Source organism: Benincasa hispida, chromosome 6 (genome assembly GCF_027475165.1).
Source record: "Benincasa hispida cultivar pf3 chromosome 6, pf3_genome.v1.1, whole genome shotgun sequence".
NCBI classification, from domain to species: Eukaryota; Viridiplantae; Streptophyta; class Magnoliopsida; order Cucurbitales; family Cucurbitaceae; genus Benincasa; species Benincasa hispida.
In genome coordinates, this window is record NC_143483.1 from 5,027,840 (window position 1) to 5,099,928 (window position 72,089).

Below are 72,089 nucleotides of genomic sequence, written 5' to 3' on the forward strand. Positions count from 1 at the left end.
AAGAAAATGAAAATTATGGTAAAAAATAATAAATAATAAAATGCATTTGTCGAGTGTTCAACCCTCAACTTGCATCCTTTGTTGAGTTTTTAACACTCGATTTGCAACCTTTGTCGAGTGTTGAAGTCTCGACATACTGAAATTAAAAAAAACTACCATATGCTCTAGTTATTTTCAAACTACAATATTTTAATAATTCGTTTCAAAAACTACAATATTAATCTAAATTTCTCGTTTAAAAGTCTCTCTAACAAAAAAAAAAACATTACATTTTGAATAAAAAAAATGAAAAAAATAAAAATAAATTCTTTAATTTTTCTCTTATCTCTCTCCTTTCTTCTTTCTTCCTCCTCCCTCTTTCTCTCACTGCAGGGAAAAGAGGATCTCTTGACGCTTAAATCTGTCATCGGGAGATTAGTCTTAGAACATAGGATCTCTTTTGACGATGTAAAGGAAGCAGCGAAAATTAGGAAGAACTCCCAACGACGTATACCATTCGTCAAAAAAATTGGAACTATCTCCGACAGTGGGACATGACCCCTCGGGAGTTATATGAACTCTCGACGAGTTATTTACTCATTGGAAGTTCCTTAGGAACTGCCGATAGATCTCCCAACAGCCTTCGATAGCTGCCAGAAGATCTGGTATAAAAACCAGATCGGGTAGAAGGCAGATCGACTACCTTTCTTCTTCCCCAAATTGAAACCCTAGGTGGTCCTGAGTTAGTTTTGCCGCCGTCATTCGCTGTCGATAGAGAGATAGTGCCATCGCCATCGTTCGCCGCCGATAGAAAATAAAAAAGAATATCCTTAAAAGTTAATTTCAAAATTTTCTCTCATCTTTGTTTTTTGGAAAATATAAGATAAAAAATAGCAAGAAAACAAGTTTTAGTTCTTTAATATACATATTATGATTGAAAGTTTTTTTTTTTTTATTGTTTTGGTGGCATAATCAAAATCAAAATCCAAAAACATCTTTGTAGAAAGTTGAAGAGCTATTTTTTTTTTCTTTTTTTACTTTTTATTATAATTTTTTGTACATAAGTTAATTTCTTTTGATTGTGATCTCATAAATATCAAGTTTTTGTAATTTTAATGTGTTTGTATGGAGAATTCTAGTTGCCTAATGGATGATATATTTTTTTTGGTTACTTTAATTAATAATGATATAGTTCATTGTCAAGCCTTTAATAGTGGATGTCCTAGAATATTGGTTCTTTCAGTATAAAATTAAACATATTGGTTCTTTCAATTTTGTTTTTAGTATAACCCATTTAAAAAATCATCAAATAATGTTTCGTTGTGTATAATAAATATTTTTTTTAAAAAAAAATTATATATGGTTTCTCTCCAATGAATTTAAGTTTATGTATGGTTTGCCTCCATTTAAAAATTATTACTACATTATGTATGGATTTTGCTTAGCAATTTGAATTTCAATTCACCTTCTCTCTCCTACCATTCAGTAATCAATACTTTCAACAGACAGGGGACCCAATTTCTTGTAAAAGACATCCTTGAACCTTGTTGTTTTGTTGGATAAATAAAATATTAGATATTGGGTTTCAATTTTACCTACTCTTTTGCCCTTTTCACTTTCAATAGTTTTATGGAACATGAATGTCAATAGTTTTTTTGCTTATTTTATGATGCATTTCTGCTTATTAGTAATAGGAGGGAATTGAAGACACAATGGAATGTTGTGGATGAAGAGAGAGTTGAGAAGACATTTCATTATTTTGTTTCTAATTAATTTAAGGGCTCTCCAAGATTTATGAATAGTCTTTATCCTTTGTCTTCTAATACAGGTTATTGTTTTGGATTACAAGTTGGTCAGAAAAGATTTATTTTTAAGGATGAATAAAGAATAGATCAAACTAAGGAACAACTTATCATTGGGGTATAGAGAAGGAGTATCACAGTTTTTAGATGTGGCAAAGTTTCATGTTAATGATTCCAGACGAATATGATGTCCATGTAAGAATTGTATGAATTCAATTTGGAAAAAATTAGATATCGTGGAGTAACATATATTAACATATGAAATATCTCCCTCATAATGTGAATGAGTATATCATGGAGAGCCAGTAAACTTAGGTAGAGGTTTTGAAAGTCATACAACTCATGTAATACACAATTGTTGGTAAGTTATAAGTTTATTCTTTTAGAGTCTATTGTAGGCTAAGAGTCATGAACACCATATATGCTAATTATTCCTCTATTCTTTTGTAGCCTCATTTCGTGCTTGATTTATCGAGTCAACCACTTAATCATTTTATAGAATATCAAATGCAAAACCCCTTCAAAGAATTCACAGCAAATTTGCACAAACATTACAGAAAATATAACAATCCTCAGCAAGCACGTGCCAACTTGCCTAGCTGGCTAAGAATAGACCAGGATATTGGTATTTTTTGTGTGATTGCTTCAAGAGTGAAGCGTTTCAGGTTAGAATAATTTAGGTCGTGTATCATTTACTTCATTTACTATTATAGAATATCTTTTTTTTTTTGTTTGAACGTAGGAAATTTCAGAGACGAATAAAAAGAATAGAGAGACTGTCGTTTGACCACGTAGGCAGATCGAAGTTGTTCTTGTAAATTCAATCGGAGCTGCAGGCAAAGGAAGGTCGAGAAATAGGATGTATTGACCTATTTAAGGAAACACACTCTAAAGGTGGCAAGTTCGTGAATCAGGCAGTTGAAAATGCACATGTAACCATTTTTGTTTTACTTTCGTATTGTTTTTCATTTCTAAGTTCAGTTGCTCGTACTTGCACATTAATTAATATGTCCATAATCAAATGTCAGAATTACAACCAACCCCACTCCAGAAGGTTCCCAACCACTAATAGGGGATGAAATCTGTGAGACGGTTTTGGGTAGACGACCCAGATACTCAAAAGGCCTAGGTTGGGGCCCTAAACCTAAGTCAAGAAGGGGTAGCAGCTTATCGAGTTCTTCATCTACTCAAGGAACAGATAGAGAGGTGAGGGAATTGAGAGCCAATTTCGAATAGTGTTAATCGAGGATTAAAGAACTTGAAGACATCCAAAAAAATGAGAGAGGATCATGCAAGACAAATGGAAGAAATGAAAAAAAAAAATGATTGAAGACATGATATGATCATAGCGAGGAGGTCATCGAATTAGATATGATTACTTCTTTATTTAGTTGTCTAATATGTTGCTATCCTGCAGTCATGGTAGCAAAGTAGTTATTTCTTACTAGTAGCTTTATGATAAAGAATTGTTGGCTATCCTGCAGTTAAGGTGGCCAAACAATTGGATTTTGATGTGTTTTTTGTCGCTATTGTGTGTTTATCTATTAGCGTTGGGAATGTCGTGGGGATGGGTAGAGTTTGGCTATACTCGTTGCTCTTTTTGTCGTTGAACTTGTAGTTTTTGGGTGTTTATGGATGTTTATGAAGTTTGAACATGTTGTGGAGGGTGGGTCGAGTTTGGTTTAGATTGTTTTGGGGGAAAAGTTTGAGTTTTTTGTGTGTTCGTTGATATGAAGTTTTATGTGGAGGTAGGTAGAGTTCGGTTATAATTGTTTTGGAGTTGAACTTGTAGGGTTTTTGTGTGTTTTTTGACGTTTATGAGCATCAAGAATGTTGTGGGAGATGGGTAGAGTTTGGTTATACTCGTTTTGCCATTGAACTTGGAGTTTTTATATGTTTATGGATATTTATGAAGTTTGAATATGTTGTAGAAGGCAGGTTGAGTTTCGTGATACTTGTCTTGGAGTTGAACATGAAGTTTTTTTTTTGTTTGTTTCTGGAAGTTTATGATATTTGAATATTTTTGTTTTGTTGTAGGATGTTGTTTGGAGATGAGATTGGACGATTGTTGAAGATGTTGTGTTCCAGACGTTGTATTCTTTTCTGTCTTTCTGAAGACATATTTCTTGATGTTGTTTTCATCCTATTTCTTTCATGTATTTGTGAAGACAAATTTCTTTTAGAGACTATCTTGTAACTTTTCTTTTATTTGTTATAGTACAGACTTCGTTTATTTGTTTTATTTATTATGTGAATCTGTTGAGTTGGTTAATGATGTTTTACATGTTATTCAGATCAAATTGAAAAAAATTAAAATTACAAACTAAATAATTTTAAAAGTCAATATTCAATCATTGAAATTGATCTCTCGGTGGTTGGCAAGCCGATGGGAGTTACAGAAAGTCCCGACACATGGAAGGAACGGTTAGGAGTTCCTGGAACTCCCCATACATTAGTAGGCCATGGGGAGTTCCACTAACTCCCGATGCATGGAAGGGACAATTGAGAGTTCCTGGAACTCTACAAACATTAGTGAGCCATTGGGAGTTCCACTAACTCCTGATGAATGAAAGAGTCCGTCGGGAGTTATAGGAACTCCGACGACTTATATTACACGTCGAAAGTTCCCATAACTCTCGATGACCTATCTTCAGCATCGGGAGTTGGTGGTCCTTTTCGACGTCTAGAGTTCTACTCCCAACGGGTTTCTCCCGACCAAACTCCCCACTATCAATATATCGTTGGGAGAGGATCTTCCGATGCATTCTCCATTGTTTTCCAGCAATTTCAAGCATCGAGAAAGTGTGATTTCTTGTAGTGTCTCATTCTTTCAATATTATTTTATCTCCTTCTCCATGGCTAAATTTCCAAAAAAAATTGAAATAAAATAAAAACAAAAATCTTTAATTCCCTTCTCTCTCATATTCCATCTTCTCTCTCATCGTGCTTACATTTAGAAAAAAAAATCGAAAAAAGAAAAACAAAAAGTACCTTGGATCTGTCCAAAAATTATTTTATAAAAATTATAAAGAATGAGGTGAGATGTAACCAAGATACCTTTCAGTTTTTGGGACAGATCCTTAAGGAAATTAGACAAAAGAATTTCTATAAGCAGCGAAATGATTGTTCCAAATTCCATTTGAAATTGAACATAATCAATTACAGTACAACAACGGAAACTAACAGGTCATGCAACAATTAGAAATTACAAGATGCTAACAAGATAATCAAGGGATAGAGTATGCTTACATTTGAAGACTCATTCTTCAATCTCCCTTGATCAATCCATTAGTGTCCACAACAATACAGCCCTCGAATGCAACGACTGGTGTAACACGAATGCCAGCACGAACACAATGAACACAATGATCACGAACCCAACGAACGACCTTCAGAACCTTGAAATCAATCGAGTTGAGTGAGGACACCGCCACAATGGTTACCTTGATATTCTCGATGTGAGAATCCAGGAGTTTTGGGCTCTGTATGATCTTAGTTAAAGGAAGAGACTAGAGGACAACAATCGTGTAGACGATTGAGCAAGTGGGAGATAAGAGCTGTCTATCGTATAGACGTTGTGCTCAATCATGTAGAAGATGGTAACCCATCGTATAGACAATGCCACACGATCGTTTAGCTACGATCAGCTGAGTGAAATATCGTATAGTTAATGTCCACGTTCGTTTAGTCTCTCTGTTGCTATCGCTTGGTGAAACACTTTCACTTGATAGCCTTGTTCGTGAGAAAATTTTCGAATCTTGAGTAACTACTAATTTTAGGAAAACATTTTTCCTTTTATCTCATGGTTACCACAAAACCACCAATAACCTTCCATTCAATTGGTTATTAGAGAAAAAAAGATAATTATCAAATAATTATCAAATAATTAATATTATTATAAATAAATATGATAACCAACTTACCATATTATATTTATAATCTATTGTTTTAATATTTTATATCATAACATACAAACCATAGTTCTTTTTCTATTTTATGGTACTTAATGTAAATCATATTTACATTAATCTTCCACTCGATGTATCTCATACATCACACCGATTATATCATATCTAATCAAATTTCCTCTTGTTAATTTTAACACTCCAAATCAACCCCAAGAACTGATGCTCAACTTGAATCCATTGAGCTACCAAGGGGACCTTATGGACCTGTAGCTTGAAGCTTCAATGGTACGTGAATAACTAACTAAACTCTTTAGTCAAAGGATCCACCATCCATTAACTTTCGGGCACTCCACTAAAGACCGATAGTTGCACTCTTCTCACTACAGATATATTTCTGTGTCCATCTCAACCAATCAACAGTGTGATAACCCTTCACAGATTGCTCGTAAGTACAGCTGGACTAATTTATCGTTTTGACCCTATAGTTACATCTAACTCCTTAAGTACCACTGATTCCTATAATGAACATAAGTCATAGTTCTACTATGACTGAGTCCTCTCTTCCAAAGAAAGGTTGTGGCCATTATGTTCAAGAACCAGAATCAGCCCTTAAGGGAGCAATCTATCTACTTATCCCTGCTTCGGGAAAGGAGTGAATTCCATCTTGTGTAACTGAGTTTTCAACTCCCCAATTAGACAAATCCCTAAAAAGGTAGGCTTGTTGAGTTGGCAATTTGGCCACTCTCACCCATACTAATCAAAGGACCGCCTTCAAAGGCATGAGTTCCCAAAATACTTAGGATTAAGGTCATGTCACCTATGGTCGTTTAGGTGAGATATAGGTCTCAAGTATCAACGGCATTACATAAAGAGATGAATCATCTCGTGGTCCGGTCTTATACAAACTCTTTGTATAGGACACCCCCACTCGCATGTCTCCATATGAATGGTCAGGAACAACCATCTGTAGTACTTCACAACACTTAACCTCTACAAAGCAGGTCGTATCCGTAGTGTCACCAGGATAAGATATCCCTCCTTAATCTGTATACTACAGATCTTTTAGGTTATTACTTAAGGCATTATCCACTTGTATATCTCATATACATGCTTAAGCTTACATACAATAACCATGGAGTTTTGTTTATTGGATATGAGTAAATGAAAAATAAAATAACTCTTATTTTATTCATAACAATGTGTACAATGTTTACAAATTACGAGACTCCGGGAGAATTAGGACACCAACCCCAACAATCTCCCACATATCCTAATGCTTCGGGAGACTGATGTACAATACAAGAAAAATACAAGTATAATATACAATAAACTAGGGCATACTCTATTACCCAAGTATCATCTTCCACTTGCCCTAGACAAGATGTCGCATGTCCCATAGACCCAGACTCTCTAGATGACCCTCGAACACGTTAGCCATGAGAGCCTTTGTAAACGGATCAGCAACGTTGTGCTCTGACGCGATCTTCGTGACTATCACATCACCGCGATGCACAATCTTCCTAATCAAGTGATATTTACATTCTATATGCTTGCCTCTACGATGACTCCGAGGTTCCTTCGAATTTTCCACATCCTTGCTGTTATCACAATATAGAGTAATCGACAGAGACATATTTGGAACAACTTCCAAATCTGTAAGGAATTTCCTCAGCCAAACAACCTTCTTAGCTACTTCACAAGCAGCTACATATTCGGCTTCCATAGTGGAGTCCGTGATGCATCCTTGCTTGATGCTTCGCCACACTATAGCCCCTCCATTCAGAGTGAACACTGACCCTAAGGTTGATTTACGAGAATCTTTATCAGTTTGAAAGTTAGAGTCTATGTATCCTATAAAGATTGAATCCTTATCTCCATACACGCGCATGTAGTCCCTCATTCTCTAAAGATAATTGAGGATCGTCTTGACCGTCCGATGATCTAATCCTAGATTGGACTAATAACGACTGACAATCCTTACTGCATAGCAAATGTCAGGTCTGATACATAACATTGCATACATTAAGCTTCCAACAACTGAAGCATAGAGAATATGTCTCATCTCCTTAACCTCTTGAGGTGTCTTAGGACATTGATCTTTAGACAAAACGATTCCATGCCTGAAGGGTAACAAACTCCTCTGGGAATCCTGCATTCTGTACCTGACCAACATTTGATTAATGTACGATGCTTGAGACAAGGCTAACCTCTTGTTCTTACGATCCCGAATGATATGGATCCCTAGAACATATTGCGCCTCTCTCAAATGAAAAATATTGCAGAAAGAAAAGGAAATTTGATTTACTTTTATTAAAAAAAAACTAAACTAAACTAAAAACGTCATCAAAATATATTTCAAATTTTTAAAAATAAAAAGCAAAAACTTAATTAACAAATATATTTTTCCATATTCAATTTTTAGAAAACAGAAAACAACAAAACATGTTTTTTTTTTGTTTTTTTAATAACAAAAACTAAAAACAATTACCAAATAGGTTTTCTATTTTTTATTTTTTAAAAACGAAAAACCAAAAACAGCTACCAAATAAGTATGATTTTGTTTTTTAAAAACTAAAAACCAAAAATATATTTTCAAAAATTGAAAATAAAATTGTTATAAAGCGGGGTGTTATGGGTTGTTTGATAACCAATAAGTTATTAGTTTTTGAATTTTAGTTTTTAGTTTTTTAAAATGAATATTTTGGTAAGTAATTGAGTTTTTTTGTTTTTAAAATTTTAAAAATATTTTTAAAATTGTCAAAGAAAATTGAAAAACAAAAAAGGTCATTTTTAAATCGGTTTTTTTGTTTCCGTAAAACACGCATATTTCCATTAGTACAGTGGTAGCATATGTGCTTTGAGGATCCGAGCAATGACAATATTTTGCTACTTTTATGTAATTTTACAATAATAGTTTCTATCTTTTTATATAAAAATAAATGGTAAAAATTATCGAAAATACTTTTTTGTTTTACGCGTCATTTTCGTATCAATTCTAATTTTTTTATTTTAACAAATATTTCTTAAAGTTTTTTAAAAACAATTTCAAAATTAAAAGTTAAAATGTTAGAAAATATGAATACATTAATTTTTTTTATTGTTATTTTAATTTAGAAACTATAAGTACTAGGCGTGTTCAAAAAAACTCGACGACTCAAAAATCTGATCAAAGTTGAATTGGATTATTAACACTTCATGAGAGATGTTTTCTAAAAATGACTCAACATGAATGAAAATATATATTTTCCCTCAAATTATGTTAATAATTATAAATATTTTCTTGTATTTTGTCAATATGTTTATTTTTGTTATTTTTCATTTTATTTGTAATTAATCCATGCATTTAAAATGATCGAACTAATATATTAGTTAGCCCATATGGCATGACTTAGAATGCCTAGTGCCCATGATATAAATGTTAGGGTAATATGCTTGTTTTTAGTTGATGATATTTCGAATGTAAAATGAACTTAGAGAATATTAAGGTATCCTTAAAATGAAATAACTCATCTATTTAAGGTAACATATATTTCAAATTTGATGGGGTCAATGCACAATCTCAAGGAATCATCATCGCCACTCCATAGTATGAAGTAGAGATACTTTATGTGAGACAAAGAATCCGTATCAAACACGTATTGGATACCAATACTTACAGCTACGTATCTGACACGTGATTTGACGTGTCTATTTCTACGCGTATTTTTTTAAAGAAAAAAGACAACTCATCTAATTTTTCTCAATCTAAAACTAGGCAGCTTATTTAAAAAAACTCACTATTTGAGTTCAAAACTAAAAGGAAAAAAAAAAAATAACAGACCAAACTCTAAGACTAGAATCATCTAATTTCCATCTTCACATTTGAATCCCCACAAAATTGACCAAAATATAAACCATTTAAATATCTTCAACAATTCAATGAATAAGTTCTTCGTTCACCTTTATATTTCTCTCTCTAATCTTCTTCTTCTTTGTAATATGAATCACTTTTCTATTGCATTTTTATTAACTATTGTACTTCAAGATCTTAAATGTTTTTTTTTTTTTTTGTATTGTATTTCAGTGTTTGTATTCTATTTTATGCTATTGTTATTAACTTGTATGCTAAATTTATGTATATCCTAGATTTTTTTTTAAGAAAAATAAAATGTATTTTCAACGTATCAGTATCCTCGTTTTTTAGAAGTATATATATTAAAAAAATATATAAAAAATGACGCATCCTTAGACGTCTCCGTATCTTAGGTTTTTAGAAATTGACGAATCGTCGTATTCGATCGTATTCGTATCGTATAGTTGTATTTGTATCTATACTTCATAGTTCATAGTGATACACTAGGCTTGATATATCATTTGCCAAGTAAATCATTTAGCACAACTGATATATCTTTCAAGTTTCAATTAACTAATATGAATATCAAGATGTGTCAAATATGTTGTGCAACCTTTCCTTAGTAGTTTGCTGGTTTTCAGTGCATAAATAATACACATTGGCAGGATTTTTCCACCACACTTGAAACCAATCTCAATTTTTCACTAGGTCATTTAAATACAACCTCTTTTCATCGGTAGTTGATTGATACATGATGTATAGGATTAAATGTCACTTTTTAATAGTAGGTATAATACAATTTTCACTAGGTCATTTAAATTTTTTTCTCCTTTGATTTTTTTTTAGAAAAAATTGACTTAATATGAAAAGGTTTAATTAAATGGTTAAATTTCTCACTCATATGTGACAAAAGATATATTTAAAATGATTAATTTATATCATTTTTAAATATTACAATAACATATTCTAATTTCAATTTAATACATATGTTGTATTAAAAAAGCTATATATATAAACTTACAGTCAATTTAGTATAAACTCACTTTGAGTTTATATATAAAACTCTCACAGTGAGTTAATTTTATAGTTTTTTTAGTAAGTTGAGTTTTATAATTTTAATGGATGAATTTTTATATATATATATATATAAGGTGGGTGGAGAATGTAATTTACTTCTTGCCAGTGGACATAAAATTCTCCCTACTTCTAATGAGAGCTTCTTCGTTCTGTTTAGGGCAGGTCCTCATGGGGTCTTTGGCCCAATTGGTTAAATGAACATCTCTATCTCAACTCCCTATTTTGGCAACTAGCTCAACAACTCTCTTCTATAATAAATCAGTTCGTATTATTTAATAATATTCTTTTATAGTAATTTAACAATATTAGAAATATTCTGAATATAACAAGTGTCAAATCAAGTCTGGACATGCAATTCGACAACTACTCCATTCGTAAGTGTCCTAATTCATGCTTTTGGGAAAATCAAGCCTCGAGATAAATTTCCATACTCTCAATCAAGAAGAAAACTTTTAGCACTTCAAGAGAGAAAGTTCCTCTAAAGTCAATGTTTTTAGGTCAACTTCGTGAGATATAGTTGTAAGTTATTCTCCTTGAAAGAGGTTGATCAATATCCTTAGAGAGTGTAAAGCTTGTCACAAGATTTGAATACATTAATTTCCAAATTTTGTTACTATCTTGCATTTTGTTGTGTTGTTATATTTCATTCATTTTCAATGTAGCTTAAATTTATATTCGTAATTATGAGCTTAATTCTACGAGACGTTCTGTTTGGTTGATACTCTAAAAGGATGAATATGCTTGACAAAGTTATATTTGCATTACCTTTAAGATTTATCTTATAAACTTAAATCCTAATACAAAGTAGTGATTTAATACATCCATATTCCAAAAGCTCCTGAACATACCATGTCTCCACAAAGTATCCGGAGAGCTTCAAAGAATCAAACTATGGGTGGGTGCGGTTTAAATTTTAAATTTTCTTGACATCAGGAAGATGCTTGGGATGCGTGGGAGAGGTCATCAACAGCCAATGCCAGTGGTTCAGATACTAAATTGATTCGAGCTGCTATCGAGATTCTACTGGGATTTGATTTGGCTTCATAAAATTGATTCTATAGGGGAGTGATTGGACCTCACACTCAACTTAGCCTAGGTGGGCTATAAAATAATGTAATGATTATTTTAACCCTTGTTTTTTAAAAAATCTTGATATACTCGCAATATATCTATTATATATCCATCAAATCACATGTTCCATAGAAATATTGGAAGGCAAGATCTTTTTTCTCCAAATTTTGCTATATAACTTTAACATATTTTTTTGGAATAACATTTTTTACAGTTCAACAAAATCACGGATATTGTGTTGATATATTATGAATATTTTTGTCAATATAGTAGAAATATCATAGATATCTCGTCTATTTTTGTCGTCTAATTATCTCTATGTATAGCTTTATTTTTTTTATTTTTTTTCCAATATCAAGCTTGTCCAATTGTTATATTTTCCTATTTCTAAATTTTTTCAATTTTCAATCCAAAATTTTCATTTTCAAAGAAATTGAATTTGGAAAAACCACAAAAAAAATTTCAACCATGGTCATAAAGTTGATGGACTAGAAATTAGTCCATTCATTAGAGAATCTCAATTCATGCATGTCGCACAAGACTCCGACCGTGGTCAAAGAGTCAGTGGAGCAGAAATTGGAGCACTTGGAAAATCTTTCATTTGTTGAAGATCTACCTATGATGATGCTCAAATCAATGTTGATTCAATTCTTTCAAGTATGAAGGGGATGAGTTTGGACCGTTCAATATGGACATGGCCAATATATGTCTATAAAATAGTAATAATGATTGAATTCATAGTAACTATAGTCATTCAAGTGATTATGGTTCCTGTGGATATAATGATGTGTTTAATACATGAATCTATAGATGGGAACCACAACTTTCCCATAAAAGATATGAAGACTCAAACTTAGAGCCTCTATGTTATTTACATTCTTTAGACCGATCCAAGGTATCCTTCTTTTGGCAACATTTAGGTTGACGTTGAAACTCATTGATGATATACTTTCAAAATGTTAGAAAATTTTTAACATACAATGACTTGGGAGCAATATTGTCATATCAAATCAATTACACTAAATGTTGGATTGGTAACTCTTAGATCATCTTTTATTATTGAACCTTGTATGTGACCTTTATTTTGCATGAATAGACTTTTGTTAATGAAATATTTGGTTCATAATAATTTTTCGGTCTTAATTATTATCTATTATTTCATTATTTCATTACCTACCATATATGTGATATTCGTGGTTTTTCTTAGCAGATTCGTGGTTTTTATGAATTTCTGTGATATATCTGTAAATTTGACTCATCAATATTTGCCCCAATAATATTTTAGTCTTTGGTTTTCAATAGCTCCACCACCCACGACAAAATACAATGAGTCTGACAGTCAATTCTAGCGAAAACCACATTTAATGTTAGATTTCGGCAACAACCACTTCCGATGACCAATGCCGACGGTCACCTACACGACCAACTTTGGTGGCCAACTCGACAATCACTTTGGCATCCAACTCCAATGAAGATCACCTAACTCCCTATTTTGGCACTAGCTCCGACAACTCTCTTCAGCGGCCAATTCCGATGATCATCTTCCACAACCAATTCATATTATTTAATAATATTCTTTTATAGTAATTTGACAATAATAAAAACACGTTGAATATAGCATGCATTTTGATAACTACACCCATTCCCTCAAGCCTAGATAAGTGTCCAAATTCATGCTTATGGAGAAATCAAGCCTTGAGATCAATTTCCGACAAAAAAAAAAAAAAAAAACTTTTAGCCCTTCACAAATGAAAGATCCTCTAAAATCAATGCTTTTAGGTCAATTCCGTGGGATAGAATTGTAAATTATTCTCCTAGATAAACGTTGATCTACATCCTTCTAGAGTGTAGAAACTATCACAAGGTTTGATTACATTGATTTCCAAATTTTGTTATCATATTTCATTTTGTTTTGTTGTTATATTTCACTATACATTCTTTATGTACATATGGATTCATCTTCAATGTAGTTTATATTTATACTCGTAATTATAAGCTAAATTTTCCAAAAAGTTCGGTTTGGTGGATACCCTAAATGGATGAGTAGAGTATGCTTGACAAATTTGTGTTTGCATTGTCCTCCACATCATTTATGTTATTTCCTTTGTCGAGTTTAGGATTTATCTTATTAATTTAAACCAATCTCTTGAGTTAAATATACTAGTCTTAATGTTAACAAAACTATCACAAAATTCACACTGAGAATATGGGACTAAGAACTTAAACAAATATGTAACAACACTTAACACTTAAAACGTGAAATATAACATTTTTTTTTTTTTTTTGCCATTCAAACCCTTATTTTCAAATGGTTTTCAGATCACTTAAATCAAGAGTTGGAAAGTTATGAAATCAAAAGCATCGATAGATGGGAGTTTAAGTCGGACCAACACAAATTTCTCTTTCTAGACAAACACATACATACAAAACAAGCAATTGGAGTGTGGTTTCAGCTAAAGTTCAAACCGAACCAGCTCCAAGTATTCAAAACCTAACATCCAAAAACCTTAGAAAAAGTAGCAAAAGCAATGAACTTAAATCCTAGTATAAAGTAGTGATTTAACACATCCATATTCCAAAAGCTCCTGAACATACCATGTCTCCATAGAAGGGCTGTTGTTTAGCCAGCAGTTCAAGATTTCATTTGACCTTTCAATATCACGATCACAAATGCCTCCCTCTCTCACCCTCAACTCCCTCAATTTCTCAAACATGAAGCCTTCATCTTTAGTTGAAGAAGGAATGATAACAAACTTCGAAAGCTCCTGAAACAAAAAAGTTATAAATTAAACAACAATTTATACAGATATACAACGCTACCAAACAACATATATTTGAATAAGTACCTCCACAGCAAGAGAATTAATCACTATTGAATTTGCCTTTCCAAGTAGATTAAACACACTTGTTAGATTTTCCACAACTTCTTTCTTCACCTCATCACCATCAAAAATTGATATTTCATAATCGAGATCAAACTCAACTTTTTGTAAAGAGAGAAAATCATCAGTAAAGCTCAAATACGGTACAACATTATCTAGTTTCACAAATGTCAGATTGGGAGTACACAAAAAGATCTCGGAGCCGAATCTATATTCACGACAAGACAGAGTTCCCAATTCCAAGTATTCAAGTTTTGGGGCACAGATGTCCAGATATTCAAAACAAGAACCTCGGAGAATCAAACGTTCGAGAAGTGGGTAATCGGGTAACATTCCTTCTTCAAGTTCTTCAAAATAAGAATGTGGATAAAAGTTTTTAATCTCGAGAGACCTCAAGAATTCAAAACCATGAGGAACCCATATGCCTTCGAAATACCCTGAGAGCTTTAGGGAACGACATGTCGTAAAATGGCGACACCAATTTGAAAAATCCAAATCTCCGCCATGGATGGAGAAATCTTCGACATTGTTCAATGCTGCGAAGTAAAACAAGAGTTTGAAAAGTATTTGGTCTTCCTTCTCGAATCTTCGTGTATCCCAGAATTCTTCGGAGTTGGAACGACAACCAAAGGGCTCGGTGGCGAAAAACAGAGTTATTTTGTTGACCTTAGAGAGTGGAGTTAGATGAATACGGCGATAGGATAAAACCCGTTTAATGAAACGGCGGAAGCATCTTTCCCTTCGATGATTCGAATGAGGGCATGAGAAGGAGGGAAAGTCGAAGAGTAAAGTTGGGATTGAAGTCCAAAGATTTGTCCATCTTTTTGATAATAATAAAGTAGTTTTGATGAGTATATGAGCATCCATTGAGGAAAGAATGTGATGGAGAATGTCATCTGGTAAGAGGCTAATCCTGTCTTCTTCCATCTCCCTTCTATTTCTTGGCTCACAGTTTGGTGATTTGGAGTTATGGAAGAGACGTCGTATTGAAGGCTTGTGTGGGTGGTCGGTGAGTGCGGTTTAATCTTCCTAGTCATAATGAGATGGAGTTTTAGGGTTACTAATTAACGTCATGTTTACATTCTTTTAATAGAAAATATGTAATTTGTTGTGAAATTATTTTAAATGATAAAATTATTAAAAATATTCTTAAATATAGCAAAAGAAAATCTTTTTTAATGTACCAAGGAACTTTTACTAATTTGTTATATTTTTTTAATAAATGACTTGTAATATATAAAAATCAAATGACCAACTTATAAGAAATTGTTTTAAATGACAAAATTGGTCAGATGAAGAATAAAACAAACTAAGCTAGATGGAGATTCTCCACCCCTCCATGAGTAACTCTACTCCAACCAAGGAGGCTCCCTTAGCTTTGTCAACTGCTCTCTACAATAGAAGGGTAAGGAGAGCAAGGAGGATGAAGTAAGGGGGAAGATGTGGCGACAAAGAACCAAGTGGCATGAAGAGGTAGAGAAGAAGACCAAAAGTGCGCTTGTAATTGTTATCTTTTATTGTTATTATTATTATTATTATTATTATTATTATTGGTAGCTAGGTGATCGCAGGAGCTAGTCGCTAGAGGTAATCGTCTGAGTGAAGGTGGTCCTGATGGAGTGGAGTCATTATAAACAGTTGATGAAGGGAAAGTTGTTTTATTAACCATTGTGAAACAGAGGGTTAAAATAACCCATATCTCCGTTTTCTTACTACTTACTTTAAACATTGGATGGGCTATTATAACCACCTCAATCCATTCCAAGTTAGAGCTTCAAATACTCCATAAATAAAACTTTCGATTTCATCACGTGACTCTAAATTCAAACAAAAGTAGTAAATTTTATCATCGGTTAGATTTTGTACCAACTAATTTTAGTTGAAGACAGCGTAGAAATCTTAATAAACTCATCAATATTTTCACCAAATTAAAGTTGTGCACATAGAAATTTTGGCAAATACACAAATTAACTATTAAATAATTTCAACAATATTCACATTTTTTTTAAAAAAAATAACTCAATTGTCATTTTTCTCTAAAAATTTATCAATTTCCTGTCGTGCATAAATTTTGAAATTATTTAGAAAAAAAAACCCTATCACATTCTACTTTAAAATAAAACTATGCACATGTCCTTATTAGATTAAAAAATGTTTAGTAATTCTTTAATATTTTAATCAACATTCTCTAGTAATGACTAGTGCGATGGCAAACCCAATAAATAATGCAATCATCTTAGATATGATGAAACATGTCTTATTTAAAACACATGTTTACATAGTTTGATTTCCTTCGGTTTGCTTAGACAATTATAGTTCCAATTCTATAAACAAACATTCAGTACCACACACAACGGTTTCAGTCCTAAAACATTGACGAGACTCATGATATTACTTTGAAATTAAAGATATAATTTAACAACCTTATATTGAGTACATTTTTATGTTTTGAAGTTTAGAGATCAAAATAAAATAATCGTGAAAACTAAATATGATGGTTTTAAGTAGGGGTGGAAACGGTTCGGTTCGATTTGGTTTGGTGGTCAAAGCGAATTGAACCGAACCGAACCGGTTTATTGGTTCAAATCGAATCACATATATGCGGTATTCAAATTCGGTTTTGGCATTTTAAAATATCCATGTTATATTATTTTTTAATTAAAAAATGGTTCGATTCGGTTCGGTTCTAAATCGATTTTGTTCTTTAAATTAAAAATGATTCGGTTTTACTTTTTCTTTAAATATATATATTAGTTAAAAATGGTTCGGTTCGGTTTCAAATTTGGTTTTGACACTTTTAAAAAATCCATGTTATATTTTTTTAATTAAAAACGGTTCGGTTCGGTTTGGTTTTAAATTCAGTTTTGTTTTTTAAATTAAAAGCGGTTCGATTTTACTCTTTTTTTAAATATATAAATAAATAAATATATATATTAGTTAAAAACGGTTCGGTTTCAAATTCGGTTTTCGAAAGTGAAATTGAACCGAACCCAATTAATTTGGTTTCAAAATTTTTTCAAACGAACTGCATTTTTTGATTTTATTGAATTTTCGATTTGATTCGATTCGATTTTAGAAATTTTTGCAGTTTGAATGACTACCCTAGTTTTATGGTAGACGTGGAACTAAAAATGTTGAATGAAGAATAAAACTTGGGGGCCCATGTGAAACCAATTACATAACGTATAAGAATATGGTGCACATAGTCACATTGCCATTCCTCTCATTACTGGCTCTCCTTTTTCATTGACCCTTTTGTTATCCATTTCATGTGGCCAATGGAAAATCCTCCATTTTCTCTCTCTAAATCCCTCTCTCTCTCTCCTCCCCTGCTTCTTCTCTCACCATCACTCTCCCTCTCCATTTCTCTTCTACTTCCTCCTTCCAATGGCCGTCAATTCCACTAATCTCACTTCCCATTTTGCCCCCACATTCCGCCGGACCCACCCCATCTCTGCACCATGCACCGCCGCCCTGCCCCTTCTGAAACCCGCCATTCACCGCTCCCTTTTCGCTTCTCCTCCGCCCGCTTCCCGCAAAATCTCCTGCAAAGCCTCCGAGATCTCGGTGGCCGAGGAATCCTCCGCGTCTGGTAACTGGGTGCCGGTGGTTCCGTTGTCGGCGCTGCCCAGAGGGGAGCGGCGCGTGATTATTCAGGGCGGTGAAACTATTTTGCTTCTTTGGTATAAGGATAAGATTTTTGCTATTGAGAATCGGTCCCCTGCTGAAGGTGCTTACACTGAAGGTCTCCTCAATGCCAAGCTCACTAAGGTTAATTTCATTTCCTCTGATTTCTGCTTTTCTTGTGACTGTCAACAAAAACTGTAGAATTTTCTGATTTCAACGAAGAGCTCCTTATTTGAAATCTGTGTTTTGTCTAGACTTGGATATGTTAGTTGCACGCACTTGAATCATTGATTATTGTTTTGCTACTACATATTTTCCTGATCTAGAGAAAGATTATGTTCGTTATTGGCATTAAGCTACTATTTCAATGCCCCTTCTAAGTTACTAAGTCTCAAAAAGCCATTACTGCTTTAGTCGAGTTTTGGACAATAGATCCCTCCCTTTACTTTACAATGATGATACTGTCCATTGGTCAAGCCCAACATATAGTGTGGATCAAGCTTGATTTCACCTAATAGACCTCCTACATGATCCTTATTTATGTACCATAGATCATATCCTATTTTTTAAAATATTGATAATATTCTCAACTTGTAAGTCTTATCATTTATTGATTTGCAAATATTTATTGTTTTCATTCTCAATAAGTATTTTCACTTCTCAAAATATTGTATATTATACAGAAATCAATTTGGTACATGTCCATGAAATGTAGTTAATATACTACATCTTTCATTATAAGTATTCGAACCAACTTACTTATGACATCCCTTTCTATGGCTTGCAACAATGGTTTTCGAGTATTTTAAGTCAGCAAACGATACACTGTACGACTGGAAGTGTGTAGTTTACTCATTCAAATTGACTGTTAAGACTCCAATGTTCTGAATGTTCATCACCATTCAGTTTTTCAAACAGTAATGAGGTCTAATGTATTCTTGAAATTTAGAACACTTCATTGAATGATCATACTCTTTCCCTACTCAGGATGGCTGTATTGTCTGTCCAACGACAGATAGCACATTTGACCTCCAAACTGGAGACATCAAGGAATGGTATCCAAAGAACCCAGTCCTCAGAGTCCTCACACCAGCCTTAAGGAAGCTTTTCATATACCCTGTTAAAACTGATGAAGACAACATCTATATCAACATGAGAGGAAATGTAATATCAGATTCATCTGCTGAGATTGTCTTCAGTGGGAAAGCTCAACCTGGTGTAACTGCAACTGATGTCAATGTGGACGAGGTAACTAGAGAATGTTGGACCCTGAGACAAATCAAATCTGTTTTCTCTCTCTCTCTCTCTTTCTTTCCCATAGTTCTCTTCAGTTCTTGAACTTCTGCCTTGTGTTATGTTCAAGGTGAAAATGGTGGTTGATGAAGATCTTGAAGGGTTTGGCTTCACTGGAAAGAATGAAGTGATAAATGGAAAGGCAGCAGTGATTGGCTTCTTGTTGTTGTTGGATTTTGAGCTCCTAACTGGTAAGGGTCTTCTCAAGGGAACTGGTTTCTTGGACTTCATTTATTCTGTTTCAGATGCTTTCAAATAGATGTAAGTTCAATTCTTTTCTGGTTGGGAAATATCATATCTGTTCTTGTATACTATACACATACACAGCAAGAAATTAGATGGCTGTTGTTGAAGCAAAACAAATGTTCCATTCTTTTATTGAAGTTTACAGATGAACTCAAAAACGTACTGTTTATTAAACTCATAATCAGATCAAATCGAAAGAACAAAACATTCATATACAAGATTTTATAAGAAAATCAGTAGTAACCACTTATGATTCTCTATGCAAGAAAGGTTTTCATTCCAGCTTCTGGGCCTGTAGGCTGCTTTGTGGCGAATTAGCAGGAAGAAGCAGTCTTCTAGGCGACGCTCCTTCCAAAAGCGGCCTCCCACTCGCATTGCCTTCATATACAGGCATTCCCGTCCCGACAAGGGACGTCCTCCTTGAACCGTTAGCTGAAAGCAGCAACCTGAATGTCCAGTTCAGGACATTTGGTGCAAACATCCTATATAGCAGGAAGACGTCATACCAGCTTGGATACTTCACGTATATATTTCCCTGACATGCCCCCGACACGATCAACTTTGCAAACTCCTCAATCGGGCCTCCAGCTACATGCACCTGAAATGCGAAAATGAACCATTTATCCATTATTTGAAGATTGGCCAAACTAAAGAGCTAATTCGTTCACCTCTCTTTCTTCCTTCCGTTGCATTTCTGCACCATCTTCTACCATGAACTTGCCTCTGGTCATTTCACTTCCAATCCAACCATGTGTAGCAATTGTTATCCCAACATCATCTTTCACTTCAAACCTCAATGTCTCATAGAAGTTCACCAGTGCTGCTTTTGCAGCCTATTATAATCGAAATCAAGACAGTTTGTTCTTAACATCAAATGACCATGAATCGAAAAATCTAATAGAGACTAATTTATCTGAAAATGGATATGTTCTGTTTGCTAGTTGCTAGAGAGATCATTTATAGTGAAGAATTGTAAACTCACAGAGTACAGACTCATTCGTGGCAGAGGCAACCAGGTCTCGACCGATGCGTTAACAATGACTCGACCGTTGCTTTGTCGTAGGTATGGAAGAGCCACCAGAGTTGGATACACATTTCCCCAAAAGTTTATATCCTGCATTACGAGATAGTATTAGCCAAATACTAATTAGAAGGCTTGGCAAAGGTTTTAGGAGCATCTCATCATCTTCACTCTCGAGTCTCGACTTTCATTATGGGGTCGTAGTATCATACCATCAAATGGGGAAATATCGATGTATCGGTAACTTCCTCAAAGTAGAATGTATGTCCCAAACTTGCAGTATTTACTAGATGATCCACTGCACAAGAACAAGGGATATAAATAATAATAATAATAAATTTGTTATGTACTTAAGTTTAGTTTGGACGAGTCTTGGAGATTGAATACAAACCTCGTCCAAAGATATGAACAGTTTCAGAAACAAATCTTCGACAATCATCTTCTTTAACAACATCAGCAGCCATAATCAAAACTCGTTTAGCTCCCATGAACCTAGCATTCTCACTTATCATTCGTAGTCTGGTCTCTCTCCTTGCCACCAGCATCAGATTCGCCTTCCTTTTTGCATACTCATAAGCTATTTGCTGCACTTTCACATTCCATTTAACATCATAAACATCAGGATGCATTCATTCTTCTTAACAAAATAGTCAAAATTTTGAATCTATCTCTCCCTCAACTGTTCAACCAAGTCCTCAAGAGTTCTTTTTTATGCGTATCACCCTATAATTGACTTGGATTTACAAAAAATCGATACCTTAAAAAATTTGAAGTTAAAATTTTAGTCAATGAGGTATTTTCATACCATTTAATCCCTGAACTTTGATAGCCTAGTTTCTACCTTGAAGAATATGAGTATGATTCAATGAAATTTCTTTTACAATTGATCAAGAATTAAACTTATTTGAAACGAAAATCGAAACTTAATTTTAAATAGGGAATATAAGTAACACAGGGACTAAATTACCCACTAAATTTCAGGACTAAAAGTTGTCATGAGAAATCAGGACCAACACAATATGATTTTAGAATAATAAAACAGATCTAGCAACCAAGAAATGCTGGAATAGCTCAGTTGGTTAGAGCGTGTGGCTGTTAACCACAAGGTCGGAGGTTCAAGCCCTCCTTCTAGCGAATTTAATTTTTATTTTCGTTCGAATATCAAATTCGTCTCAAACTTCTAATGGACGACCGAAATAAAAAGAAATGGAAAAAGGGTATATAGGAAAAGAACAGAATGAAAGAATGAATTAAGAAAAACCTCTCCAATGCCAGAGGAAGCTCCAGTGATAATGACGACTTTATCTTCCATATTTTCAGTATTGAAGGAATTGTAAATCCATTCACAGGCACTGATGAAGGACAATGCCGGCCAGGAGAAAGCCAGCATCACCAGACTCGCCGGTGGCACCACCACATTCAAAAACGAGTTTATCAACTCCATCCTTTTCTTTACAATTCCAATTCCAATTCCAGTTCCGTAAACGGAACTAATTTGGAAGAAACAGTGAAGTGAAGTGTGCGTCAAAGATCAAAATGGCTATTTGTTGAGTGCCGGGATTCAATAACAGGTGGTGATATGCATGAGAGAGGTGGGGGACACGTGGAGTGACTACCACAATTGCCAATGCAAACAATCACCCATTTCTAATTTTGTTGCTTTTTCCTTTTTCTTTCTGGGAGTTTTATCTGAAAGGATTGTAAACAAACACATCTGTTTGGTTTGGGGGTTTACTCTATGGTTTATGCTTTTTCTTCTTCGAAATCCGCACCATGTCTCATTTTTTTTAGAACATTTAATTTTATTGCTTTAAAACAATTATTTTTTAAAATTTTTTTATTATTTTAACAAAAATAGGTTTGGTTGAAAGTATTGGTAAAAACAGATTTTAAAATTGTGTACCCGGTACATAATTACCCCTTAACCGTGTACCTGGTACACGACTTCCTTTAGAGTCCATGAAGTGAAAGTGACCTGGTGCATCGACTGTCCATATGGATAGTCGTTGACCATATAATTATGGATGGAGTCCGCAATTACCTAAGTCGTGTATGGTCCCAATAAATCCCACGACCCCTCCCCGCTTCCTCCATCCGAAACTTTTCATCTTCCTTCCACTCTCACAGTCGTGCCGCCGCTTTCTCTGCCTCCTCTCTCCCCCCTCCTCTGTCTTCGATCTTCTTGTTGCTACCATTCTACTCCGCTATCGTGAGTTGATCTACCACCTGCCTTAGGTAAAAGTTTTATTTATTTATTTATTTCCAAGTTTGTACATTTGGGCTACCCTTTTGTTCCAATATATGAAATTTCTTCTTTAGATCTACTATTTTGTTTTCATTTTGGCTGATTTAAGTGTATGCTTTATAAATTTTCATTTGGGTTGATTCATAGATCTATTTTTTATTTTTATTTTTTATGTAATGAAATTTTATTTTTGTGTAATGTAACTTTTATTTTTTGGGCCATTGATGACTTTGCTTAATGGAATGATGACTTTGTTTAATGGAGTTTTATTTTTATGTAATGGAACTTTGTGTATTGGAACTTTATTTGTTATGTAATGTAATCTAAACTTTGTAGGTAATGAAGCCCGATCCTTCTAAGTCTATGCAACTATATTAACAAAATACCCATCGTTCACAATCGATATGAGATAGTTCTTTTACCGTGGTTTTGGGTTGTTGAAAAAGGGAGGCATCTGCACAACATACTATCCCATTTGATCCACGGATTGCTCCTTACGTTGGACATGTTGGTTTTCTTGAGGGTTGCACAAATTGGATTTATCCAACTTAATTGACACCTCATTACTGCTTTAGTAGAGCGTTGGAGACCAGAAACCCATACATTTCACCTACCTTGTGGGGAATGTACAATTACGATGCAGGATGTTGCTATTCAGTTTGGGTTACAAGTGGACGGAGAACTTTTGACAGGTTCATTATAATATAATTGGAAAACTATTTGTGACGAGCTATTGGGTAGTCTACCAGATGATCTGAAAGGCTCAAAATTGAGTATCCCGTGGTTAACGTCCCAATTTTCAGAATTGCCTCCAGATGCCGACGACATTAACATACATAGGTATGCATGAGCATACATTATGCACCTTGTTGGAGAAATTTTTGTTCGTTGACAAGTCGTACACTCTAGTACATCTTATGTTTCTCCCTCTACTATCCGATTCCGAGCATGCTGGTAGTATTCGTGGGGTGGTGCCTGTCTTGCATGGCTTTATAGACAATCAGGCTACTATGCACAAGCATTGGAAATATCGAGGCCACTGATACTACTACAAGTATGGACTTATGATAGATTTAAAATTATAGCATCACAAGTTAAGTTAAAGGCCCCAGGTCATCGTCCACTAAATGGTAGGTAAAATTCATTTTTATATTTTTATTTCATTATCATTTTAGGTAAGAATATAAGTTAATTGTATTATATATATATATAATTTTAGATGGAATAGTGTATTAAATGCCTCTAAATAGTCGGCAAATATGTTGCTAGTGAAGAAACTCTATGGGGAAAGAACCTTGAGCGGAAACGGATCGACCAAATTCAATTTTTTCATTGAATATAAATTTCACAGTAAACATGAAACATGATATGCATTTAATTATAAATTACAGCATGCTAAAGAAATGGTTTCAAAAACCTCACATTTGAAGACCTTTCTTCACGAATTCCCTCGAACAATTCACGAACTCCTTGAAGACTTTCTTCAAGAATAACCTCGAACAAGAACAAACACTACCACAAATGTTTCCTTGTTATTCTCAGGGTGAGAACCTAGGAGTGGTGGGCTCTGGCTATTTTGGATTTGAGGGAAAACTTAATATTGAGGAGGAAGGATTGAAAATGTTCTCAAAACTAAAAAAAAAAAAAAAAACACACACACATCTCTTCTGTTGTTTTTCCCACTTTCTCATTAGATCAACAAACTTTGCCAAAGAAGAAGAAATCTTTTTTTCTACTTGCCAAAAACAACTACCTACACTTACGTGGTGGAGAGAAAAAAGGGGAAGAGAGTTGTAACTCCTTCCCTTGTTATTAAAATAATAATAATACAAATACAAATATAAATATGATAGCTAACTTTACTTATCATATTATATATATATATATATATATATATATATATATATATATATATATATATATATATATAAATTATATGTTATTTCAAAAACTATAGTTTTAATATTGTATCACATACAATAAAGTTATAGTTTCTTCTCTCTTTTATATGACATTTAATATAAATCACATTTATATTAAATTTAACAACTATGAATCACATTCATAGAAACTATATTTGAATCTCATTCAAATATTTATTTTCTCTCATTAAGCTATAATGTATCAAATACATTATGACAATTATATCACATATAATTGAAACAACTTAATTATATCATATATAATTAAATCCCTCTATTAATTTGAACAATTCAAATTAATTCAAAAACTGACTCTCAAATCCTATTGAGCTACCAAGGGGACTTAATGGACCTGTAGCTTGAAGCTCCAACGGTACATGAATAATTAATTAAACTCTTTAATTAAATTATCACCATCCGTTAACTGTCGGGCACTCCACTAAAGACCGACAGTTGCACTCTTCACACTACAAATATATTTCTATATCCAACAACCGTACGATGACCCTCCACAAATTGCTCGTATGTACAACTAGGCCAAATTACCATTTTGCCCCTGTAGTTACATCTAATCCTTAAGTACCACTGATTCCTCTAATGAACAATATATCATAGTCCAACTATGACCAAACCCCTCTCGGGCCAGGAGAGGGTGTGGCGCCACATTGTTCAAGACCTGAAATCAGCCCTTAAGGGAGCAATTTATCTACTTACCCCTGCCTCGGGGAAGGAGTGAATTTCATCTTGTGTAACTGTGTTTCCAACTCCCCAATCAGATGAATCCTCAAAATGATAGGCTTGTTGAGTCGACAATCTGACAACTCTCACCCATATAAATTAAAGGACCGCCCTCATAGGAAGGAGTTCACAACTCACTCAGGATTCAAGTCATGTTACCTATGACCATCTTGGTGAAATGTAAGTCTCTATTATGAACGACGTTATATAATGAGAACTAAACATTTTGTGGTCTGGTCTTATACAAACTCCTTTGTATAGAATATCCCCACTCGCATGTCTATATATGAATGATCAGGATCAGATCAATTGTAGCACTTTACAACAATTGTAACACCTACAAAGCGGGTCATACTCGTAGTGTCACCAAGATAAGGTATTCAGCCTTATCCATCTACTACAGACCATTAGGTTATCAATTAAACATGATCCACCCATATGTCTCTATGTACATGTTTAAGTTACAAAGATAACCTTGGATGTTAGTTTATTGGTTTATGGTTAATGAAACTAAAATATCATATATTTTATAGAAAATGAATAAAATATCATATATTTTATTAAATACATAATGAGTTTGTTCAACAATGTTTACAAACTATAAGACCCTATGAGATTTAGAGCATCAACCCCAACACCAATACCTTAGGATTTGACACTAACACATGTGTCGTTCTTTCCAAAATTCTGAAATATATAAACATCTTTTACTTGTCATAAATAGCTTTTATGACCTATCCACATCCCATATGGAGTTTCACAAACACTTTTAAAGGAATGTTGTTCAAAAGAGTATATAATAGTCTGTATCCCCAAAATAATTTAGGCAATTAAGCAAAACTCATCATACAACCAAACCATGTCTAACAGGGTTCTGCTTTTCTTCCTGATTCATCGTTCTGCCAAGGCACTAGGTGTAGAGAGTTATCATTGGATTTCATATTCTATCAAATAGTCCTGGAAATCTCCGATTTTCTGTACTCTCCACCTCGATCTAATCGAAGTATCTTAATTGTGTTACCTAACAAAGTGTTTTCAACTTATGATCTAGGTATATATAATTGTACTTTGAATAATCATCAATAAAACCGATGAAATATTCATAACTTCCTCGTGCCTTGGCATTCATCGTGTTAGGGTTGATGTCCTAAACTCTCGTAGGGTCTTGTAGTTTGTAAACACCTGTATGGAAAAATGCTTGTGATGTAGTAATATGAGATATTTTCTTCACTACCGTCTATGAAATATGAGATATTTTATTTGCATTAACCACAAACCAATAAACTAAGATCTCTGGTTGTCGTTGTAATTTAAGCATGTATGTGGAGACATACAAGTGGATCATGTCTTAAGTGGTAACCTAAATGGTCTGTAGTATATGGATAAAGGAGGGAAACCTTATCCTAGTGATACTACAGATACGACCTGCTTTGTAGATGTTACAAGTATTGTAAAGTGCTATAGATGATCTGATCCTGATTATTCATGTGGAGACATGTGAGCGGGCGTGTTATATACAAAGGAGTTTGTATAAGACCGAACCACGAAGTATTTAGCCTCGCTATATAATGCCATTCATGACAAAGACTTTCATTTCACTAGGATGACCATAGGTAACATGACCTTAATCCTGAGTGAGTTGGGAACTCCTGCCTATGAGGGCGGTCCTTTAATTTGAATGGGTGCGAGTGGCGAGATTTCCGATTCAAACCTATCACTTTGGGGATTCGTCTGATTGAGGAGCTGGGAACAAAGCTACACAAGATGGAATTCACTCATTCTCCGAAGCAGGAGTAAGTAGATAGATTGCTCCCTTAAGGGCTGATTCTGAGGCTTGAATGATGTGGCGCTAGACACTTTCTCATGGCCCGAGAGATGTTCACTCATAGTAGGACTATGATGTATTGTTCATTAGAGGAATCAGTGGTACTTAAGGAGTTAGATGTAACTACAGGGGCAAAACAGTAAATTGGCTCAGCTGTACTTACGAGCGATCTGTGAAGGATTATCGTACTGTTGACTGGTTATATTCGATGGACACGAAAATATATTTATAGTGAGAAGAGTGCAACTGTCGGTCTTTAGTGGAGTGCTCGTCAGATAACGGATGGTGGATCTCATGATTAAAGAGTTTAGTCAACTATTCCCTATCGTTGGAGCTTCAAGCTATAGGTCCATAAAGTCCCCTTTGTAGCTCAATAGATTCAAGTTGAAAATCATATTTTGGGTTAGTTTGAAGTGTTCAAATTAACAAGAGGGAGTTTGATTATATATGATATGATTAAACTGGTTCAATTATATGTGATATAATTGATATGATGTATGAGATACATTAATTGGAGGAATTGATATAAATATGATTTATATTAAAGAAAGAAGAAAGGAACTATGGTTTAAATGTTACATATGATGTGATATTAAAACTATAGGTTATAAATATAATATGATAATTTAGTTATTATATTTATTTATAATTAAAATAATTATATGATAATTGTGGGTAGTTTCTCCTTTAATCGTGCATGAAAGTGAGAGGTTATGTTTAGTTTTCATAACTAAAGGATAAAATGAAAATTATTTTCATTATGTCAAATAAAATGAAAAATATTTTCATTATGTCAAGATCGCTTCATTAGTGCATTACTAATCATTTCGCTGACGAAAGACTACACGATAGCCTTCTAAGCAACAGCCTAAACGATCATGTAAGCGCCTTTATCTAAACAATCATATAAAGTGATTTACTAAACGATCGTGTCCTAAGCGAGATTCTCTAAAGGATCAAGTGTGTTTTTTTAAACGAACGTGTACCTAGCGAGATTTACTAAACGATCAAGCACACAAAGTCTATGCGATAGACAGTTATTTCTCTCGCTTGCTTGATCGTATAGTTCGATCGTTGTTTGCCTCCATCCCTCTACCAAATCCAACAGAGCCCACACCTCCTGGATTCTCACTCCAAAAATACCAAGGTTGTCGAGTGGTGGTGTCTAAGAGGTTGCTTGTTCATGGAGAAGATTGTTCGTGATCTAAGCGATAGCGAGAGATTGGGTAGGCGCTCTAAGTGACCGCAAAAGGTTATTGTTCCAGTCTTCACGAGAGCGAGAGATCAATAAAAGAAGAGTTCTTCAAAGGTGTGTCTCTCGTTCCTTTTTGTATTTATTATGAAAGCATGCTATAATTTGTTAGAAGATGCGTAACTGTTTTGTATGTTTGTGAATGCCTTTAATTTTGTCACAATGGATTTGGATCGATCATGATTTCGCTCATGGGTTCTCTTTGATAAGAGTTCCTTCACATCAGACCATAAAGGTTTGAATGTGTGAGCTCTAAGGGTTTCTTGGCTATTAAGACTTTTTTCTTATAAAAAAATCTTTTGGTCATCTTATCTCCAAGATAAGATACACATAGTGTTAAAATGTTTTCTTCTAACTTATTTAGATGACCACTTTTAACCTTTTTCTTAATTCCATTAAGACTTATGTGACCAAATTTAATTGCTAAAGATAAGTACTTGAAGAAACCTTTGCCTTATGTTTTTCAGCCGTTTAAATATCTAAATATTTGAAATGGCCTTCGCCTTGGTTGGTTTTAACATAGAAACTGGTTTATAGTAGAACAAATAAAAATATTTCTTTTGCTAATGAACATTTCATTTATGACAAAAGGACACTTTTATACAATTTGTTGCTTACAAAAGATAGATATAAAAAATTTTCACTACATTAACAAGAAGTACATTATCTAATATAATAGATCTATCTTTTGAAACCAACTTCAGGAGCTCCCACTGATTTTTTTGAGATAGACTCCCTGGTTCACAACCTTGAGTGTTATCTCTTCTTCTTTAAGCAATTTTCAGAAACTGATTTCCTTGTTTTGTTTTTTCCGCTCAAATATTCACAAGGCATTTTGGGCAGTTTCTCTTCCAATGCCCATTTTCACTATAGTAGAAACATTTTCCTTTATAAGCAACTTTAGCTTTGCCTTTGCAGCCACTAGAAGCCTTCTTTTCCCTCTTACTCTTTTTCATCTGAACACTTTTGTTCTTGGAAGAAGAAGTAGAGTCCGACTTTATCTTAGAGGACGATATTCTTTTATCAGTATTGGCAACATTTACCTCTGCTTTCTGTCCCTTAGTTCTCAAAATGGACTGAAAAGCTTGAAGCTCGTTGAGAAGAGTAATCAAGTTATATTATATTTTGTTCATCAACGCGTTAGTGCGGAACTGGAAAAAGTTCTTTGGAAGAGACTCTAGAATAAAACTAACTTGACTTTTCTCATCTATGAAAACTCTGTTTACTTCTGCCATATTGAAATGGACCATCACATCCAGGACATGTTCTCTAACAGAGGCCCCTTCTTTCATATGGCAATTGTAAACGTACTTGATAGCATCATGTCTCAGGAAGAAGAATGGTTGTCCAAATATCCCCCGTAGAGATTTCATAATCTCTTTAGTGGTATGCATGCTATCATGTTTCTTCGCCAAAACATCATACATGTTGGCAAGAATACAGGCTCGAGTTTTTTTATTCGCCTTTGTCCACCTATTATATGCTTCCCGAACCGTTCGATTCATGTTTGAGCTAGGAATTGGAAGACGTTCCTCAGTTAAAACAAACCTCAGATCATCTATCAGTATTGTATTCAGATTCGATTTTCATGTAGCATAATTGTCCCCAGTAAGTTTATCAGAAGCCAACAACTGTATTAATGAATTAATCATTTTGAAAGTATAAACAAATTCTATTAGTGAATTGATTTTAAACCCAATCATATTTTAGCAAAGTAATAATGTACTCAAATTTCATTATTTTATTTGCAGTGATACTATAGTGAGTTAGAATAAGTGCTACTAAGTGGAGGTCAAATACTCCTTCACTAAAGCAAGACATTCTTGACTAAGTACTATCTCTAGAATAACTCTTATTCCTATAGTCATTTAGTTACCGTTTTCGGTCAGAACTTACTAACAGTTAGTAATTTTGTAACTGTAACCCTCCATTTTTCAGACTTCAGAGGTTGGCCCCAACGATGCTACCGAATTGGAAAGTCAAGGTTGGAATCAATCTAAGAATTCCTATCCATTCCTGGAGTTTGAGTTGTTCCGAATCCTATGTTACAACCCTCCGAGGGGATAGTTGTCGTAAAATGACTAGTGTAGATCGCATAAAGTCGACAAGCAGGTACAACATAGGAATCTCATGGTCCAAACAAATGGAATAGATCGTAGGACATGTTGACACATATCCTTCACCCACTTACTATGAACTACTTCCCCTATTCACCTTGCTATTAACTGATAACGGGCAGAAATGCACGTTATTACAACACAAAAATATAAAATAATGTGGGAATACGACGATAAAAACATGTAAAATCGTGTCCAAAAGCATTAAGTTGAGAATATTGCGATTGCATGCACCCATCGCATTAAAGCAGCTAAATTTTCTTATTTTGTGTAGGAAAATGCGTTGATGCAAAGAAAATTGCAGTCCAAGGAATTCGGCGCCCAAGCACATTAGAAGATTGCGACCGCAAAGCTATGCAATCGTATATGTCTGCAAAAATCTGCTCAAGAAGGTGGCCGCATAAAGACAGCGCATCAAGATGAAAGCTTAATAAATCATGATGGGAAAGAAAGCTGATGACAGTCAAATCCAAATTTAGTTAACAAGCCGTTAACGACACACTGTAGCAAGTACATTCAACTTTTCAGTGACCATTAATCGGCGCATCAGACAAAGATTTAATGACTTCCCATCATTGCAATCATTTAAGAGAAAAGCTCTTCACCCTGAAGCTCTATAAATACCGAAGGCCACCTTCGTTAAGGGAGTTCAGAATTTTTGGAGTTCCCGTTCGCCATATACATAGACGATAGATCATAAATAGCCGTAGTCAGTAATTCTTATACTTAGAAGGCGGAGGCGAGTGAAGAGAGAAGACATTGAAGGATCATTCCTGGTTAGCTCGAGAGACCGTTAGGAAGCGTGGCAAATGGAGAGAGGGCCGACTCTTGCGAAAGCAAGAACATTCTTTTGGGCAGAGTAGAGTGAAACACAGTGTAAAAGCCTCGAGAAGTAAGACATTGCTATCATGCTTCTTATCCCTATCTTCCATTGTTGTTTTGTATTCTAACTTATCTATAAAAGGGAATTTACATCTCTACATCTGTTCATTCTCTTCACATTGCGCATGAGTAACTAAATTTTTGAATGGGTTGAGAAGCATTTAGCTAGCATGACCTAAGATATTCATTTTATGCGATCATCTTGTCTTATGTATGCGTCCATCACCCTTTAGAAATACTTGACAGAGTAGTCTAAAGAAAGAACCTAGACTTGAGAGAGTTAGATTAGAATCTAGGCTTGAGAGAGTCAGCTTAGAAATGCATAAGTAAGAGATAGAGACTTAGAAATAAGTTCTGTTTGCTATCATGCATCAAATGCACCCTAGAAATAGGATATGATAGTATGCGGTCGCCTTGTGTATGTGTGTATCATTCATCATTGCATAGACAAGAATAGAGGCTTAGACAAAAGTCCTATAGACATTATCGTATACATCACATGCGTCTTAGGAATAGGAACTATGGAATTTGCATTGAGAGATGACATGCGATTGTATGTGTGTAGCATGATCGCATAACTTGAACGCAATCTTAGAAAGTGTTAGCTAAAACCATTCTCAACTCGTTCCCCGCATACTCATTGTAACTTTCACTGTCATTAACTCTTTACTCAATTCCGTCGCATAGGATTTATACTCTAAACAAACATACCAACTTATTGTTTTTTTCACCATAAAGATATCAAAACTTACCATCGCATATTGTCTTAGTAGTCCTTGTGTTCGACCCTAGACTTACCAGGCAACCTAGTTGGATTTATACTTAGATTTTAATAGGAAAACTTGCATGATCGCAATATACACCATTATTTCATCACATTAACAATGCATCATTAACCCATGCAAATACTTTTTGAATGGAGTAGTCAAGGTATAATCGATACGAAGTCGAGCATGGATCTCACGGTATGAACTCTTAGGGACGTGAGAGCTAAAAATAACATATGTCTAGGTTATTAATCTCCCACTGAAGTGTTCTATTTGTTTTAGATAAATATTTTACTCAGGTTTTCTAGCTAATTAAAACAACCTAAGTCTAGGTGATTATCCAAGTATAATGCTTATATTTGGATTTAATCTACAATGTCTAGGTGATAAGCCAGTTTTAAAACCTTACATCGCTCACGTATTCTTATAAAATTGAGTGAACAACGTTCAATTATTGGGTCATAATTGAAGGATCTCATATCTAAGAGTTCCATAAGCGCGTTCGAATCGCAACGATCTCACCGTGACCGAAATACACATTATACATTCAACATACAATTATGCAAACAAACACTTAGTTAATGGCATGCTATGAACAAAAAAATAATAAGGGAAATATTGCCATACCAGTTGAAGACGTTCTTCAAACTTTAGCATTCCAAGCAGCGGAACCCTCCAAGCGATCTACCAACGCCCAATAGCAGCATCAACAAAAACAACACGAACAACCGCATGAACATGAACGCCGCGGAGACAACACCACCACTAAAGAGCCCTGGGTATTCTCAGAGTGAAAACCCAAAGGGTGGTCTTTGGTGAATTTGGTAGACGAAGGAGGAAACACGAATCGTGTAGGCGATAAGCAAGTGGGAGGGAAAAAGACGCTAACGCATAGTAGACTGCTTATCGTTTAGGAGAAGCTACACGATCGTGTAGGATTTACTGAACGATCATTTAGGAAAAGGTATACGATCGTTTAGCAAAAATGGCACACTATACGATCGTTTAGAGAAGCTATGCGATCGTGTAAGCGACAGTGTGCGATCGTGTAGGCGCGAGGTAGACGATCGTTTAGGCAGAGAGGGCTATCATATAGGCTTTCGAAAAAACTGAAGCAATCGTTTTGCTTTCTACCAACGCACGCTCGATTTTTCTCTCTTCGGGCAATCAATTGAACGATTCAAAAATGAAAACTTTTTTTCATTTTAATTCATCGGTTATAATAACCGACTCGTTCCCACTAACCCACGTCCGAACGTGAAAATTTGCTTAATTATCATATAATTAACAACCTAATTAATTAATAAATATAATCATATTATATTTTTACCCTATAGTTTGATATCACATATCTACTATAGTATTTTCTCCTCTACTTAATATAAATCATATTTATATTTAATTTCCTCCAAAATAATGTATCTCATACATTTAGCCAATTATATCATATATAATTAACCAGTCCAATTATAGCATATATAATCAAACTTTCTCTTGTCAATTAGAACATTTCAAATTAACCCAAATACTGATTCTCGACTTTATCCAAGCTACCCAGGGGACCTAATGGACCTGTGGCTCAAAGCTCCAATGGTCCGTGAATAGCTGACTAAACTCTTTAGCCACGAGATTCACCATCCGTTAACTATCAGGCATTCCACTAAAGACCAACAACTGAACTCTTCCTACCATAGATATATTTTTGTGTCCATCGGATATAACCAATCATGAGTACGATGACCCTTCACTGATGCTCGTAAGTACAATTGGGCCAAATTACCGTTTTACTCCTATAGTTACATCTCATTCCTTAAGTACCATTGATTCCTTTAATGAACAATACAACATAGTCTAATTATGTGTGAACACCTCTCGAGCCAAGAGGAGGTGTATGGCACTACATCGTTCAAACCTTGGAATCAACCCTTAAGGGAGCTATCTATCTACTTACTCCTACCTCGGGGAAAGAGTGAATTCCATCTTGTGTAGTTGAGTTCCCAGCTCCCAAATCAGAAAAATCCCCAAAATGGTAGGTTGGCAGGAGTTCCCAACTCACTCAGGATTGAGGTCATGTTACCTATGGTCATCCTAGTGAAGTGAAGTCTCTGTCATGAACGGTGTTATATAACGAGACGTTAACAGTTCGTGGTTAGGTTTTATACAAACTCTTTGTATAGGACGCCCCCGCTCGCATGTCCCCAACACGAATGATCAAGATCAGACCATATATGATAAGTCACAACACTTGTGACCATTTCATAAAGCGGGTTGCATCCGTAGAATTACCAGGATAAGGTTTCCCTCCTATATCCATATACTACAGACCATTTTGGTTATCACTCAAGATATGATCCACTTGTATGTCCCCAAATACATGCTTGAGTCACATACAGATAACCAGGGATTTTATGTTTATTGGTTTGTGGTAAAGCAAATAAAACAAGTAACTGAGCAAAAATACAAAATGTGAAGTAAATATCATATATTAACAACACAAGTGTTCGTACAAACTGTTTACAAACTACAGAACACGAGACTTTAGGGCATCAACCCCAACAATAATCCCTAGGTAGGAGGTGTTTCGTAAACCATCAACTTAAGTACCTCCAACCTTAGACAGGATTATATATCAACTGAGTTTGTAATCTCAATTTTACACGATAGCCACCTATTTTAACTATTAAAACAAGTTGTTATTTGTTAACCTACGTGAACCTGCAACTTATCTTTGTCATAGATTTTAAATGTCTAATCCAATTTTATAACAATTTGTAAAACTATAGACATGTTTTTCATCCACAACATACATCAAGCATTTCAGGATTTAATATAACACTTTATATTAAACACTTAATGTTGGGTTCTATGTCCTAAAACTCGCAGTTTGTAATATTAAACATATTCTATTATCAATAAAGATATTATTGACGTTTATTCAATAAAATTATTATTGAATATATGAATTGCACTTATAAAGATGAAATCCAATAAACTAAAAATTCATGGCTATTGTTTGAATACATGAACTTTATGTGGAGACATAAGAGTGGATCAAGTTCAGTGTTGCCTTCATTTGAAGACACTTGTCCCACTAAATCCCCCTTTGAGTTAGTGGATTTTTTAGTGTCAAATTCTCATCAAACTCAAAATTGTATGTTTTGCATGCAATGGTCTTTAAAAGGGAGTGCTTAGTGATTTTTAAGGACTCTTGGCCATAGTGGCATTCAATGAGATTACGTGATAATCTCATAACATTTTTTTCTCAAAGTTTTAGCTTTTTTCCTCTCCAAATTAGTCACTCACCGGATTCCATCATCCCATTCTAAGGTCGGAGAATAGTTGGGAAGACTCTCGTGGTTGTCTGTGAACCGTTCGTGAGGAGATTGGAGCTAATTTGGAGAAGATTCAAAGTCTACAAAGATTGTATTCTTTTTCCCCCCTATATTTGTTTGAATTGCATTGTTATCTTTGTAATTAATTGGCAGAGCCAAAAGCCTACATCGTTAATAAGTCTCGATTCTGGCAAAAAAAAAATTTATAACATCATTGAACTACTCCTATTACTACTAAAATACAACAATGGTAAGTGCGAGGTCGAACCATAGAGAAGCAAAGAATTAATTTCTTTTTGTGTTAGATTTGATTGCGGGAAAAACAGTAAAAATAAGGTTTTGGTTTCGATTTAGAAAGATGCAAGAAAAGTAAATTGCAAGGGATATATGGAATAGTAAAGGACTTGTTTAGTTCTCAGACCAAGTGCTCATTCGTTGTAAAATAAGTAATCGTTCTATGCCAAATAACTAATATTCGAATTATACATGCATAGCTACTTAATTTGCCAAGAACTAATCAATCTCTACAAAGGCCGAAAATCAATTAATCCAACCAAATTGAGCATCCTAATCCATAGTTGAGGTTGGGAAGACCGTGCCCTAACTAGCCTACATGCTTCTAGATGCAATTGATCCTTAGCGGCCATAAAGAACTAGAATAAAAATCAAGGATTCAACTATGTTGATCAAGTGTCAGGAAAGCCATGTTCAAATAATAAAAGTATTTCTTTAATTCTAGATTAAATGTAGGATGCAAAGATTCAAGGTTAGCCTATACACCTAAGCATGCTGTCTAATCTGTGCTACAGGGGTAAATTGAAAGCATGGACGATTACAAGGATACGTGCGAGCCTAAACTTAACTAGCAAAGACATGCAATCGTGATAGGTCGTCAATCCAACACACAAAAGCAAGTCTAACTCATGCGAAATTAAAGAAAAACACAATTCTTAATTGAAGTAAAAAATTGAACATATAACTCATTAAATTACAAAGAACTCTTAGTCCAGGAACTAATAAAAAATTACCTCATTGATTCATAGATAAAGCACTGGGATACAACCCGATACAAAACCATAATCTGGAAAAATAAATCTAACCTATGATACTGAATACATAGAGGAAAAAGAAGAAATCAAGGCTTCTCCTCAGCCTCCATGAAGAGTTTGGCGTTTTAGGGCCTTTTTCTATACAATTCAGCACATTTTTGACCTAGCAAAACGAGACATTTATAGAAAAATTCAGGGCAGCGTTGCAACACTATGGTCGAGCATTGCAACGTTCACTCGCGCGTGCGCTCCTCCTCCGTCCATCAAATGTCGTTGCGTCACAACAATCTAAAGGAGCGTTGCAACATGTGCAGTGATGAATTGATGCTCTCTAAATAAGCATATATGGATATGGACAATGATGAATGTGAATCATACAAGCTCATGTTGCCATAAACTTGTTGACTTGGAAAGATGGAGATGGAGTACGGATGTTGTGTCATGCTTATTAACACTTTATGTGATACTACTTCTAGATGTATGCGTTATTGAAATGCTTGTAGATGCGTTGTCACAAGTTTCCTTGCGCTGAAACCAAGTATAATTCCAACGCAAGTTTCTCAGAGTAATCCGAGGTCGAACACAGAGATTGTTGTCATTAATGTGTTACATTTGTGATATATGCGACCGGTTTTTACAATTAATAAATATTGTGTGTTTGTACAACAAGGTAAATTATGGTAAAGTAAAATTGTACAGATAAACTAAAGTTGCGTTAATAAAATAAATTGCGATGAAAATAAACCTAAGCTGACATGATGCAAGATACAAGATACATGATATACATGATGTTGAGTTCAAGGCTGACTGTGAAGTTTATACAAAGGATCATGGTATGCGATGGAAAGTCTTTATGGATGAATCAGAAAGGGGAAAGAATAATTAGTACAAACATCGCAAGTTTGTTAATTGCGTTAAAGATATAACTAAGGTTCCACTTTCCCTTGGCGTAAACCTCTCGGTGATCGGCCGCGTTCCCATATCTCTATGGTGAAACAGGGATGAACATAATGAACACAAGGTTGCTTCCATCTCTGGAAGTACTTCTTGCTTTAGTTAACGCATTCTTCCAACTCTCTCTCGATAGGCGGAATGGCATCTTTACTTCTGCTCTCACAGGTAAAGATGCCGTCTAGTATGCTTTAACTAAACATAATTATTTCCTTAACCCAATTAATTTACTTGCTTAATTCTTGCTAATTACCAAGAGATTAAGAAAACGTCGTGGAGAAAGTGAATTACGGATGAACGGAAATAGACAGAAAGATGGAGATGAAAATGATCATAACAATTAATACTAAGATTAAGCGTTTGATCCATGGTGCGAATGATAGACTAAGAAGATGAATACAACTGATGATGAAGAGATAGAAACAAATACAGAAGAGTGTCAACGTCTTCACACAGATCAGACGGTGGATTTGCTTACCGGCGTGTGGAATGGATGAACAGAAGAGCTTCCCTCTCAGGCTTGCTCGTCTGGTAAAGGTGACCTTCGTACAGAGCTTCAACGGTGGGGATCGAAAGTATTCTTGCTCGGAGACTCACCTCTCAGCCTTGTCTCTTAATTCTTCCCGGATCTACTCTGATTAACGCTTAACCAATCTCTCTCTCAGATCAGTATATACACTTTTCTCTGTATTTAAGCATATTTTTTCAGTGGAATGGTCGAAGCTATTTATAGGCTCAACTTTGACTCTTTGTATTGTGGTCCCCACTTTATTGTTAAGGAAGTTCCTGAAATGGTGGAGTGAATATTTCTTCTGTTACGCAATCAATCCCGTCAGAAATGCACAACGGTCAGCTGTACATGCGTCAGAATCCTCCGCAATTGCGTTGCTCTTTACATCTTCGATCGTTTGCCCACATGCAGTGTTGTTTTTTTATTACTGCATGTGGTTGAGATTGCGTTAATGGCTTAGCTCTTGATCGATTGTCGTATGCGCCGTCATTGCATTGATCGTCTATTCATTTCTGAATGATTGGCGCAATGCGACGTAGATGCGTTGTTCAGTTTATCTTCAGCCATGAACGCATGCGGTGACTTGATTTTCTGCAAAACAGACTTGAAATATTCTTTTCTATCATCGCAATGATGTCAGTGGGTGTATTGACGACAATTTATAATTCTTGCATTTCTTAGCTAATTTCTATACAATTGACGCAACTTTCCTTTCTTTTGACCGCAATATCTAAATAAAACCGTATAAATAACTTGTATTTCTACAAGTTATCACAACGCTATGCTACTGTCTTACAATGTTGGGCTTGAGCGTTGCGCGACATTGTGATGCTGATGCTGGGGGTATTTCGGTCATTTCACATCCTTTGAAGCTTGGATACTTCAATTCTACTCCAAATCGCTTCAAATTGGCCCCTATCAACTTCAAATGCCTGATTCTACCTATTGGTTGCTTATTACCTACAAAATAGAGAAATAAACATATAAATCCATTAACAAGTTTGAATTAAGCCTAGGAATAATATCTCTTTTTGAGAGCTATCATTAACCTAATTAGAGTACTTTAGATCTGTTTTTCTTCCATTGCACATGTATTCATTCCATCATTTAAACCCTAAACATGCATACTATATATTATAAGTCTTTATAACATATTTTCAATGCATGCAACATGCTTCCTATGGTGGGATTTTAAATCTACATGGCATACTATATGCACATACAAGATTTATTTAATTATAACATACATTCATACTGCATAAATAATTAAATACACACTGATATGGACCAGTTTTCGCATTTTAAACAAACAAACAACCTAAATTATTACAAATATAACCAAAACTTGCTCCAAATAGCTTCTGGACCGCTCAAATCGACTCGAACCGAACCCGAACTGCCCAAATCAGACCTCCAAGGCTTGAAAACAGGTTCAACCGGCCTAAAATGGGTGGAAACAGACCTCCCAGTCCTGAATCGGTTGAACCAGTTCATTTGAATCATCGAAGGGGTCGCACACGCATCTTTTGGGCTGGGATGAGCAACGTTGCAACGCTTCATCCCAGCGTTGGAATGCTCCGTGGGCAGCGTTGGCAGAAGCTTCACTCCCAGTTTTCTGCTGCTGACATTCTTTTCTTCTTTCTTCAATTACAACCTAATTGCAACTCTAATGACTCCAACAAATTTACAGACCCTTAAACACACATTAAAGCCCATCAACCAAGAGCCAATGACAACAATTAACACTTAATTAAAGAAAAAATAAATGTCAAAATTGAAAATATCCATATCAGTCTACCATTTTCATACTACTTATGCAAAACACCCACCAAGCTAGATTTTACACGAATTGAGTGCTTAAATCTGCTCTGATACCAATTGATGGAGTTAGCATGCAGCCAACAGAAGAAAATCAAGATCATTAGGCACTGTAATTCATCAATTTTAGCAAATTAGTAAGCATGTTCATATCAGAAAAAGAGGGTTTCATAAAAAACTCATGTTTGAAGACTTAGAACTTCAAATCCAGCTTCAATCTCCTCAGCAACAAGGTGTAGACCACCAATAGATCTTTCCTATGGTTTTTCTCTTAAGTTGAAGAGCTTCAACTAAAATCTTAGCTAAATTAATCTTTTGCATGGCCTCAATTCTCAATATTAAAGCTTGAATTTTTTATCAACACCTCATGCAATCAAATTGCATCTCAAATAGACATCTCCCACTTGAATTTTGAGTGGGATTTTGGTGGAAAAAAAACTTGAAAGTGGGATAAACCCACTTTATAGAATATTTGAATTTAAAATTCAATTAATTTTGAAACTCATTTTCAAAATTAAATTAATTTTTTTGATTTTTCAAAAAAAAATTCTAGTTAAAAATGATTTAAAATCAATTACTTGAATTTTCATTAAAATTCAATTTTAATCTAATTTTTTAAAATTTAAATTAAAACAAAACTTGATTTTCTAAATTTTAATTTTCACAACATTCAAATTTGCAATTCTAAATTTAATTGATTTAATTAATTAAATAATTTAATTAATTAAAATAATTTAATATCCAATATTAAATTAAAAAAAGACCAATTCCACAACCATGAATCTCTATTCATGTAGTTAATATTTAAATCATATTTAAATATTATCCGATTCTCCAATCTCGTTTAATTCTAATGGACCTATAGATCATGGGCTCCAACGATTCGAGATTAATTGGTTAAACTCTTTAAACTAAATTATTCAACATTGCTAACTATTGAGTCACTCCATTAAAGCCTAATAGTTGCACTTCCTTCACTGTAGATATAACTGTGTCCACACGTATAACCATAATTAGTAAGTTAACCCTTCACAGGTTGTTTGTAATAATGTTTGGGCTAATAGTTGTTTTACCCTCGAGATTACATCTTATTCCTTAAATCCCACTGATCCTCTGATGAACAATTGGTTTGAGATCCAATCATCAAATCGAATCCTTCTCTGGCCAATGAGAGGGTGAGGCCCCTAGTTCAAGACCCAAAGTCAACACTTGGAACAACCTCTTTATTATCCCTAAAAGTGGGTAGGAGTGAATTCCATCTTGCACCCTAAGTCCTCAGCTAACTACCCGATCTTACCCCAATGTTGTTGAGCCAACCCTCACCCGTGTAAATCTAAGGATAATCCCGAATAAGCAGGCAATCTATCATGCCAAATTATAGTTAGCTAACTATGAACTCAGATTAAGGATAACTCCAATTTGACTGGTGATGGTCTAATGATTAATTTGACTTGAGAGCAAGCATCACATGATAATTCATTAGATTGAAGAATCTTCTAGCTCTTCAATGGATGTCCATTTGAATTCTCAATAATTCTTCTCATCATTATAGACCTTGGATAACCTAATCTATCATGCCAAATTATAGATATCTAGATTCATGAACTTTAAGTTTATTGTTGCATATGTTTCAATTACTCGTATATGAGTATAATATAATCCAAAAGATAAAGTAGGTAACTCTTCCAGTATACGTTTTTCATATGAGACAGTAGATATGATATAAAGATACTCCATTATTCTTTCTATCGGTCTTAATATGATAACCATTGCAATGTATATCTTTAAAACTAAGTAGAATTCTCTTTAGTTGACTAGAGAACAATGCATTGCCAATTGTAAATTTTGTTCCTCTAGGCAAAATAATATTTTCTTTTCCAAATCCTTCAATTAGGTTTGCAGAACCTATAGTTTGATATCACATATCTACTATAGTAATTTCTCCTCCACTTGATATAAATCATATTTATATGTAATTTCCTCCAAAAATAATGTATCTCATACATTTAGCCAATTATATCATATATAATTAACCAATCCAATTATATCATATATAATCGATCTCCCTCTTGTCAATTTGAACATTTCAAACTGACCCAAACACTGATTCTCGACTTTATCCAAGCTACCTACAGGACCTTATGGACTTGTGGCTCAAAGCTCCAACGGTACGTGAATAGCTGATTAAACTCTTTAGCCACGAGATCCACCATCCGTTAACGATCAGGCATTCTATTAAAGACCAACAGTTGAACTCCTCTTACCACAGATATAACCAATCATGAGTACGATGACCCTTCACAGATGCTCGTAAGTACAGCTGAGCCAATTTATCGTTTGCCCCTGTAGTTACATCTCAATCCTTAAGTACCATTGATTTCTCTAATGAACAATACAACATAATCTAACTATGTGTGAACACCTCTCGGGCCAAGAAAAGGTGTATGGCACCATATCGTTTAAGCCCTGGAATCAGCCTTTAAGGGAGCTATCTATCTATTTGCTCCTGCTTCAGGGAAGGAGTGAATTCCATCTTGTGTAGTTGAGTTCCTGATAACTGGTAGAAATACAAGTTATTAAAGTTCAAATTATTAAAACAATAGGAGAAAGCGATGGTGAATAGAAAATATTACGATTGAATGCACCAAACTAAAAGAAAAATTGTGATCGCTCACTCTCATCACATAAAAGCAGTTAAACTTGCAGGAACAAGGCAATAACACGTTTTGAGTTGGCGATCCAAGGGTACTTCAAAGATGATCGTGTGATGACCTTACATAAAGGCGGTGGCCTAATGTAATAAAACGTGATGGGACGTAAAGCCGATAACGATTAAATTAAAAATTTAGTTGATGGCCATTGAAGACCATACCATTGCAAATCCATTGAACTTCCAGTGACTATCAGATGGTGCAACAGAGTATGCAAATTCATGCTGCCTATCCACGCAATCATTTGTGAGAAGAACTGTTTTGTCTGGAAGTCTATAAATACCCAATACTACCAAACCAAGAGGACGACTAAGCGAAGGGAGGGGAATTCTTGAGAAGAAATTAATGCTCGAAGAGGTCGAGAGACTGTAAAAAATAGCATGAAGGAGAGATTCCAAACCCTTGCGAGAGCAAGAGCTTACAATTTGGGAAAGAACTGAAGCGATAAGAGTAGTGTAAACGTCAGAGGAAGCAAGACATTGCTTACATGGCTTGATAATTACACCATTTATTGTTTTGTACTTAAACACTTTATTTGCAAGAATGGAAACTTCATTTCAATTTATGTTTAGTCTCTTCACACCATACATGAGTAGATAAATTTGTGCATGGGTTGAGAAGTACTTAGCTAGCATGATTTAAGCTATGCACTTTATGCGATCATCTTGTCTTATGTATGCTTCATTTATCATTTGGAGTACTTGAGAGAGTAGTCTAAAGACAGAATCAGCTTGAGAGAGTCAGATTAAATCGCATAAGCAAGAGTAGAGACTTAGAAATAAGTTCTATCTGCTGAATTCCATACACATCACATGCATCCTAGACATAGGAAATGTGTCATTATGCATTGAGAAATGTAGTGCTTAATATTTGTGTATAGCATGATCGCATGACTTGTACAATATCTTAAGAAATACTAGCAAAACCTATTCTCAACCCCTTTATCGCATATTTGTTACAACACCACCCTTTCATCGCTGTGCATTTAATTCCATCGTGTTAGAAAATCAAAGTTAAATCATCATCTACTTCTTAATCACCATCGTAATAAGATCAGAGAGTCTGTCGCATATCTATTTATTAATCCTTGCGTTCGACCCTGGATTTACCAGGACCCTAAGAAGGCTTATACTTGGTCTTTATTAGGAAAACTTGCATGATCATCGCATCCACACATCCTTCCATCACGTGATAAATCAACGCATCCACACATCATCACATGATAACTCAACGCATCAAGTTTTTGGCACCGTTGCCGGGGATTACGGTATAGATTGCGCTAACATCAAACCTCTTTGATCTTTGCAGCTTTCGACCTTTGGAATATTGCCATTCCTCCTATGAAGGAAGAAATAAGCGTTGTATGAGCGAAAGAAATACTCCTGAGCTCATGTACGACCCAAAGATTGAAAGAACTTTTCACAAAAGGTAGAGGAACAGACGTAAACGACAAGGAAGAGCTCGAAGAATGGCTGAACAACCTTAAGAATGAGTAGTGAATGAAAACAACATGATGACAAATCCCATTCTACTGACAAATGATCGCAATAGACCCATCCGGAACTATGCGTCACCAAATTTGTATGATTTCTCCCTAGAAATCATGAGACTAGCATTGGATGGATCAAGGTTCGAGATGAAATCAGTATGTTACAAATGATACAAACAACAGGATAGTTCGGAGGACAACGTGGTGAAGATCCGCACGCCCAACTATGAAGCTTCATTGAAATCTACAACACTTTTGTGTTCCTTAATATTTCCCCAGAAGAGGTTCGACTCACGTTATTTCCATTTTCACCATGCGATAAAGCGAGAAAATGGGCATACTATCTCGAACTAAGAGAGATAACGTCATGGGAACAAGTTGTGGAGAAATTTATGAAAAAGTATTTCCCTCCCACAGAAAATTCCAGGAGAAGGAACTTGATCACCAATTTTGAACAAGAAGAAGATGAATCGCTCAGTGACGCATGGGCGAGATTCAAGAGACTAGTACGCGACTGCCCACACAATGGATTATCGGATTGCCTTCAAATGGAGATTTTCTATCATGGACTCAACTCTGTATCGCAAATAGCTGCCAATGCAGCAGCAGGAGGTCTTCTGGAAAAAAAAATGATGAAGTAAAGAATATTCTTGATCGCATCTTAAAAAACCATGAAGATTGGCAAGAAAGCGATCAAAGAACAAAGTCCAGAGAAGGTAATTCGAGTAATGGTGCCATCACATCATTACAAAATCAGATGAATGCAATGGTAAACTTGTTGCAAGGCATCACATTAAACAATTCAGAAGCTCGAAATGGGCAAGTCAATGCGATAGAGCAAACAAGCACCAACTGTGTCTTATGTGAAGAATCACATTCTTTTGAGGAATGCCCACGAAATCCTCAATCAATTTACTTTGTCAAAAACAATCCTTTTTCACACACTTACAACCCCGGGTGGTGAAATCACCCAAATTTTTCTTGGAAGAACAACCAACAGCAAGGTAGTCAGCTTGTGACTCAAAGAGAGGGACCGCCAGTGTTTTTCCATAGATCTAATGGACAACAGCAAGTTAGCAGTTCTCAACCACCATCCTCATTACCTCTGCAAAACATGTTGAGGCAATACATCGAAAAGAATGAAACAGTCCTTCAAAACCAAGCTACATCCATTTGCAATTTAGAAATTCAAATGGGAAAAATTGTGGGAGAGCTAAAGAACAGACCCCAAGGGATATTGCCTAGCTCAACCGAGCTTCTACGCAATCTAGGGAATGTCGGGAAAGAACATTACCAAGCAGTCACCCTAAGGAGTAGAAAGGCAGCGATAGAAGGCAAAAAGGAGCCTCGCAAGACTGAGTCAAAGGAGCAACCTGCGATTGAATCGAAAAATTCTCTATCACAGACTAAATCAAATGAGTCCGAGACTAGGGAACCAGAAGATGCGACCACCTCTAAGCTCCAGACCAGGAAACATTCGAAGTGCAGCTACCTTCATTTCCTCAAAGACTAAAAAAGAAACATAACGATGAAGGCCAGTATCAGCGTGATGCGTTATTTTATGTGATGAAATAATGGAATGAATTGTGGTGATGGGAATGCGTTGTGCAAAAAGTTTTTTCAGCAGAATCCAAGTATAAACCCTACTGAGTTTCCTGGCAAGTCCAGGGTCGAACTCAAGGACTAAGAAAAACGGTATGCGATGATAATTTTTAAGAAGACTTTGCGGTAACCAATAAATCAAATAGTTTTTTTGGGTTGTTGATTGTGGTATAAAATAAATGTATGCAGCAGAGTTACAAAAAGAATTGATAATACGGAAGATGCGATGAATATGCAGGGGAACAGGTTGAGAAGGGTTCAGCTAATACTTCCTAGGATTGCGTTCATGTTATGCGATCATGCAACACACATAAATCATCTCTCAATGCAAATGCTATGGCTTCTAGTCTAGAACGCATGCGATATATGCGATAAAGTCTATAGGACCTACACATAAGCCTCTATTCTTATTTATGCACTGACAAATGACACACACACAAATAAGGCGACCGCATAATATCATATCCTATCTCTAGGATGCATGCGATGCATGTTGCCAAACAGAGCTTATCTCTAAGTTCTTATCTCTCGCTTATGCAGATCTAATCTTGCTCTCTCAAGTCTAGATTCTAACCTAGCTCTCTCAAGTCTTAGTTTCTTTCTTTAGACACTCTCTGGAGTAGCTCTAAAAGGATGTTGGGCGCAGCATAAAACAAGATAATCGCATGCAATGAAGATCCTAGATCATGTTAGCTTGGTTCTTCTCAACCCATTCGACAAATTTAGCTACTCATGCGTGCTTTTAAGAGAGTGAAAAAATGTAGATAAGCAAGTTCCATTTTATAGATATCGAGGGAAATACAAAATAACAATGCAAAATGAGAATAAAGAGCCTGGTAGCAATCTCTTGCTTCCCAAGGCTTTTACACTGTTCTTCTCTACTCTATTCAAAAGATAGTCTCGCTCTCGCGAGAGTCGACCCTCTCTCTGCTTTTCCATGCCTCTGGGTTCTCTCTCGAGCTGACCAATGTGACCTTTCGACGTCTCTTCCTCTTTCTTGCTCTGCCTTCTAAGTGAAAAGGAAAACTATGAACAAGGCTATTCTATCTAAGGGAAAATTATTTAACTATCCGAACTTGGACGAACAGACGAACCCCTTTTCTAAAGGTTTCCTTTGGTATTTATAGAGCTTCGGGGTGAAAGGCATCTTCTCTCTTATGATTGCACTGACGGGATGACATTAATTTTTTATCTGATGCGTCGAATATTTGTCACTATAAAGTTGAGTGTACTTGCTATAGTAGTTCGTTATCATCTTGTCAACTTAATTTGGACTCGACCGTCATCAGCTTTCTGTCCCATTGTGATTTACATAAGAATACAACACTATAATTCCACCAAAGATGCGTGACCCAGGAAGTTTTAGAATACCTTACTCAATAGGAGGAATCTATATTGGTCAAGCATTATGCGATCTTGGGGCAAGCATAAACTTAATGCCCCTTTCAATTTTCAAAAGATTGAATGTGGGACAACTAACACCTACAATGGTGGCTCTTCAACTCGTCGATAGATCCTTCGTGCACCCTAAAGGAAAATTAAAGGATGTCTTGGTAACAATAGACAAATTCATTGTACCTGCAGCTTTCATTATCTTAGATTATGAGGCAGATAAAGATGTTCCAATCATATTGGGACGACCATTCTTGTCTACTAGTCGTGCTTAAATAGATGTGCACAAGGGAGAAATCACAATGAGCGTCAACGAAAAAAAGCTTAGGTTCAATATTATCAAGGCAATGAAGTTCCTAGATGAAGAAGGCTTATCAGATTCGATGATGAACAAACTTACGTTGAAAATTGGGAGTCCGAAGAAGAGAATGAAGAAAGAGAGGATGTGACAGCATCCATTGAGACTTGCCATGCAATAACAGAAATGTTGAAGAATGATGAAATGTTGAATTTAGATGAAGAAAGAAAAGCACAAAAGCCCTCCTTAGAGCAACCATCTACACGAGAACTAAAAACTCTACCAACCCACTTGAAGTGCATATTTCTCGGCCAGAATGGAACCTTACCAGTCATCATATCCTCTACGTTACCTGAAGAAAAAGAAATCGCGCTAATCGGTGTTTTTTAAAAAAATATTAGAGCGATCAGATGGACGCTCACAGACATCAGGGTATTAGTCTGACGTATTGTATGCATCGAATCCGGCTTGAAGAAAATAAGAAGCACTCAATAGAACCTCAACGCAGGTTGAACCCTGCAATGAAAGAGGTTGTCAAAAAAGAAATCATCAAATGGTTAGATACTGGCATTATCTACCCTATCGCAAATAGCACGTAGGTCAATCCCGTGCAATGTGTTCCCAAAAAGGGTAGGATGACAGTGGTTCCTAACGAAAACAATGAATTGATCCCCATGAGGACTGTCACGGGTTGGCGGATTTATATGGACTACAGGAAACTCAATGTAGCGACAAAGAAAAATCATTTCCCCTGCCTTTCATTGATCAAATGCTCGACAGATTAACGAGGAATGACTATTTTTGCTTCCTTGATGGGTATGTAGGTCATAACCAAATTATGATCACACCAGAGGATCAAGAAAAGACCACGTTCACATGTCCATATGGAACATTCGCCTTTCGTCGCATGCCTTTTGGATTATGCAATGCACCCAGTACGTTTCAAAGGTGTATGATGTCGATCTTCTCCGAGTACCTTGAAGACTCGATTGAAATCTTTATGGATGATTTCTCAGTTTATGGACGAACAGATGAAATTTGTCTGCAAAACCTGGAGAGAATACTGAAAAGATGTGAGGAAACTAATCTAGTGTTGAATTGGGAAAAGTGCCATTTTATGGTCAAGGAAGGAATTGTGCTAGGGCACAAGGTTTCAAGAAATGGGTTAGAGGTGGACAAAACAAAGATTGAAGCTATAGAAAAACTTCCACCTCCAGCGAATGTGAAAGCTTTGAGGAGTCTCCTAGGACACACGGGGTTTTACAGAAGGTTTATGAAGGACTTTTCCAAAATTGCTCGACCTTTGAATGCATTGTTGGAAGCTGATAGACCCTTTGATTTCGATTCACACTGACTCACTGCATTCAAAACACTAAAAGACGCTTTAACTACAATGCCAATTTTGATCGCACCTGATTAGGCGAAGCCATTCAAATTGATGTGCGATGCTAGCGGATACGCGATTAGGGCAGTCTTGGCACAAAAGGTAAAAACAATGTTACACCCCATCGTGTATGCTAGAAGAACGCTAAACTCCACGCAGGCGAATTACACCACCACCAAGAAGGAACTTTTAGCGATGATTTTTGCGATTGAAAAATTCATACCTTATTTGTTGGGGTCAAAAGTGATAGTCCACACGTACCACTCTGCGATAAGATAATTGATGAAAAAAAAGGATGCGAAGCGTAGACTAATCCGATGGGTTCTCTTACTCCAAGAATTTGATATGGAAATAATCGACCGAAAGGGAACAGAGAACAAGGTCGTTGACCATTTATCGCGATTAGATAATCCAGAAGTGGATCGCTTCCAATGAGTGGTGAATGCTTCATTTCTTGATGAGAAGTTGCTTAAGATTGAAAAACTACCTTGGTATGCGAATATTGTCAACTTCTTGGTCTGCAAACAATTTCCTGAAAACTGCACATCCCATCAAAAGAAAAGGCTCATACATGAATGCAAATTTTACTACTGGGACGATCTAAATCTCTACAAAAGGGGACAGACTATATTTTGAGACTCTGTGTTCCAGAAACTTCTTTCCATCACATATTGTTTCAATGTCATGAATCACCCAATGGAGGGCAAAGTTTTGCAATGTAGGTATTACTGGCCCACTCTGTTTAAAGATGCACGAGAATATTCCATGAAATGCGATAAGTGCCAACGCACTGGAAGCATTTCAGAAAAAAATGTGATGCCAATGAACATCATTTTGGAGGTGGATCTATTCGACGTCTGGGGAATAGATTTCATGGGACCATTTCCATCGTCAAATGGTCATAAATACATTCTATTGGCTATCGACTATGTTTCCAAATGGATTGAAGCTGTTTCATGCATTGCAAACGATACTGTAATAGTCTCTAAGTTCAGAAAAATATCTTTACTTGTTTTAGCACCCCACGTGCCATAATAAGTGACGACGGGACCCACTTTGTGAATCGCATTGTTAGTAAACTGTTGATCAAATATAATGTCCACCATAAGATCGCCACCGCGTATCACCCCCAAAAAAACAGACAATCAAAGGTTTCTAACAGAGAAATAAAAATAATCTTAGAGAATGTGGTAAACCCATTGCGGAAGGATTGGGCCATGAAACTAGATGATGCCTTGTGGGCATATAGGACTGCTTATAAGACACCCATAGGCATGTCACCATATGCGTTGGTGTTTGGAAAGGCTTGTCATCTACTGTTGGAACTGGAATATAAGGCAATGTGGGTAGTTAAGAAACTTAATTTGATCTTAAGGCTGCAGGAGAAGAGAGAAAACTTCAACTACTAGAGCTGGACAAGTGGAGATTACAAGCGTATGAAAATTCCAAAATTTACAAAGAATGCACCAAGCGATGACATGATAAGCGTATTTGCGAGAAAAACCTCAAGGCAGGTCAAAGGGTATTGTTGTTCAACTCTAGGCTGCGTCTCTTTCCTGGAAAATTGAAGTCCGTTGGTCTAGGCCTTTCATAATCAAGAAAGTATTCTCGCATGGAGTGGTAGAAGTGACCAACGAAGATGGGACCAATGCATTTAAAGTGAATGGGAAAAGAGTAAAGTTGTACCATGGAGGGGATTTCCAATGCGAGAAAACCTCCACTGACTTGGGTAAGCCAGAATAAAAAAGAAACACTCAGTCCTTGCGATGATAAGAGACATACATTCATCAAGGACGAAGTATATCCTTTTGTGTATCATTTTTGTTTTTCTTTCAAGAATCTATTTTACTTTCTGCATGATTACTCCTTTTTATGATTGTCAACTATTTTCTCCGTACTATCTTTCAAAAGCTCAATCGATCGCGTGTTTTAAGCCCATCGCATCACTCCGTCGCACTTGTTTATTGCGATCAAAATGATGCGAGCGAAAATTAAAATTGGGGGTTGTGTCCCTCCTTGCCTCATTTTATTTCAATTCTTATACTTCTCAGTTTCGATTTAATATTGTTGAATTCTACTATTGCATTCTCTCTCGTTTGGCTCATTCTGAATTTTTTATTGCTTTATTTGATCGCCGCATTCATCCTTTGCCCATTACGACTTGAATGATGAAATATATGCCTCTTTTCTTATCGCATGAACTAGCGTCAGATTAGTTTCAGGACATTCAATTCACAAAGCATTTCTAAAATTTAGTTGGTCTGCCAGCTTTACTTCAAAACTATTTTTACAAAATTTTCTGAGTCCATCGCATGAATTATTTCATTTTCAGCAATGAGGACATTGCTGCGTTTTAAATTTGGGGTGGTGTTATTTTCAGCCTTGTTATTTTTAGCCTTGATAGAGTTTCATTTCAAAAAAGAGAAAAAAAGAAAAAAAATATAAGATAATAATAAAAATATAACATTGAGGTCGGATCCTGCTCATAGTTGGATGTGCGCATGACACCCATGGGGGCAAGCCAAAACGAAGGTGGGAATCGTGATCAACGCAAAAGCTAAGTGATCGCAACTCCGCTGCCAAATAAAAAGATGGGCATGAGTTTGACTGAAAAGAGCACCTCGCTCGTAGTTGGATGTCTGCATGACACCCATGGGGGCAAGCCAAAATGAAGGTTGGGCACTCGAATCAGTGCAAGATCATAAAACTAATATCTAAATCATGCGAAGGCCAAAACCTTTTGAACACCCTGGTTTGATAAAATTTGAAATAAATCACACGATGTCCTGGGAAATGAGTAAAGGCTTTTTGAAGATCAAGCTCGCGGTCCCTAAAGGTTGGAAATATTTTAGGAAGAGATTAGGATAGAAATTAATAATGACAACGGTTCAGTGGTTTGAAAAAGGCATCATGAGAAGCCTAGGCAGGGTAAAGGCGATTGAAATTTTAAGAAATCTTTAGTTTATGCTTGAGGGCAAGCATTGTTTTAAATTTGAGAGTGTGATAACTAGTAGAAATACAAGTTATTAAAGCTCAAATTTTTAAAACAATGGGAGAAAGCGATGGTGAATAGGCAATATTACGATTGAATGCGCCAAACTAAAAGAAAAATTGCGATCGCTAACTCTCATCACATAAAAACAGTTAAACGGAGTTATTCTCTGCAGGAACAAGGCGATAGTGCGTTTTGAGTTGGTGATCCAAGGGTACTTCAAAGATGATCGTGTGATGACCTTACATAAAGGCGGTGGCCTAATGTAATAAAACGTGATGGGACATAAACTCGATAATGGTCAAATAAAAAATTCAGTTGACGGTCGTTGAAGACCATACCGTTACAAATCCATTGAACTTTCGGTAACTATCAGACGACGCAACAGGGTATGGAAATTAATGCTGCCCATCCACGCAGTCATTTGTGAGAAGAACTGTTTTGTCTAGAAGTCTATAAATTCTCAATGCTACCAAAACAGGAGGATGACTAAGCGAAGGGAAGGGAATTCTTGAGAAGAAATTAATTCTCGGAGAGGTCGAGAGACTACCGAAAACAATACGAAAACAATTCCTTTGTGATCATCATTTTGTGTGGTTCATTTGAAATTCGAATGATTAGAATGAGTACTATGAAAATAATAATTATTTCTTCCTTTTCCAAGACCCCGACCTCGATCTCGACCACAACCACGACCTCGACCATAATTATTATTAAAATTCACAGCATTTACTTCAGGGAATGGTGTCATCCCGGTTGGTCGAGATTCATGATTTATCGTTAATAACTCGTTATTTTGTTTGGTCACGAGAAGACATGAAATTAGTTCAGAATATTGTTTAAAACCTTTCTCTCGATATTGTTGTTGCAGGAGCTTATTCGAGACATTAAATGTAGAAAATATCTTCTCTAGTATATAATTATCAATAACTTTCTCTCAGTATATCAATAGTTTTGAGCTGATTTTAAATAATGTGAAGTTGTAATCACTTACTGATTTGAAATCTTATAGCTTCAAGTGTATCCACTTATAACAAGCTTTAGGAAGAATACGTATTTTTTTTATGATCATACCTTTGAAGGAACTCTAAATCTAGAGAACCAATAAGCGGAAGCAGATCGTTCCAAATCCCATTGTGAAAGAACAAAACATTTACAATTAAACAACAACAGTTATTCATCAAGGATAAATTACAAGCATGCTTCTTGTAAAAAACACAAAGGATTGAGTAAACATACCCTTGAAGAACTCTTTCTTCTCCTCTATTCTCGATCCAACACCAATGCGTCCAGCAACACGAATGCAACGAGAAAATCAACAAATAGCAGGAACTGGTAGATCTTCAATCACAATCGAGTAACACTCGATCCTCGACCCTCAAACACGAAACTCGACACTACCATAAGGCTACCTTGGTATTCTCGGTGTGATTATCTAGGAGGGGAGGGCTCTGTTTGGATTTGGGAAGAGAGAAGGAGGAACTGGACGATCGAGTAAGTGGGAGGAGGAATAAGCCTATCATATAGACTTGAGTACTCAATCGTTTAGTAGCAAGTAACTATCGTGGAGTAAAACTCATTTGATCGTTTACTCTCTCAACAAGCTATCGTATAACTTGCTTCTCTTTTTCCACATTGAATGTGTGTCTATTGAAAAATGAAGACTATTTTCACTTTTATCCATTTGGTTGCCATAAACTGAATAAAAACTTCCCATTAAGTTGGTTATTGGAGAAAAGGATAACTAATTATCTTATAATTAATTATTTATAAATAAATACAATAACTACTTTATCATATTATATTTATAACCTATAGTTTTAATATCACATCATATGCAACATATAAACCATAATTCTTTTCTCTAGCATTTAATATAAATAAAATTTATATTAGTTCCTCCAATCAAATAATAATGTATCAAATACATTAAATTAATTATATCATATATAATTGAATTAATTGAATTATATCATATATAACCAAATTCTCTCTTGTTAATTTGAACACTTCAAACTAACCCAAAAACTGATTCTCAATATGAATCCATTGAGCTACCAAAAGGCCTTATGGACCTATAATTTGAAGCTCCAGTGGTACATGAATAACTGACTAAACTCTTTAATCATGATATCCATTATCCATTAACTGCCAGGCATTCTACTAAAGACTCATAGCTGCACTCTTCGCACTACAGATATATTTTTGTGTCCATCGAATATAACTAATCAACAGTACGATGACCCTTCAAAAATCACTCGTAAATACAGCTGGGCCAATTTTTCGTTTTGCCCCTGTAGTTACATCCAACTCCTTGAGTACCACTGATTTCTCTAATGAACAATCCATCATAGTCCCACTATGACTAAAACCTTCTCGGGCCAAGAGAAGGTGTGGCATCACATTGTTCAAGCTCTGGAATGAGCCTTTAAGAGAGCAATTTATCTACTTATCCCTACTTCGGGGAAGGAGTGAATCGTTTTGTGTAGCTGAGTTCCAAACTCCCCAATCAGAAGAATCCTCAAAGTGGTAGGTTTGAGTCGACAATCTAGCCACTCACACCCATGCAAATCAAAGGACCGCTCTCATAGGCAGGAGTTCCCAACTCACTCAGGAGTAAGGTCATGTTACCTATGGTCATCCTAGTGAAATGAAAGTCTCTTTCATGAACGGCGTTATATAACGAGACTAAACATTTCGTGGTCCAATCTTATACAAACTTCTTTGCATAGGATACCCCCATTCGCATATCTTCACATGAATGATCAGGATTAGATCATTTGTAGCACTTTACAACACTTGTAACATCTACAAAGTGGGTCGTATCCGTAGTGTCACCAGGATAAGGTTTCCCTCCTTTATCCATATACTACAGACCATTTAGGTTATCACTTAAAGCATGATCCACTTGTATGTCTCCATATACATGCTTAAGTTACAATGATAACCATAGATCTTAGTTTATTGGTTTGTAGTTAATGCAATTAAAATATCTAATATTTTATAGACTGGAGTGAATAAAAATATCTCATATTATATATCACAAAATTGTTCGTTCATATATGTGTTTACAAGTTACAGAACCCTACGAGTTTTAGGGAATTATCCCCAACAATCTCCCACTTGTCCTAAAGCTAGTGAGGTGTACAAGATAATCACATTACAAGTACACAGAACAATAAACTAGGGAACTAAGGCCCAATACTACATCTCCCACTTGCCCTAGTCTAGCCGCAGTCGGCTCAGTAGACCCATACTCTACAGGTGACCCTCAAACACTGTAGCTGTGAGAGCCTTCGTAAACGGATCAACAATGTTGTGCTACGAAGCTATCTTCGTGACAATCATGTCCCCTCGATGCAATATCTCGGATGAGATGTTATTTCCGTTCTATATGCTTGTCGCGCTTATGATTTTGAGGTCACGGGAATTCGCCACAACACAACTATTATCATAATAAAGGGTGATGGGCCTAGACATGTCTGGAACAACTTCCAGATCAATTAGGAACTTCCTGAGCCAAACAGCCTGCTTAGCAGCTTCACAAGCCACTACATACTCGGCCTCCATGGTGGAGTTAGCGATGCATCCTTGCTTAATTGTTCGCCACACTACAACTCTCCGTTAAGAGTGAACACTGATCCTAAAATGGATTTCCGAGAATCCTTATCAGTCTGAAAATTTAGAGTCTGTGTATCCTGTAAGGATCAAATCCTTACAACCATACACAAGCATGAAGTCCCTCATTCTCTGAAGATATTTGAGGGTGTTCTTGACGGCTGTCAAGTGACCCTATCCTAGATTAGAATGATATCTACTGACTATCCCCACAGCATAGCAGATTTCAGGCCTAGTACATAACATTGCATACATCAAACTGCCCACAGAAGATGCATAAGGGACCTGTCTCATTTCCTCAACCTCTTGAATAATCATTATTAAAAGTGATAAAATACTCGTAGCCTCTCCTGGCTCGCACATTCATCGAACCACAAAGGTCTGAATGCACTAACTTTAGAGGCTCTTCGGCCCTATAATCTTTTCCAGTAAAAGGTCTTTTAGTCATTTTGCCTTCAAGGCATGACTCGCACATAGGTAAAGAATTTTCTTCTAACTCGTTTAGAAGTTCATTCTTCACCTACCTCTCAATCTTATTGAGATTAATGTGCCCCAAACGAAGGTGCTAAAGTTTGGCATTTTCCTTAGAAGAAACTTTAAGTCTTTCGTTTTAAGTTATGGCAGTTTTAAACATCTATATGTTATGGAGGATATCTGTTGTTAACAGCCTTAGCACATACAAATTATTTTTCAGTTTAGGTGAACATATTTTCACATCATCTTTCATAATAAACACTTCATTAACCGAAAAGTTCAGGGTGTATTTACATTCAAGCAGAAATCAAGTTCCTCTTTAACTCGGGAATAATATAAACATCATTCAAAATGATAAATCTATTATGTAAAGTCAACTGGAGGCCTCCCACTGCCACAGTTGAGACGACGTGCCTGATGCCAACTCGCATCGTCATTTCACCAGCCTTAAGCTGCCTCCAGAATCTAATCCCCTAAAATGAAGAACAAACATGGTTAGTGGCCCCAGAGTCTATAATCTAGACAGAATCATCATTCTCCACTTAAGAAGTCTCCAAAACCAGTAAATCACATTTACCTTGTTTGGCCTTCTTCTTCTCCTTTAAATAACGTGGGTAGTTCCGCTTCCAGTGCCCGTCTTTGTTGCAGTGGAAACACTTTCCCTTGTCAACCAACACTGGTCATCTACCCCGCGAAGCGGCAGGTTGTGGGTTAGCAGGTGCCTTACCTTTCCCCTTACTACACTTCTTCTTCTTCCTCCACTTGCTGGTGTTGGAAGAAGAAGGTACAAACTTAGTTCCAGAGGTCGAACCTCGATGGAACTTCTTAGATGATGAAGCAACATTTACTTCACCAACCTTCTTCTCCTTGCTTTTCAGCAAGGATTGGAATGTCTGCAACTCGTTCAAGAGAGTTTTATGGGTGTAATCAACCATATTTAGAATATCGTTGTTTACAAAGTGTAGGAAACTTTCTGGTAACATCTCCAAAATTATGCTAACCTGAATGGCCTCATCGATGCGAGACCCGTTCATCTCCGCCACATTAAAGTCGACCATTATATTTAGAACATGTTCATGGTTATTAGAGGTTCCCTCCTTCGTTTTGGAGTTGAAGATGAACTTAAGAGTGTCATGCCTGAGTTATGTGGATGGTTGTCCGAACATTCCCCTCAAAGGCTTCATGATCTCACATGCAGTGACCATGGGCTCATGTTTCTTGGCCAAAACTTTGTTCAGACTAGCCAAGATATATGCTCAGGCCTTCTCATTCATCCGTGTCCATCTCTCGTACGACTTCTGAACATTTCGAGCAGCGTTTTGAGGTGGAATAGGAGGACACTCCTCCATAAGGACGAAGCGGAGGTCATCAATGATAAGTATAGTGTTTATCGTGTTTTTCCAACTCGCGTAGTTATCGCCGGTCAGTTTGTTGGCGACTAATAAAGCTAAAGTAGTGGTTGTCATTTTAAAAGTTGCTGAAAAGAAGAACAAACTTAATGAGTCTACTTGCATTACCACTTTTAATACCAATTTTAGGTTTTAGCAAAATAGTTTTATTGTACCCTAAGTGATATCTATTTTGCAATGATGCCCCAGAGAGATAGGACAAAAGTCACTGATGGGGTGATCAAATGTCCCTTCACTAGGATGAGACATTCTCAACCATTAGACAAAAACAACTCTTTATAACTGACTCTAATAGTTACCACTGTTCGGTCCAGAATTTGTTAACAACCTTAGCAATTTCGCGTAAGTGTAGTCCCTCATTTTAGGCCTTAGAGTCTCGCCATAATGTGCCCACCATATGGAAAAAGCATATTAGGACGAGAGACTAAAGCAACACTATCCTTTTCAGAAGATCAGATAAGAAGTTGTGCAAATACAACCATCTTTTAGGGGGATACTTCCAGGGTGCCTCGAGGTGATGCACGAAAACGTTATCCAACCTAATGAGAGAGATCGTGGTATATGTTTTCACACGTCCCGTTCCCACTTACTATGAACATTTTCTCCATTTACCTTGGTATTGACCTACCTAAACACCATCCTTTAGGGGGACATTCCCAGGGTGCCTCAAGGCCGAGGATAGATCTCACGGTGTAAACTTTTAAGGAGAAACGTATAGAGGTTTAAGTGAAGTATCATATACCCCAAGTAACTCCTACTGAATGTTCTAGCTAGGGATTCATTAACTTAGTAAATCCAGGTACTGATTTTAACTAAGCGAGTGTTTAATTTGCTCAAAAAACGACTCTTGCTTTTGATAATTAAACAAGTTTGATTCGGTCTCACTAAACACTTTAACAGACTATCATCAAATTTGCATGCATGCATCAAATCTATCTAATTCACCTTTCTAGGTAGGTTCCCAGGTAGGGGTGTTCCGTTTTCGTCAGCTTAAATACCCCAGCCTAGTTAGAACCCGCCTTAGACAAAACTGAAGGAACTCTTATTCAAGAGAACCATTGAGCGTAAGCAAGATCGTTCCAATAACCCATTATGAAATAATAAAGCATTTACGAACATACAACCACAGTTATGCATTATAAAGTAAATTCCAATATGCTTTCAATTAAAACAAAAGAAATCGAGTGACATACCTTTGAAGAACTCTTATTCAAGTATTCCCTCAATCTACACCAGTCATGCGTCCCAGTAAACTCGATCACGAGTATAAACGCAACGAACAACCAGAGCAATTCACGAACTGTCAGATGCTCGAACTCAATCGAGTAAGACTCAATCCTCGTCCCTCGAACAACAACACTTGACACCACCACTCGGTTGCCTTGGTATTCTTGGTGTGAGAATTCATGAGGTGTGGACTCTGTGTGGATTTGATAGAGAGAATGAGGAAGTATATAATCGAGTTAAACGATTGAGGAAGTGGGAAAAAGGCTAAGTTTATCGTATAGATTGGGGACTCGATCATCTAGTAAACGAGAAGCTATCGTATAGATTGGGGACTCGATCGTCTAGTAAACGAGAAGCTATCATATAGTAAACTTACTCGTCATTCACTCTCTCAAAGGGCTATCGTATAGCTTTTTCTTTTACTCGATCCAATGTGTTCGATTCCAAAAAAAACTGAAAAACCTTTTTCACTTTTATCCATCAATTATCAAAACTGATAGTAACTTCACACATGTAACGGTTAAAGGAGAGTAACCAACCAAACAATTATCTCATAATTGTTTTTATTATAAATAAATATAATAACTAATTTATCATATTATATTTATAACCTATAGTTTTAATATCACATCATATGTAATATATAAACCATAGTTCTTTTCTCATTTATTTAATATAAATCATATTTATATCAATTCCTCAAATTAATGTATTTAATACATAAAATCAATTATATCACATACAATTAAAACTGATTCTCAACTTGAATCCATTGAGCTACCAAGGCGACCTTATGAACCTGTAGCTTGAAGCTCCAACGGTACGTGAATAATTGACTAAACTATTTAATCACGATATCCACCATTTGTTAACTGTCAGACATTCTACTAAAGACCGACAGCTGCACTCTTCGCACTATAGATATATTCCTGTGTCCATCAGATATAACTAATCAACAATACGATGACCCTTCACAAAACGCTCATAAGTAAAACTGGGCCAATTTATCGTTTTGCCCCTATAGTTACATCTAACTCCTTATGTACCACTGATTCCTCCAATGAACAATACATCATAGTCCTACTTGAAGGAAATCAGATCCCGAGATTTCCATGAGCAGTGGAAACAAGATTATTCCAAATCACAATTATAAATGAACAATATATTTACAATCGACTTCAAACAAGCGGTTATACAATTCATATAGAAATTACAGCATGAAACTACAAATGCACAAAGGGACTTTACGAACATTTGTAGATGCATCTCCACGCTCCATTATGCATGAACGCTCGAACAATAGCAACCTCGAATGCTCGATCTACACGACCGCCACACAGCACGAACACTTCACGCTCATCCTCAACGATCGCCTTGGCCACGAACTCCTCAGCAACATCACAAACGACCTCCAGAAAATGTCGATGGTATCGAGTTGAGTATGGCACCACCAACAAGGCTACCTTGGTATTCTCGGTGTGAGAATCCAGAGGGTGGGCTCTGTTCGGACTTGGATTGAGGCAGACGAAGGAGGAAACACCGATCGTGTACACGACTGGGCAAGTGGGAGATGGCGAAGACCTATCATATAGGTCGATGCCCAATAATTTAGATAAAGCTAAGAGACCATCTAGCAAAAGCTATGTGATCGTTTAGCTTATCGTTTAGCTAGGTCTGTCGTCTATAGACAGTACACGATCGTTTACTTTGGGCAAGTGATCACTAGCAAAACTATGCGATCGTTTGGTAAATACTGTACGATCGTTTAGCTCGCCACTGCACGATCGTTTAGCTCGCCCAACCGTCATTTAGTAAATCTGTATTTACTTGACGACTACCATGAGATTCTTTTGTGCGAGAGAGAAAACTCCAAAAAATTTTTACGAAAACTTTTCAACAATGTGTAAATCATACTAAAATTAGGAAAACCATTTTCCTTTTAAACTCACGATTACCATGAATCCAATAACCTCCCACTCCATTAATTATTAAAGAAAAAGAATTAATTATCCAATAATTAATATTATTATAAATATAAATGATAACCAACTTATCATACTATATTTATAACCTATAGTTTTAATATTTCATCTCATGAAACATACAAACCATAGTTCTTTTTCTATTCCATGGTACTTAATGTAAATCTCATTTACATCAATCCTCCACTGGATGTATCTCACACATCAAACTGATTATATCATATATAATCAAAATACCTCTTTTCAATTTGAACATTTCAAATCAACACCAAGAATTGATCCTCAACTGAATCCATTGAGCTACCAAGGGGACCTTATGGACCTGTAGCTCGAAGCTCCAACGGTACGTGAATAACTGACTAAACTCTTTAGTCACGAGATTCACCATCTATTAACTGGCAGGCACTCCACTAAAGTTCGACAACTGAACTCTCCATACCACAGATATATTATGTGTCCTTCTTAACCAATCAACAGTGCGAAAACCCTTCATAGATCGCTCGTAAATACAGCTGGACCAATAACCGTTATGCCTGTGTAGTTACATCTGTCTCCTTAAGTACCATTGATCTCTCTAATGAACATAAGTCATAGTCCTAATATAACTGAGTCTTCTCTACCAAAGAGAAGTTGTGGCCACTATGTTCAAGCCCCAGAATCTGCCCGTAAGGGAGCAATCTCTCTACTTATCTCTGCTTCAGGAAATGAGTGAATTCCATCTTGTGGATTGAGTTCCCATCTCCCAGATCAGACAAGTCCCCAAAAAGGTAGGCATTTTGAGTTGGCAATCTGACCACTCTCACCCATACTAATCAAAGGACCGCCCTCAAAGGCAGGAGTTCCCAAAACACTCAGGATTGAGGTCGTGTCACCTATGGTCGTTTAGGTGAGATGCAAGTCTCTAGTATCAATGGTGTTATATACAGAGTCTAGTCATCTCGTGGTCTAGGTCTTATACAAACTCTTTGTATAGGACACCCCCGCTCGCACGTCTCCACATGAATGGTTGGGATCTACCATCTGTAGTAGTTTACAACATTTGCAAACTCTATAAAGCCAGCCGTATCCGTAGTGTCACTAGGATCAGGCATTCCACCTTAATCCTTATACTACAGACCTATTTAGGTTATCACTTAAGGCATATCCACTCGTATAGCACATATACATGCTTAAGTTCACATAAGATAACCAAGGAGCTTTGTTTATTGGATATGAGTAAATGCTAGAATTAAATAACACTTATTTTATTCATTAAACAATGTGTACCTTTACAAAGCTACGAGACTCCAGAAGAATTAGGACACCAATCCCAACACTACTATGAGTGAACACTTCTTGGGCCATGAGAAGGTGTGGTGCCACATTGTTCAAGCCCCACAATCAGCCCTTAAGGAAGCAATCTATCTACTTACCCATACTTTGGGGAAGAAGTGAATTCTGTCTTGTGTAGCTGAGTTCCCAGCTCCCCAATCAAACGAATCCGCAAAGTGGTAGGTTTGAGTCGGCGATCTGGTCACTCCTAGTGAAATGAAAACCCGCAAAGGACCACCCTCATAGGCAGGAGTTCCCAATTCACTCAGGATTAAGGTCATGTTCCTATGGTCATCCTAGTGAAATGAAAATCTCTATCATGAACAGCGTTATATAATGAGACTAAACATTTCGTGGTCTAGTCTTATACAAACTCCTTTGTATAGGATAGTCCGTTTGCATGTCTCCACATGAATGATCAGGATTAGATCATTTTAGTACTTTACAATACTTGTAACATCTACAAAACAAGTTGTATCCGTAATGTCACTTAAATAAGGTTTCCCTCCTTCATCCATATACTACAGACCATTTAGGTTATCACTTAAGATATGATCCACTTGTATGTCTCCACATATATGCTTAAGTTACAACAATAACCAGGGATCTTAGTTTATTGGTTTATGGTTAATACAACTAAAATATCTCATATTTCATAGGCAATAGTGAAGACAATACTCATATTATTACATCACAAATGTTTGTTCATACACTTGTTTACAAACTACAAGACCCTTTGAGATTTAGGGCATCAACCCCAACAATCTCCCACTTGTCCTAAAGCTAGTGGGGTGTACAAGATAAATACAAGTACAAAACAATAAACTAGGGCACAAAGACCCAGTATAAAATCTCCCACTTGCTCTAGTCCGGCCGCGGATGGTCCCGTAGACCCATGCTCTGTAGGTGACCCTAAAAAACTATAGTCGTGAGAGTCTTCGTAAATATATTAGCAACATTGTCCTCTGAAGCAATCTTCGTGACTATCATGGCCCCTCGATGCAAAATCTCGCAAATGAGATGGTATTTTTGCTCTATATGCTTGTCGTGTTTGTGACTCCTAGGCTCCCCCTGAAAATCGCCACAGCACCACTATTATCACAATAAAGGGTGATGGGCCTAGACATGTCTGGAACAACTTCTAGATCAGTCAGGAACTTCCTGAGCAAAACAGCCTCCTTAGCAGCTTCACAAGCCGCTACATACTCGATCTCCATAGTGGAGTCAGCGATGCACCCTTGCTTAGTGCTTTGCCATTCTATAGCCTCTCTGTTAAGAGTGAACACTGATGCTGAAGTAGATTTTCGAGAAACCTTATGAGTCTAAAATTCAGAGTCCGTGTATCCAGTAAGGATCAAATCCTTATATCCATGCACAAGCATGTAGCCCCTCACTTTTCGAAGATTCTTGAGGATCTTAATGGCAGTCCAATAACCCTGTCCTGGATTAGACTGATATCTACTGACTATCCCCACAACGTAGCAGATGTCAGGTCTTGTACATAACATCGGATACATCAAACTGCCAATGGCAAATGCATATGGGACCCATCTCATCTCTTTGACCTCTTGAGGCATCTTAGGGCACATTTCCTTAGACAAAGTAACTCCATGCCTGAACGGTAGTAGGCTCTTTTTGGAGTTCTGCATCGAGTACTTGAGCAACATCTTATCATTGTACGAGTCCTTAGACAGTGCTAGCACTTTGTTCTTATGATCCCAAAAGATCTGTATACCAAGAACAAACTGAGCCTCTCCCAAATCTTTCATTTGGAATTGGGTCGCTAGCCAGTTCCTAACTGTAGTCAGTAGTCCTACATCATTCCCAATGAATAGGATATCGTCTACATACAACACTAGGAAAACTACTGAACTGTTGATCATTTTCTTGTAGACAGAAGACTCATCAACATTTTGGTCAAAGTCGTATAATTATATACCTGTTGAGTTTGTAACCCTAGTTTTACAAGTTTAACGACCTATTTTAACTATTAAAACAAGTGGTTAACTTATGTGAGCATGCGACTGTTCTATGTTATGGATTTTAAATGTCTAACCCAATTTTATAACAATTTATAAAACTTTAGACATGATAAACATCCACAACATACATAAAGGCATTCAATATTGAATATAACCATCATATTAAATACAAAAAACCCTAACATGCAAACTATATATTATAACAAATTATAACATACTTTCAATGCATGTTGCATGGTTCCTATGGTGGGATTTAAAATCTACATTGCATACTAGCTGCACATACAAGATTTATTTAATTATAACATACATCCAATACATAAATAATTAAACACAGACTGATATGGTTTTAGTTTTAGCAAAAACAAGCAAGTAAAAGCTTAATTATTACAAAACAACTTCTAAACCGCTTTTGGACCGCTCGAACTGCTCCAAACCGAACCCAAGTAGCTTGAATCAGACCAACCGTGTCTGAACCAGACCAACTAAAAACTATTTGAGGTTGAATCGAACAGGACCTTAAGAGAATCGGACCAACTATCTATCCGGTCTTGCCCCTGAAATGGGAGGTTATTAAGCCGGCGCTGTTGAGCCAACCCTCACCTATGCAAATCTAAGGATAATCCTGAATAAACAGAAATTCATACTTAGCTCAGGATTAAGGTCAAGTTACCTAGGTCTCTTTGAAATTGTAGTCTTAAACAGTAAACGACGTTATAAAGTAAGAGTGACTAATTTTGTGGTCCGATCTTGTACAAACCCTTTTGCACAAGGATACCCCCACTTCTCATGTCCCAATATGAACAAATTAGAACCACTTCGTTTGTAGCACTTTACAACTCTTTGTAATAACTACAGAGCAGGCCGCATCCAATAGTGTTACCAGAATAAGGCACCCAACCTTATTCATATACTATAGATCATTTTGACTATTTACTCAAATCTGATCCACTTTTATGTCTCCACGTAAAGTTTAAGTACTCATGTAATATTCAAAGGACTTTTAGGTTTATTGGATTTCTAATAAGCAAAACATCTATTCAATAACAACTTATATTTTCAGAATAAGTTCTTTTGTTTACAAAACATGAGTTTTAAGACATAAAACCCAACAAACTCCCACTTGGACTAAAACTCCAGTGATAACTTATATATCCAATATATAAGACTGAGTTTTGGAGTCTTTTAGAGAAATACAATAAACTAGGGCATCCCATACCTATGGTTTGCCATTCGGTATCCCATACCCGATATTTCTCTCACTTGCCCTAGGTTATTAACTTGGTAATCCTACTAGGTGATTCTCAAACACTTTAGCCGAGAGAATCATTGTAAACATGTCAGTGTACAGTAGGCTTTTAATTAAACTATATGGGATGGCATCTTATTCTCAATAATGGTTAGGAAGCACATTTTCCTCCCACTACATTGAGGTACTCTGAACTCTTTGAGTAAAACGCGTCTGACCTTTCTCAACAACTCTTGTTAACAGTCAGATCTAGAAATCTTTAAACTTACTATACTTTGATCTTAGCCATTTAAATATCTGAATATTTTCAAATAACTTTTAACAGTTTGATTCTTAACAGAAGTTGCTATGAGATAGAATAAACATAATTTTCTGAAAATGAACATTTCATTCACAACAAAAATATATACAATTTGTACTTTACAAGATACTGAGGGCAGTTTCTCGTCCAATGCCCTTCTTCGTTACAGTGGAAACACTTCCCTTTATTTCCTTGCCTTTCTTTCCAGTAGGTTTCTTCTTCCCTTTCCCTTTGCCTTTCTTCACAAGAATACTCTTACTCTTCGAAGAGGAGGCAACATCAGGCTTGGAGGACATTCCTCTCTTTTCAGTAGTAGTAACGTTTACTTCTGATTCCAGACCCTTAGTTTTCAACATAGTCTGGTAAGCCTGTAGCTCATTCAGCAGAGTAGTCAAGCTGTATTCAATTTTATTCATCAATGCATTCGTACAGAATTGCAGAAAACTCTTCGAAAGAGATTCTAGAATAAAACCAACATGACTTCTCTCGTCCATAACAACACCGTTTACTTCTGCCACATTAAAGTAGGCCATCATGTCCAGGACATGTTCATGAACAGAGGTCCCCTCTTTCATGCGGTTTTTGTAAACATATTTTATGGCATCATGCCTTAGGGAGAAGGATGATTGTCGAAAGAGACCGTAGGATATGTTGAAAATTTTCCTTCAACCACTTACTATGAACTACTTCCCCCGTTCACCTTGGTATTGACTCATACATCCATTTTCTGAATGGAGGTCACTTCTAGGGTGAAACAAAGTGTCATATGAATCTCACGGTTGAACTATGTGGACACGTGGCAGTTGAAATCGTATACTTGATTTTTATTCGAACAACTTCCCCTTATTCACCAAAACCTAAATTTAAGCTAAAAAACACTTTTCAAATGGAGGTCACTTCTAGGGTGACACGAAGTACCGCTTAAATCTAGATTGTGAAATCTTAGGGACGTAAGAGCTAAGAATAACATATCGTATATGTTATTAATCTCCCACTAATATTTTCTAATAACTTTATCATATAGAAGTTATTGAACTACCACTTAAGTGTTCTATTTAAAAGGGTAAATTTATACTTAGGTTCTTTTTCGACTAATAAAACAACCCTAAGTCTATGTGGTTTATCCAAGTATAACACTTATAAATGGACTTAACCTAAGATGTCTAGGTGATAAACCTTTTTATTACCTCACCTCGCTCACGTATGCTCATAAAACCAGTTACCAACGCTCAATAAATCGACCATAATCCCTAGGTAGGAGGTGTTCCATAGACCGTCAATTTAAATACCCCCAGGCTTCGACAGTATTATATACCGGTTGAGTTTGTAACCCTAGTTTTGCATGTTTCTTGACCTATTTTAACTATTAAAATAAGTGGTTAACTTACGTGAGCATGCAACTATTCTTTATTATGGATTTTAAATGTCTAACCCAATTTTATAACAACTTATAAAACTTTAGACATGATAAACATCCACAACATACATAAAAGCATTCAATATTTAATATAACCATTATATTAAATACAAGAAATCCTAACATGCATACTATATATTAAAACAAAATCTAACATACTTTCAATGCATGTTGCATGCTTCCTACGATGGGATTTTAAATCTACATGACATACTATATGCACATGTAAGATTTATTTAATTATAACATGCATCCAATGCATAAATAATTCAACACCGACTGATATGGTTTTAGTTTTGGCAAAAACAAGCAAGTTATTTATGCCACCTTATCTAGATATTACGGCTAAAAGTTAGTAATTATGCGCCAATTGTATGAAAATTAACCTAGTATGACAATAATTATAAATATTTTCAATTACACCCACTAATGCCAAAAAGATGGAGGACAAACCAAACTTTACTTTGTTTTGCAGGAGACCAAGTCACCGTTTGTGCTCAAGGCGTATGAGAAACTAATCTACGCATCTCTGTCACATTGCGCCCATCGATCAACCATGAAGAGACGATTACCAAAGTAACGGTGCAATGCGACAGTCGGTCCAGAGTTATGCTTCGACCGCATGTGGTAATAAAAACAAACATCGCATGCAAACCCATGATCGAAAGATGCAGCTGAGCAATGCAAAGGCGGAGGATTGAGACACGTGTACAACTATTCGTTGTGCAGATTTGACAGTCTGATTGCATAACAGAAGGAATAATATCCCTCCATCTTCAGAATTTCCATAACAAAAGTGGGGACCACAAGGCTGGAGTCAAAGGATCTGCTCCTATAAATATCCCAGCGAATTCAGAGAAAATTATGCTATTTGATACTGGGCTAAGTGCTGTAAGATTTTAGAGAGAAAAAGGCTGAGCTGAGTGCTGAAAAGAAGAAATCTGAGAAGAGAAAGAGATAAGGCCGAGAGGTAAATCTCATATTCGACCAGCTGTATACCCGATCGAAGCTTTGTACAGAAACCTCTGCTACCGGTGGAGCAAGCCTGAGAGAGAAGCTCTTCCTACCATTGAAACCATCCGATCTGGCAAGCAGATTTCCATCGAATCTGTGCCAAGACATTGGCACCAGATTGTATCTGTTCTATCTCTCTTTCACTATATTCCATATTTTCTTTATCTCTTCATTCACACATCATGTATCAAACACTTAGTAGAAATATTGAATGTTTCGATAGATTTCATTTACCATTCTCTGTTTATTTTTGTTCACTCATTAGTCACTTTCTCCTTGATGTTTTCTTAATTCCTTGATGAGCAATATAAATCACCAAGAACTTAATCTGTATTAAAGTGATAAAATACGTTTAGCTAAAACATGCTAGATGGCATCTTCACCTGTGAGAGCAGAAGTGAAGATGTCATTCTGATCTATCGAGAGAAGGTCAGAAGAGTGCGTTAACTAAAGCGAGTAGTACTTCCAGACATGGAAGCAACCTTACGTTCATTACGTTAAACTCTGTTTCACATAGACATGTGGGAAACGCGGCCAATCACTGAGAGGTGTACGCCAAGAGAAAAGCGGAACAATATTTATACCTTCAATTCAATTAAGAACTTGCGTTATTTGTACTACTTATCTTTCTCTTTCTAATCTGTTCACAAGACTTGTCGTCACATCCCACGTCTTTGCACAACCTTCACAACCAGCCTTAATCCTATTATCTTGCACATAAAGCCTGTATCTTGTAACATCTAGCTTAGGTTTATCGCATTTTTATGTTTTATCGCATTTTTACCGCTTTCCTTTATTTTATTGTAATTTACATACTGTACACACTTTTATCAAGAAATGAAAAACCCGTTCGCATATGCCATGAACATACTGCAATAACCGGCACCACTTCCCCGTGTTCGACCTTGGAACACACCGAGAAACTTGCGGTGGAATTACAATTGGTTCCATCGTATGGAAACTTGTGACAACGCAGGGCATACTACTTGAGCATCTCTAATTAACGCATAAATAGTAGTAGTATCGCATCATCATAAGCATTGAATATCATACATACAAATCACGCGTTACAAGTTTATGGCACCGTTACCGGGGATTTGGTCAACGGTTTATTGTTTGAGTGGTTTTTGGTATTTTGTAGGATAAATCTCGTTGTACTGGCTGTTTAACATGGAGAGCAGTCTGACGGTGTATGAGTTCTGGTGTTGAACCGAAATTCGTAGATGACCCTGAGATCGAGCAAACCTTCCGCACAAGGATACGTAAAAAAGAAATAGGCGAAAAAAGGCGACCAACATGGAAAATAATAACGATAACGTGGTGTAAGATATGAATCAAGGGGTTGATCGACTGGCCTAGGATCCTATATTCTTGGCAGCTGATCACAATATCCCAATGCGAAACTATGCGGCACCCAACCTGTACGATTTTTCGCCTGGAATCTCAAGGCCAACTGTTGAGGAGAATGCCCGTTTTTGAGATCAAGCCGGTCATGCTACAAATGATTCAGAACGCAGGGCAGTTTGGCAGTCTGTAAGGTGAAAACCCGCATGTCTACCTGACCAGCTTCGTGGAGATGTGCGGATATTTCTCCCTACCTGGCGTAACTCTAGAGAACATTAGGTTATATCTGTTCCCTTACACCTTGAGGGATGAGGCTAAGAAATGGGCTTATTCGTTAGAGCCTAATGAAATCACGTCATGGGGGCAACTGGTTGAGCGGTTTATGAAGGATGTGTTGAACTTTGAACAAAAAGAGAATGAGACCTTGAGCACCGCCTGGGTGCGATTTAGAAGGTTGGTGAAAAACTGCCCGCATATCGGGATTCCTAATTGCGTCTTGATGGAAACGTTTTATAATGGCCTGAACAGAGCAATGTAGGTTGTTGCTGATGCCTCCGCGGTAGGAGGTTTTATGGACAAAACATACACAGAGGCCAAGGTCATCCTCGACCGCATCTCGCAGAACATGGATGACTGAATTGATGACGGTTATGGAGGTCGAGGGAACGAGAGAAGGAAAAATGAAACAGCCATTGTCTCGGGGGAGACAATGACTACATTGGCCACTTAGATGGCCATGGTAACCTCAATCCTCTAATCAAAGGCCATTAATCAAGGAGCCATTGCTCCACAATCAGCACAACCCGTTGCGCCAGCTCAAGTGGCCGCAATTGGTTGCGTTAACTGTGGAGGGGCTCAGGGAGCTGAAGGATGTCCATTGAATCTGCAGCAAGGGTGTGCCATCCAGAATAACCCATTCAGCAATACCTACAATCCGGGTTGGAGGAGTCATCCTAACTTCGGTTGGGGTGGCAATCCCAACCTAGGTGGGCCAATAAACCATCAAGAGGCCAGCAGAGGGAGGGAACCCTCTGTTTCACCATAATTAGGGGCAATCAAGACAGCAAAACCAACAACCATCATCATCATCTAATGCCTCAGGAGGATCGTTGGAGGCACTGCTGAAACAATATATGGATAAGAATGATGCGGTAATACAGGCCCAAGCATCCTCTATACGAAATCTGGAGATTCAAGTGGGCCAGCTGGCTTCTGAGCTGAGAAATCGGACACCTAGAACACTGCCTAGCAATTTTAAAGCCCCACGATTGACAGGGAAAGAGCAATGTCCGTGAAGACATGGAGCAGGCAAGCCTGACCGCCTGCGGAGATATAGATTGCGAACATCAAACATAATGCAAATTTTCGGTCCATATCTCGATACTACATTTATTCTACTTTACTAAATTCCTTCTTTGATTTCTAAACTAAGCTTTAATGATTCATTTAATGCAAACTTTAATTCTTCGAATTTCATTCTTCAGTTACTTCTGTGCATTTAATTCATTCTTGCATTTAATTCTTTCAGTTTTTTGTAGTCAGTGTATGAGCTTTAATTTGTGAATGATTGTGTCATAAAGAAAAATAAATAATAAAAATAACAAAAATAAAATGCCTGTGTTACAAAAATAAACATTGAACAACAAGTAAGCAAAATGAAATGGACGCATCCCAAGCCTACTAGGAATGCATTGCGATCACCATACTCAACTGTATTGAGTTGAGGGGTGTGTTGCGCTCGTATATATCCTTTGCCCGTCCTTAGCCAAATGCACTATGTCGAGGTATCCTCCAGAAATGCGTTGGTTAAGGGGTGTGTTGCGGGGATATATGCATTTTTGCCCGTCCTCTGCAAAGATACAGTTGCGTTAGTGAACACAATGCGTTATAACTTATCTTGCTTCCATTCGAATAAAATATTAAAGAAAATGTTGTCTGGTAATTCGAGAAGAAGTCCAATCGATTCGTATCTCCAAGCAATTATGGCTTGGCAGACAAAAGGACATTTTTTTTATGAAAATTTCATAAATACGGAAGGTGGAACGACGCGCCTGTTGAGATGCTCGAGGTCAATCGCCGCGTGAATCGGATTGGGCCCCACCACGGCCCAACCTATAAATACCCCTTTCCCCTTCTTTGGAAATTCTTTACCAACAACTCGAAACCCTAGCATTTTTCTTTCAGAACTCTTTTCTCTCCCAAAAAGCTCTAAGTTACCAGTCCCTTTTTCAGATCCCTTTTCTTCTCCAAATCTGTTTCAATGGCCGACCAAACTTCAAACCAACCTGCTTCACCGTCTGTCCCTGACCAAGCAGCCATGTGAGAGGCAGCATTCCTCACTGCCAGTCACAGGCTTGCCGCCCAAACCCGTTCTATCCCAAGGTCCACTAGAAGAACCCAGAGAAATCTGTTGGCCGTTAGGCCTCCTGCATTCATAAGAGGAGGAAGCACTGAAAGCTTGCCAACACCAGCACCATCCGTCTCCACTGAAAGTGAGCGGAAGAAGTGAAACGACATGGAGGTGTTTGGCAACATCCTAAGCACCTTGGATCAAGGAGGAGGACTGCCCGAGGCAGGGGTTGTAAACTAGCCACTGCCTATGGAGGAGGAGACGGTGGTTGTGGCAGAGGAAACGATAAAGGATGGAGTAGTGGTGGTTGAAGAAAAGGATAAAGGGAATGATGTTTTGGTCTCGGAGACTTCAGAGGCCACCATCATCGCAGAAGTTTTTGATGAGCCTCCACAA

General features: G+C 36.4%; 3 protein-coding genes and 2 non-coding genes across 5 annotated transcripts; 2 read left to right on the plus strand and 3 right to left on the minus strand.

The window, feature by feature from the left end:
• Nucleotides 1-14,026: 14,026 nt before the first annotated feature.
• Nucleotides 14,027-15,552, minus strand: LOC150035373 (F-box/LRR-repeat protein At3g26922-like). Its single transcript, XM_090314999.1, has 2 exons — nucleotides 14,516-15,552; nucleotides 14,027-14,434 (listed from the first exon to the last, which is right to left on the minus strand). The coding sequence occupies exons 1-2, from the start codon at nucleotides 15,476-15,478 to the stop codon at nucleotides 14,204-14,206; spliced, it is 1,194 nt and encodes a 397-aa protein (XP_090171125.1). The 5' UTR covers nucleotides 15,479-15,552; the 3' UTR covers nucleotides 14,027-14,203.
• A 2,214-nt stretch (nucleotides 15,553-17,766) lies between these two features.
• LOC120080616 (Rieske (2Fe-2S) domain-containing protein) lies at nucleotides 17,767-19,834 on the plus strand. Its single transcript, XM_039035347.2, has 3 exons — nucleotides 17,767-18,322; nucleotides 19,166-19,426; nucleotides 19,542-19,834. The coding sequence occupies exons 1-3, from the start codon at nucleotides 17,939-17,941 to the stop codon at nucleotides 19,728-19,730; spliced, it is 834 nt and encodes a 277-aa protein (XP_038891275.1). The 5' UTR covers nucleotides 17,767-17,938; the 3' UTR covers nucleotides 19,731-19,834.
• A 157-nt stretch (nucleotides 19,835-19,991) lies between these two features.
• HSD5 (hydroxysteroid dehydrogenase 5) lies at nucleotides 19,992-22,342 on the minus strand. Its single transcript, XM_039035346.2, has 6 exons — nucleotides 22,000-22,342; nucleotides 21,130-21,322; nucleotides 20,951-21,036; nucleotides 20,700-20,831; nucleotides 20,386-20,550; nucleotides 19,992-20,315 (listed from the first exon to the last, which is right to left on the minus strand). Exons 1-6 carry the CDS (start codon nucleotides 22,180-22,182, stop codon nucleotides 19,992-19,994), a joined length of 1,083 nt encoding a protein of 360 aa, XP_038891274.2. The 5' UTR covers nucleotides 22,183-22,342.
• TRNAN-GUU (transfer RNA asparagine (anticodon GUU)) lies at nucleotides 21,799-21,872 on the plus strand. Its single transcript has one exon. It is a non-coding gene; the product is annotated as a tRNA-Asn (tRNA).
• Nucleotides 22,343-44,772: 22,430 nt separating the features above from the next.
• LOC120080623 (small nucleolar RNA R71) lies at nucleotides 44,773-44,879 on the minus strand. The gene has a single exon (XR_005482577.2). It is a non-coding gene; the product is annotated as a small nucleolar RNA R71 (small nucleolar RNA).
• Nucleotides 44,880-72,089: the final 27,210 nt, after the last annotated feature.

What these genes read in the sequence shown, in the direction of transcription:
- LOC120080616 (XM_039035347.2), top strand. Translation starts at nt 17,939, where the DNA reads ATGGCCGTCAATTCCACTAATCTCACTTCCCATTTTGCCCCCACATTC. An exon ending in TCAATGCCAAGCTCACTAAG is followed by an intron (nt 18,323 to 19,165) that starts GTTAATTTCATT and finishes TTCCCTACTCAG; the next exon opens with GATGGCTGTATTGTCTGTCC. An exon ending in CTGATGTCAATGTGGACGAG is followed by an intron (nt 19,427 to 19,541) that starts GTAACTAGAGAA and finishes GTTATGTTCAAG; the next exon opens with GTGAAAATGGTGGTTGATGA.
- LOC150035373 (XM_090314999.1), bottom strand. Translation starts at nt 15,478, where the DNA reads ATGGAAGAAGACAGGATTAGCCTCTTACCAGATGACATTCTCCATCAC. An exon ending in TTAATTCTCTTGCTGTGGAG is followed by an intron (nt 14,435 to 14,515) that starts GTACTTATTCAA and finishes TTTTTGTTTCAG; the next exon opens with GAGCTTTCGAAGTTTGTTAT.
- HSD5 (XM_039035346.2), bottom strand. Translation starts at nt 22,182, where the DNA reads ATGGAGTTGATAAACTCGTTTTTGAATGTGGTGGTGCCACCGGCGAGT. An exon ending in TGTTCATATCTTTGGACGAG is followed by an intron (nt 21,037 to 21,129) that starts GTTTGTATTCAA and finishes GTTCTTGTGCAG; the next exon opens with TGGATCATCTAGTAAATACT. An exon ending in CGATATTTCCCCATTTGATG is followed by an intron (nt 20,832 to 20,950) that starts GTATGATACTAC and finishes CTCGTAATGCAG; the next exon opens with GATATAAACTTTTGGGGAAA.